This window comes from Salvelinus alpinus, chromosome 2 (assembly GCF_045679555.1).
Source record: "Salvelinus alpinus chromosome 2, SLU_Salpinus.1, whole genome shotgun sequence".
NCBI classification, from domain to species: Eukaryota; Metazoa; Chordata; class Actinopteri; order Salmoniformes; family Salmonidae; genus Salvelinus; species Salvelinus alpinus.
The window spans coordinates 1570781-1631728 of NC_092087.1; the positions used below are offsets into that span (position 1 = coordinate 1570781).

The window sequence follows — 60948 nt, forward strand, 5'->3', positions numbered from 1 at the left end:
AGAGGGTCTTTAATAAGGTGGTTGGTTAGAGGGTCTTTAATAAGGTGGTTGGTTGGAGGGTCTTTAATAAGGTGGTTGGTTGGAGGGTCTTTAATAAGGTGGTTGGTTAGAGGGTCTTTAATAAGGTGGTTGGTTAGAGGGGTCTTTAATAAGGTGGTTGGTTGGAGGGGTCTTTAATAAGGTGGTTGGTTGGAGGGTCTTTAATAAGGTGGTTGGTTGGAGGGTCTTTAATAAGGTGGTTGGTTAGAGGGTCTTTAATAAGGTGGTTGGTTAGAGGGTCTTTAATAAGGTGGTTGGTTAGAGGGTCTTTAATAAGGTGGTTGGTTGGAGGGTCTTTAATAAGGTGGTTGGTTAGAGGGGTCTTTAATAAGGTGGTTGGTTAGAGGGGTCTTTAATAAGGTGGTTGGTTGGAGGGTCTTTAATAAGGTGGTTGGTTGGAGGGTCTTTAATAAGGTGGTTGGTTGGAGGGGTCTTTAATAAGGTGGTTGGTTGGAGGGGTCTTTAATAAGGTGGTTGGTTGGAGGGTCTTTAATAAGGTGGCTGGTTAGAGGGTCTTTAATAGGGTGGTTGGTTAGAGGGGTCTTTAATAAGGTGGTTGGTTAGAGGGTCTTTAATAAGGTGGTTGGTTGGAGGGTCTTTAATAAGGTGGTTGGTTGGAGGGTCTTTAATAAGGTGGTTGGTTGGAGGGTCTTTAATAAGGTTTCTGGTTGGAGGGGTCTTTAATTAGGTGGTTGGTTGGAGCGTCTTTAATAAGGTGGTTGGTTGGAGGGGTCTTTAATAAGGTGGTTGGTTGGAGGGGTCTTTAATAAGGTGGTTGGTTAGAGGGGTCTTTAATAAGGTGGTTGGTTGGAGGGGTCTTTAATAAGGTGGTTGGTTGGAGGGTCTTTAATAAGGTGGTTGGTTGGAGGGTCTTTAAGGTGGTTGGTTGGAGGGTCTTTAATAAGGTGGTTGGTTAGAGGGGTCTTTAATAAGGTAGTTGGTTGGAGGGTCTTTAATAAGGTGGTTGGTTAGAGGGGTCTTTAATAAGGTGGTTTGTTGGAGGGTCTTAAATAAGGTGGTTGGTTAGAGGGTCTTTAATAAGGTGGTTGGTTGGAGGGTCTTTAATAAGGTGGTTGGTTAGAAGGGTCTTTAATAAGGTGGTTGGTTGGAGGGTCTTTAATAAGGTGGTTGGTTGGAGGGTCTTTAATAAGGTGGTTGGTTAGAGGGGTCTTTAATAAGGTGGTTGGTTGGAGGGGTCTTTAATAAGGTGGTTGGTTGGAGGGTCTTTAATAAGGTGGTTAGTTGGAGGGTCTTTAAGGTGGTTGGTTGGAGGGTCTTTAATAAGGTGGTTGGTTAGAGGGGTCTTTAATAAGGTAGTTGGTTGGAGGGTCTTTAATAAGGTGGTTGGTTAGAGGGGTCTTTAATAAGGTGGTTTGTTGGAGGGTCTTAAATAAGGTGGTTGGTTAGAGGGTCTTTAATAAGGTGGTTGGTTGGAGGGTCTTTAATAAGGTGGTTGGTTGGAGGGTCTTTAATAAGGTTTCTGGTTGGAGGGGTCTTTAATTAGGTGGTTGGTTGGAGCGTCTTTAATAAGGTGGTTGGTTGGAGGGGTCTTTAATAAGGTGGTTGGTTGGAGGGGTCTTTAATAAGGTGGTTGGTTAGAGGGGTCTTTAATAAGGTGGTTGGTTGGAGGGGTCTTTAATAAGGTGGTTGGTTGGAGGGTCTTTAATAAGGTGGTTGGTTGGAGGGTCTTTAAGGTGGTTGGTTGGAGGGTCTTTAATAAGGTGGTTGGTTAGAGGGGTCTTTAATAAGGTAGTTGGTTGGAGGGTCTTTAATAAGGTGGTTGGTTAGAGGGGTCTTTAATAAGGTGGTTTGTTGGAGGGTCTTAAATAAGGTGGTTGGTTAGAGGGTCTTTAATAAGGTGGTTGGTTGGAGGGTCTTTAATAAGGTGGTTTGTTAGAAGGGTCTTTAATAAGGTGGTTGGTTGGAGGGTCTTTAATAAGGTGGTTGGTTGGAGGGTCTTTAATAAGGTGGTTGGTTAGAGGGGTCTTTAATAAGGTGGTTGGTTGGAGGGGTCTTTAATAAGGTGGTTGGTTGGAGGGTCTTTAATAAGGTGGTTAGTTGGAGGGTCTTTAAGGTGGTTGGTTGGAGGGTCTTTAATAAGGTGGTTGGTTAGAGGGGTCTTTAATAAGGTAGTTGGTTGGAGGGTCTTTAATAAGGTGGTTGGTTAAAGGGGTCTTTAATAAGGTGGTTTGTTGGAGGGTCTTAAATAAGGTGGTTGGTTAGAGGGTGTTTAATAAGGTGGTTGGTTGGAGGGTCTTTAATAAGGTGGTTGGTTGGAGGGTCTTTAATAAGGTGGTTGGTTGAAGGGTCTTTAATAAGGTGGTTGGTTGGAGGGTCTTTAATAAGGTGGTTGGTTGGAGGGTCTTTAATAAGGTGGTTGGTTGGAGGGGTCTTTAATAAGGTGGTTGGTTGGAGGGTCTTTAATAAGGTGGCTGGTTAGAGGGTCTTTAATAGGGTGGTTGGTTAGAGGGGTCTTTAATAAGGTGGTTGGTTAGAGGGTCTTTAATAAGGTGGTTGGTTGGAGGGTCTTTAATAAGGTGGTTGGTTGGAGGGTCTTTAATAAGGTGGTTGGTTGGAGGGGTCTTTAATAAGGTGGTTGGTTGGAGGGTCTTTAATAAGGTGGCTGGTTAGAGGGTCTTTAATAAGGTGGTTGGTTGGAGGGGTCTTTAATAAGGTGGTTGGTTGGAGGGTCTTTAATAAGGTGGTTGGTTGGAGGGTCTTTAATAAGGTGGTTGGTTAGAGGGTCTTTAATAAGGTGGTTGGTTAGAGGGTCTTTAATAAGGTGGTTGGTTAGAGGGTCTTTAATAAGGTGGTTGGTTAGAGGGGTCTTTAATAAGGTGGTTTGTTGGAGGGTCTTAAATAAGGTGGTTGGTTAGAGGGTGTTTAATAAGGTGGTTGGTTGGAGGGTCTTTAATAAGGTGGTTGGTTGGAGGGTCTTTAATAAGGTGGTTGGTTGGAGGGTCTTTAATAAGGTGGTTGGTTGGAGGGTCTTTAATAAGGTGGTTGGTTGAAGGGTCTTTAATAAGGTGGTTGGTTGGAGGGTCTTTAATAAGGTGGTTGGTTGGAGGGTCTTTAATAAGGTGGTTGGTTGGAGGGGTCTTTAATAAGGTGGTTGGTTGGAGGGTCTTTAATAAGGTGGCTGGTTAGAGGGTCTTTAATAGGGTGGTTGGTTAGAGGGGTCTTTAATAAGGTGGTTGGTTAGAGGGTCTTTAATAAGGTGGTTGGTTGGAGGGTCTTTAATAAGGTGGTTGGTTGGAGGGTCTTTAATAAGGTGGTTGGTTGGAGGGGTCTTTAATAAGGTGGTTGGTTGGAGGGTCTTTAATAAGGTGGCTGGTTAGAGGGTCTTTAATAAGGTGGTTGGTTGGAGGGGTCTTTAATAAGGTGGTTGGTTGGAGGGTCTTTAATAAGGTGGTTGGTTGGAGGGTCTTTAATAAGGTGGTTGGTTAGAGGGTCTTTAATAAGGTGGTTGGTTAGAGGGTCTTTAATAAGGTGGTTGGTTAGAGGGTCTTTAATAAGGTGGTTGGTTGGAGGGTCTTTAATAAGGTGGTTGGTTAGAGGGGTCTTTAATAAGGTGGTTGGTTAGAGGGGTCTTTAATAAGGTGGTTGGTTGGAGGGTCTTTAATAAGGTGGTTGGTTGGAGGGTCTTTAATAAGGTGGTTGGTTGGAGGGGTCTTTAATAAGGTGGTTGGTTGGAGGGGTCTTTAATAAGGTGGTTGGTTGGAGGGTCTTTAATAAGGTGGCTGGTTAGAGGGTCTTTAATAGGGTGGTTGGTTAGAGGGGTCTTTAATAAGGTGGTTGGTTAGAGGGTCTTTAATAAGGTGGTTGGTTGGAGGGTCTTTAATAAGGTGGTTGGTTGGAGGGTCTTTAATAAGGTGGTTGGTTGGAGGGGTCTTTAATAAGGTGGTTGGTTGGAGGGTCTTTAATAAGGTGGCTGGTTAGAGGGTCTTTAATAAGGTGGTTGGTTGGAGGGGTCTTTAATAAGGTGGTTGGTTGGAGGGTCTTTAATAAGGTGGTTGGTTGGAGGGTCTTTAATAAGGTGGTTGGTTAGAGGGTCTTTAATAAGGTGGTTGGTTAGAGGGTCTTTAATAAGGTGGTTGGTTGGAGGGTCTTTAATAAGGTGGTTGGTTGGAGGGTCTTTAATAAGGTGGTTGGTTAGAGGGTCTTTAATAAGGTGGTTGGTTAGAGGGGTCTTTAATAAGGTGGTTGGTTGGAGGGGTCTTTAATAAGGTGGTTGGTTGGAGGGTCTTTAATAAGGTGGTTGGTTGGAGGGTCTTTAATAAGGTGGTTGGTTAGAGGGTCTTTAATAAGGTGGTTGGTTAGAGGGTCTTTAATAAGGTGGTTGGTTAGAGGGTCTTTAATAAGGTGGTTGGTTGGAGGGTCTTTAATAAGGTGGTTGGTTAGAGGGGTCTTTAATAAGGTGGTTGGTTAGAGGGGTCTTTAATAAGGTGGTTGGTTGGAGGGTCTTTAATAAGGTGGTTGGTTGGAGGGTCTTTAATAAGGTGGTTGGTTGGAGGGGTCTTTAATAAGGTGGTTGGTTGGAGGGGTCTTTAATAAGGTGGTTGGTTGGAGGGTCTTTAATAAGGTGGCTGGTTAGAGGGTCTTTAATAGGGTGGTTGGTTAGAGGGGTCTTTAATAAGGTGGTTGGTTAGAGGGTCTTTAATAAGGTGGTTGGTTGGAGGGTCTTTAATAAGGTGGTTGGTTGGAGGGTCTTTAATAAGGTGGTTGGTTGGAGGGTCTTTAATAAGGTTTCTGGTTGGAGGGGTCTTTAATTAGGTGGTTGGTTGGAGCGTCTTTAATAAGGTGGTTGGTTGGAGGGGTCTTTAATAAGGTGGTTGGTTGGAGGGGTCTTTAATAAGGTGGTTGGTTAGAGGGGTCTTTAATAAGGTGGTTGGTTGGAGGGGTCTTTAATAAGGTGGTTGGTTGGAGGGTCTTTAATAAGGTGGTTGGTTGGAGGGTCTTTAAGGTGGTTGGTTGGAGGGTCTTTAATAAGGTGGTTGGTTAGAGGGGTCTTTAATAAGGTAGTTGGTTGGAGGGTCTTTAATAAGGTGGTTGGTTAGAGGGGTCTTTAATAAGGTGGTTTGTTGGAGGGTCTTAAATAAGGTGGTTGGTTAGAGGGTCTTTAATAAGGTGGTTGGTTGGAGGGTCTTTAATAAGGTGGTTGGTTAGAAGGGTCTTTAATAAGGTGGTTGGTTGGAGGGTCTTTAATAAGGTGGTTGGTTGGAGGGTCTTTAATAAGGTGGTTGGTTAGAGGGGTCTTTAATAAGGTGGTTGGTTGGAGGGGTCTTTAATAAGGTGGTTGGTTGGAGGGTCTTTAATAAGGTGGTTAGTTGGAGGGTCTTTAAGGTGGTTGGTTGGAGGGTCTTTAATAAGGTGGTTGGTTAGAGGGGTCTTTAATAAGGTAGTTGGTTGGAGGGTCTTTAATAAGGTGGTTGGTTAGAGGGGTCTTTAATAAGGTGGTTTGTTGGAGGGTCTTAAATAAGGTGGTTGGTTAGAGGGTGTTTAATAAGGTGGTTGGTTGGAGGGTCTTTAATAAGGTGGTTGGTTGGAGGGTCTTTAATAAGGTGGTTGGTTGAAGGGTCTTTAATAAGGTGGTTGGTTGGAGGGTCTTTAATAAGGTGGTTGGTTGGAGGGTCTTTAATAAGGTGGTTGGTTGGAGGGGTCTTTAATAAGGTGGTTGGTTGGAGGGTCTTTAATAAGGTGGCTGGTTAGAGGGTCTTTAATAGGGTGGTTGGTTAGAGGGGTCTTTAATAAGGTGGTTGGTTAGAGGGTCTTTAATAAGGTGGTTGGTTGGAGGGTCTTTAATAAGGTGGTTGGTTGGAGGGTCTTTAATAAGGTGGTTGGTTGGAGGGGTCTTTAATAAGGTGGTTGGTTGGAGGGTCTTTAATAAGGTGGCTGGTTAGAGGGTCTTTAATAAGGTGGTTGGTTGGAGGGGTCTTTAATAAGGTGGTTGGTTGGAGGGTCTTTAATAAGGTGGTTGGTTGGAGGGTCTTTAATAAGGTGGTTGGTTAGAGGGTCTTTAATAAGGTGGTTGGTTAGAGGGTCTTTAATAAGGTGGTTGGTTAGAGGGTCTTTAATAAGGTGGTTGGTTAGAGGGGTCTTTAATAAGGTGGTTTGTTGGAGGGTCTTAAATAAGGTGGTTGGTTAGAGGGTGTTTAATAAGGTGGTTGGTTGGAGGGTCTTTAATAAGGTGGTTGGTTGGAGGGTCTTTAATAAGGTGGTTGGTTGGAGGGTCTTTAATAAGGTGGTTGGTTGGAGGGTCTTTAATAAGGTGGTTGGTTGAAGGGTCTTTAATAAGGTGGTTGGTTGGAGGGTCTTTAATAAGGTGGTTGGTTGGAGGGTCTTTAATAAGGTGGTTGGTTGGAGGGGTCTTTAATAAGGTGGTTGGTTGGAGGGTCTTTAATAAGGTGGCTGGTTAGAGGGTCTTTAATAGGGTGGTTGGTTAGAGGGGTCTTTAATAAGGTGGTTGGTTAGAGGGTCTTTAATAAGGTGGTTGGTTGGAGGGTCTTTAATAAGGTGGTTGGTTGGAGGGTCTTTAATAAGGTGGTTGGTTGGAGGGGTCTTTAATAAGGTGGTTGGTTGGAGGGTCTTTAATAAGGTGGCTGGTTAGAGGGTCTTTAATAAGGTGGTTGGTTGGAGGGGTCTTTAATAAGGTGGTTGGTTGGAGGGTCTTTAATAAGGTGGTTGGTTGGAGGGTCTTTAATAAGGTGGTTGGTTAGAGGGTCTTTAATAAGGTGGTTGGTTAGAGGGTCTTTAATAAGGTGGTTGGTTAGAGGGTCTTTAATAAGGTGGTTGGTTGGAGGGTCTTTAATAAGGTGGTTGGTTAGAGGGGTCTTTAATAAGGTGGTTGGTTAGAGGGGTCTTTAATAAGGTGGTTGGTTGGAGGGTCTTTAATAAGGTGGTTGGTTGGAGGGTCTTTAATAAGGTGGTTGGTTGGAGGGGTCTTTAATAAGGTGGTTGGTTGGAGGGGTCTTTAATAAGGTGGTTGGTTGGAGGGTCTTTAATAAGGTGGCTGGTTAGAGGGTCTTTAATAGGGTGGTTGGTTAGAGGGGTCTTTAATAAGGTGGTTGGTTAGAGGGTCTTTAATAAGGTGGTTGGTTGGAGGGTCTTTAATAAGGTGGTTGGTTGGAGGGTCTTTAATAAGGTGGTTGGTTGGAGGGGTCTTTAATAAGGTGGTTGGTTGGAGGGTCTTTAATAAGGTGGCTGGTTAGAGGGTCTTTAATAAGGTGGTTGGTTGGAGGGGTCTTTAATAAGGTGGTTGGTTGGAGGGTCTTTAATAAGGTGGTTGGTTGGAGGGTCTTTAATAAGGTGGTTGGTTAGAGGGTCTTTAATAAGGTGGTTGGTTAGAGGGTCTTTCATAAGGTGGTTGGTTGGAGGGTCTTTAATAAGGTGGTTGGTTGGAGGGTCTTTAATAAGGTGGTTGGTTAGAGGGTCTTTAATAAGGTGGTTGGTTAGAGGGGTCTTTAATAAGGTGGTTGGTTGGAGGGTCTTTAATAAGGTGGTTGGTTAGAGGGGTCTTTAATAAGGTGGTTGGTTAGAGGGGTCTTTAATAAGGTGGTTGGTTGGAGGGGTCTTTAATAAGGTGGTTGGTTGGAGGGGTCTTTAATAAGGTGGTTGGTTAGAGGGGTCTTTAATAAGGTGGTTGGTTAGAGGGGTCTTTAATAAGGTGGTTGGTTGGAGGGTCTTTAATAAGGTGGTTGGTTAGAGGGGTCTTTAATAAGGTGGTTGGTTAGAGGGGTCTTTAATAAGGTGGTTGGTTGGAGGGTCTTTAATAAGGTGGTTGGTTGGAGGGTCTTTAATAAGGTGGTTGGAGGGTCTTTAATAAGGTGGTTGGTTAGAGGGGTCTTTAATAAGGTGGTTGGTTGGAGGGTCTTTAATAAGGTGGTTGGTTGGAGGGTCTTTAATAAGGTGGTTGGTTAGAGGGGTCTTTAATAAGGTGGTTGGTTGGAGGGTCTTTAATAAGGGGGTTGGTTGGAGGGTGTTTAATAAGGTGGTTGGTTGGAGGGTCTTTAATAAGGTGGTTGGAGGGTCTTTAATAAGGTGGTTGGTTGGAGGGTCTTTAATAAGGTTTCTGGTTGGAGGGTCTTTAATAAGGTGGTTGGTTGGAGCGTCTTTAATAAGGTGGTTGGTTGGAGGGGTCTTTAATAAGGTGGTTGGTTGGAGGGTCTTTAATAAGGGGGTTGGTTGGAGGGTCTTTAATAAGGGGGTTGGTTGGAGGGTCTTTAATAAGGGGGTTGGTTGGAGGGTGTTTAATAAGGTGGTTGGTTGAAGGTTGATATTGATAAAATAACCAATAGCATTTATATAAATAGTGAAGAGAACAGGTCCTAGTATCGCCCCCTGCGGAACACCTTTATGTACTTCTAGAAGCTCAGACTGAACCCCATCAATCACGATGGCCTGAGTTCACTAAGATAATCATGAAACCATGAACAGGCTTCAGAGCCCAGGTCTTGTATGACAACTTATTCAATTTAATAGCATGACCAACAGTATCAAAAGCTTTTGACAGGTACACAAACAAAGCACCGAACGTTACGGGCATGGGTATGGATTGAACATCCAAGGCATGGGTAGGGCCTGAACGTCCAGGTTATGGGTAGGATAGGGCTTGAACATCCAGGGCATGGGTAGGATAGGGCTTGAACATCCAGGGCATGGGTAGGGCCTGAACGTCCAGGTTATGGGTAGGATAGGGACTGAACATCCAGGTTATGGTTAGGATAGGGCTTGAACATCCAGGGCATGGGTAGGGCCTGAACGTCCAGGTTATGGGTAGGATAGGGCTTGAACATCCAGGGCATGGGTAGGATAGGGCTTGAACATCCAGGGCATGGGTAGGGTAGGGCTTGAACATCCAGGGCATGGGTAGGATAGGGCTTGAACATCCAGGGCATGGGTAGGATAGGGCTTGAACATCCAGGGCATGGGTAGGGTAGGGCTTGAACATCCAGGTTATGGGTAGGATAGGGCTTGAACATCCAGGGCATGGGTAGGATAGGGACTGAACATCCAGGTTATGGGTAGGATAGCGCTTGAACATCCAGGGCATGGGTAGGATAGGGACTGAACGTCCAGGGCATGGGTAGGATAGGGCTTGAACGTCCAGGGCATGGGTAGGATAGGGCCTGAACGTCCAGGGCATGGGTGGGGTAGGGCCTGAACGTTCATGACATGGGTGGGGTAGGGCCTGAACGTTCATGACATGGGTAGGATTTCAAATCCAGGGCTCGAGTATGTTCCCATCACGACACACAACACAGAGGGACACCCCAAGATCAGGATTCTATCCCTCCACTTAACACAGAGGGACATCCCAAGATCAGGATTCTATCCCTCCACTTAACACAGAGGGACACCTCAAGATCAGGATCAAATCAAATGTTATTGGTCACATACACAAGGTTAGCAGATGTTATTGCGAGTATTGCAAAATGTTTGTGCTTCTAGTTCCGACAATGCAGAAATATCTAACAAGTAATCTAACAAATTCACAACAACTGCCGTATACACACATGTAAATGATGAATAAGAATATGTACATATAAATATATGGCTGAGCGATGGCCGTGTGGCATAGGCAAGATGCAGTAGATGGTATAGAATACAGTATATACATGTGTAACGGGTGTCGTCGTCTGATGAGGAAGAATCCTACCAAAGCGCAACGTGGTAAGTGTTCATGACTTTTATTTAACTGAACACTGAAACAAAAATAACAAAGTGAATAATGAAACCGAAACAGTCCTGTCAGGTGCAGAAAACACTAAACAGAAAATAACTACCCACAAAGCATCGGTGGGGAAAAGCTACCTAAGTATGGTTCCCAATCAGAGAAAACGATAGACAGCTGTCCCTGATTGAGAACCACACCCGGCCAAAACAAAGAAATACAAAAACATAGAAAAATGAACATAGAATGCCCACCCAAATCACACCCTGACCAAACCAAAATAGAGACATAAAAAGCTCTCTAAGGTCAGGGCGTGACAACATGAGATGAGTAATGTAGGATATGTATACATTATTTAAGTGTCCGTTATTTAAAGTGACTCGTGACACCTTTATTAAGTCCATTTATTAAAGTGGCCAGAGATTTGAGTCAGTATGTTGGCAGCAGCCTCTCTGTTAGTGATGGCTGTTTAACAGTCTGATGGCCTTCAGATAGAAGCTCTTTTTCAGTCTCTCTGTCCCAGCTTTGATGCACCTGTACTGACCTCGCCTTCTGGATGATAGCGGGGCGAACAGGCAGTGACTCGGGTGGTTGTTGTCCTTGATTATCTTTTTGGCCTTCCTGTGACATCTGGTGCTATATGTGTCCTGGAGGGCAGGTAGTTTGCCCCCGGTGATGCGTTGCGCAAACCGCACCACCCTCTGGAGAGCCCTGCGGTTGAGGGCGGTGCAGTTTCCGTACCAGGCGGTGATACAGCCCAACAGGATGCTCTCAATTGTGCACCTGTAAAAGTTTGTGAGTGTTTTAGGTGACAAGCCAAATTTCTTCAGCCTCCTGAGGTTGAAGAGGCGCTGTTGCGCCTTCTTCACCACGCTGTCTGTGTGAGTGGACCATTTCAGTTTGTCCGTGATGTGTACGCCGAGGAACTTAAAACTTTCCACCTTCTCCACTACTGTCCCATTGATGTGGATGGGGGGGTGCTCCCTCTGCTGTTTCCTGAAGTCCACGATCATCTCCTTTGTTTTGTTGACGCTGAGTGAGAGTTTATTTTCCTGACACCGTCTCGTCGTTGTTGGTAATGAGGAGTACCACTGTAGTGTCGTCTGCAAACTTGATGATTGAGTTGGAAGCGTGCGTGGCCACGCAGTCATGGGTGAACAGGGAGTGCAGGAGGGGGCTGAGAACGCACCCTTGTGGGGCCCCAGTGATGAGGATCAGCGGAGGGAGATGTTGTTTCCTACCTTCACCACCAGGGGGTGGCCCGTCAGAAAGTTCTGGACCCAGTTGCACAGGGCGGGGTCGAGACTCAGGGTCTCGAGCTTAATGACGAGTTTGGAGGGTACTATGGTGTTAAATGCTGAGCTGTAGTCGATGAACAGCATTCTTTCATACCTACTCCTCTTGTCCAGATGGGATAGGGCAGTGTGATGGCGATTGCATCGTCAGTGAACCTATTGGGGTAGTAAGAAAAATTAAGTGGGTCTAGGGTATCGGGTAGGGTGGAGGTGATATGATCCTTGACTACTCTCAAAGCACTTCATGATGACAGAAGTGAGTGCTACGGGGCGACAGTCATTTAGTTACCTTAGCTTTCTTGGGAACATGTGAGGACAGCAGACTGGGATAGAGATTGATTGAATATGTCCGTAAACACACCAGCCAGCTGGTCTGCGCATGCTCGGAGGATGCGGCTAGGGAGGCTGTCTGGGCCGGCAGCCTTGCGAGTGTTAACACGTTTAAATGTTTTACTCACCACAGTCTTTTGTAGCGGGTCGTGTCACTGGCACTGTATTGTCCTCAAAGTGCACAAAGAAGTCGTTTAATTGATCTGGAAGCAAGACGTCAATGTCCGCAACGGGGCTGGTTTTCTTTTTGTAATCCGTGATTGACTGTAGACCCTGCCACATACGTCTCGTGTTTGAGACGTTGAATTGCGACTCTACTTTGTCTCTATACTGATGCTTTGCTACTTTGATTGCCTTGCGGAGGGAATAGCTGCACTATTTGTATTCGGTCATGTTTCCAGTTGCTTTGCCATGATTAAAAATGATGGTTTGCGCTTTTCGTTTTGCGCGGATGCTGCCATCAATCCACGGTTTCTGGTTAGGGAAGGTTTTAATGGTCACAGAGGGAACGACATCTCCAATGCACTTGCTAATAAACTCACTCACTGAGTCAGCGTATACATCAATGTTATTGTCTGAGCCTATCCGGAACATATCCCAGTCCACGTGATCGAAGCAATCTTGAAGAGTGGAATCCGATTGTTGGATAGACCTGAGCAGAGGCGTTTCCTGCTTTAGTTTCTGTCTATAGGCTGGGAGCAACAAAATGGAGTCGTGGTCAGATTTGCCGAAGGCCGGGGGAGGACTTTGAACGCATCGCGGAAGTTAGAGTAGCTATGATCTAGAATGCTACCAGCTCGTGTCGCACATTCCATATGCTGATAGAATTGTCTTGTTTGATAGTCTTGTTCTCAGGTTAGCTTTGTTAAATCCCCAGCTACAACAAATGCAGCCTCAGGATGTATGCTTTCAAGTTTATATAGAGTCCGGTGAAGTTCTTTCATTGAGGTATCTGCTTGGGGGGGATGATATACACGGCTATGATTATAATCGAAGAGAATTCCCTTGGAAGATAATGAGGTCGGCATTTGATTGTAAGGAATTCCAGGTCAAGTGAACAAAAGGTCTTGAGTTCCTGTATGTTGTTGTGATTACACCATGAGTCGTTAATGATAAGGCATACACCCCCGCCCTTCTTCTTACCAGAGAGATGTTTGCTTCTGTTGGCGCGATGCATGAAAAAAACGGGTGGCTGTACCAACTCTGGCAACATATCCCGAGTGAGCCATGTTTCCATGAAACAGAGAATGTTACAATCTCTGATGTTTCTCTGGAAGGCAACACGTGCCCTAATTTCATCCACCTTGTTATCTAGAGATTGGACATTGGCGAGTAATATGCTCGGAAGCGGTGGATGGTGTGCTCTCCTTCTGAGTCTGACCAGTAGGCCGCTCCATCTGCCTCTCCTGTGGCGACCGCGTTGTTTTGGGTCGGCTTTTGGGATAAGATTGCATGTCTAGGGTGGAGGTACGAACAAAGGATCCGCTTCGGCAAAGACGTATTCCTGGTTGTAATGTTGGTAAGTTGACATCACTTTAATATCCAATAGTTCTTCCCGGCTGTATGTAACACTTGAGATTTTCTGAGTTAGGGTTAGAAATAATCCCTCCCACGCAACAAAGAGCACACACACACACACACACACATTTGTTTTACTATCCTTGTGGGGACCAAACAATTGATTCCCATTAAAAATGATAAACCCTAAACCTAAACCCTAACCCTAACCTATCCCTAAACCTAACCCTAAACCTAACCCCTAACCCTAAACCTAACCCCTAAACCTAACCCTAAACCTAACCCTAAACCTAAACCCTAACCTATCCCTAAACCTAACCCTAAACCTAACCCCTAAACCTAAACCTAAACCTAACCAATAACCCTAAACCTAACCCCTAACCCCTAAACCTAACTTGTAAACCTAACCCCTAACCCTAAACCTAACCCCTAACCCTAACCCCTGAACCTAACTTGTAAACCTAACCCCAAACCCTAAACCTAACCCCTAACCCTAAACCTAACCCTAAACCTAACCCCTAACCCTAAACCTAACCCCTAAACCTAAATCGTAAACCTAACCCCTAACCCTAAACCTAACCCCTAAACCTAAACCTAAACCTAACCCCTAAACCTAACCCTAAACCTAACCCCTAAACCTAAAATAGCCTGTTTCCTTGTGGGGACCGGAAAAATGTCTCTACTTGTCAGAATTTTCCTTGTTTAACTATCCTCGTGAAGACTTTCTGGTCTGTCTCCTCCACTCACTGACAAATGTACAGTCTATAATGTCTCCTCCACTCACTGACAAATATACAATCTATAATGTCTCCTCCACTCACTGACAAATATACAATCTATAATGTCTCCTCCACTCACTGACAAATATACAATCTATAATGTCTCCTCCACTCACTGACAAATATACAATCTATAATGTCTCCTCCACTCACTGACAAATATACAATCTATAATGTCTCCTCCACTCACTGACAAATATACAGTCTAAAATGTCTCCTCCACTCACTGACAAATGTACAGTCTATAATGTCTCCTCCACTCACTGACAAATGTACAGTCTATACTGTCTCCTCCACTCACTGACAAATATACAGTCTATAATGTCTCCTCCACTCACTGACAAATATACAATCTATACTGTCTCCTCCACTCACTGACAAATGTACAGTCTATAATGTCTCCTCCACTCACTGACAGCTCAGGGAGAATAATTCAACTGGTACCCTATGCCTTGTAGTATGCATTATTTGGGAACAAAGCTCACCGGAATACATTGTACGTGTCCCATGTGTTGCTCTGACTCAGGGAGAATACATGGGACGTGTCTGACTCAGGGAGAATACATGGGACGTGTCTGACTCAGGGAGAATACATGGGACGGGTCTGACTCAGGGAGAATACACGGGACGGGTCTGACTCAGGGAGAATACACGGGACGTGTCTGACTCAGGGAGAATACATGGGACGGGTCTGACTCAGGGAGAATACATGGGACGTGTCTGACTCAGGGAGAATACATGGGACGTGTCTGACTCAGGGAGAATACACGGGACGTGTCTGACTCAGGGAGAATACATGGGACGTGTCTGACTCAGGGAGAATACATGGGACGTGTCTGACTCAGGGAGAATACATGGGACGTGTCTGACTCAGGGAGAATACATGGGACGTGTCTGACTCAGGGAGAATACACGGGACGTGTCTGACTCAGGGAGAATACACGGGACGTGTCTGACTCAGGGAGAATACACGGGACGTGTCTGACTCAGGGAGAATACACGGGACGTGTCTGACTCAGGGAGAATACACGGGACGTGTCTGACTCAGGGAGAATACATGGGATGTGTCTGACTCAGGGAGAATACATGGGACGTGTCCAACGTGTTGCTTTTACTCAGGGAGAATAATTTATTCTACAAAATGTAATAGTGACGAAGTGTTTGGGTCGATACTGTAGTCACACCTGAACACGCTGGGCTGGTAACTAACTCTGCCTGTTGGTACCAATGGTAACTAACTCTGCCTGTTGGTACCAATGGTAACTAACTCTGCCTGTTGGTACCAATGGTAACTAACTCTGCCTGTTGGGACCAATGGTAACTAACTCTGCCTGTTGGTACCAATGGTAACTAACTCTGCCTGTTGGTACCAATGGTAACTAACTCTGCCTGTTGGTACCAAAGGTAACTAACTCTGCCTGTTGGTACCAATGGTAACTAACTCTGCCTGTTGGTACCAATGGTAACTAACTCTGCCTGTTGGTACCAATGGTAACTAACTCTGCCTGTTGGTACCAATGGTAACTAACTCTGCCTGTTGGGACCAATGGTAACTAACTCTGCCTGTTGGTACCAATGGTAACTAACTCTGCCTGTTGGTACCAATGGTAACTAACTCTGCCTGTTGGTACCAAAGGTAACTAACTCTGCCTGTTGGTACCAAAGGTAACTAACTCTGCCTGTTGGTACCAAAGGTAACTAACTCTGCCTGTTGGTACCAAAGGTAACTAACTCTGCCTGTTGGTACCAATGGTAACTAACTCTGCCTGTTGGTACCAAAGGTAACTAACTCTGCCTGTTGGTACCAATGGTAACTAACTCTGCCTGTTGGTACCAAAGGTAACTAACTCTGCCTGTTGGTACCAATGGTAACTAACTCTGCCTGTTGGTACCAATGGTAACTAACTCTGCCTGTTGGTACCAATGGTAACTAACTCCGCCTGTTGGTACCAATGGTAACTAGTTCTGCCTGTTGGTACCAATGGTAACTAACTCTGCCTGTTGGTACCAAAGGTAACTAACTCTGCCTGTTGGTACCAAAGGTAACTAACTCTGCCTGTTGGGACCAATGGTAACTAACTCTGCCTGTTGGGACCAATGGTAACTAACTCTGCCTGTTGGTACCAATGGTAACTAACTCTGCCTGTTGGTACCAATGGTAACTAACTCTGCCTGTTGGTACCAATGGTAACTAACTCTGCCTGTTGGTACCAATGGTAACTAACTCTGCCTGTTGGTACCAAAGGTAACTAACTCTGCCTGTTGGTACCAAAGGTAACTAACTCTGCCTGTTGGTACCAATGGTAACTAACTCTGCCTGTTGGGACCAATGGTAACTAACTCTGCCTGTTGGTACCAAAGGAATGGAGGGGAAAAGCACAGCTTCAGGTTTGTAATGTGGTCAATAGCTCCATCTAACGGTGCTGACTGACACCCATAGAAAGCAACACACCACAGTACTGCTACCAGGGGAGACACACCGCAGTACTGCTACCAGGGGAGACACACCGCAGTACTGACACCAGGGGAGACACACCGCAGTACTGCTACCAGGGGAGACACACCGCAGTACTACTACCAGGGGAGACACACCTCAGTACTGCTACCAGGGGAGACACACCGCAGTACTGCTACCAGGGGAGACACACCGCAGTACTGCTACCAGGGGAGACACACCGCAGTACTGCTACCAGGGGAGACACACCGCAGTACTGCTACCAGGGGAGACACACCGCAGTACTGCTACCAGGGGAGACACACCGCAGTACTGCTACCAGGGGAGACACACCGCAGTACTGCTACCAGGGGAGACACACCGCAGTACTGCTACCAGAGGAGACACACCGCAGTACTGCTACCAGGGGAGACACACCGCAGTACTGCTACCAGAGGAGACACACCGCAGTACTGCTACCAGGGGAGACACACCGCAGTACTGCTACCAGGGGAGACACACCGCAGTACTGCTACCAGGGGAGACACACCACAGTACTGCTACCAGGGGAGACACACCGCAGTACTGACACCAGGGGAGACACACCGCAGTACTGCTACCAGGGGATACACACCGCAGTACTGCTACCAGGGGAGACACACCGCAGTACTGCTACCAGAGGAGACACACCGCAGTACTGCTACCAGGGGAGACACACCGCAGTACTACTACCAGGGGAGACACACCGCAGTACTGCTACCAGGGGAGACACACCGCAGTACTGCTACCAGAGGAGACACACCGCAGTACTGCTACCAGGGGAGACACACCGCAGTACTGCTACCAGGGGAGACACACCGCAGTACTGCTACCAGGGAAGACACACCGCAGTACTGCTACCAGGGGAGACACACCGCAGTACTGCTACCAGGGGAGACACACCGCAGTACTGCTACCAGAGGAGACACACCGCAGTACTGCTACCAGGGGAGACACACCGCAGTACTGCTACCAGGGGAGACACACCGCAGTACTGCTACCAGAGGAGACACACCGCAGTACTGACACCAGGGGAGACACACCGCAGTACTGCTACCAGGGGAGACACACCGCAGTACTGCTACCAGGGGAGACACACTGCAGTACTGCTACCAGAGGAGACACCGCAGTACTGCTACCAGAGGAGACACACCGCAGTACTGCTACCAGGGGAGACACACCACAGTACTGCTACCAGGGGAGACACACCGCAGTACTGCTACCAGGGGAGACACACCGCAGTACTGCTACCAGGGGAGACACACCGCAGTACTGCTACCAGAGGAGACACACCGCAGTACTGACACCAGGGGAGACACACCACAGTACTGCTACCAGGGGAGACACACCGCAGTACTGCTACCAGAGGAGACACACCGCAGTACTGCTACCAGGGGAGACACACCACAGTACTGCTACCAGGGGAGACACACCACAGTACTGCTACCAGGGGAGACACACCGCAGTACTGCTACCAGGGGAGACACACCGCAGTACTGCTACCAGGGGAGACACACCACAGTACTGCTACCAGGGGAGACACACCGCAGTACTGCTACCAGGGGAGACACACCGCAGTACTGCTACCAGGTGAGACACACCGCAGTACTGCTACCAGAGGAGACACACCGCAGTACTGCTACCAGGGGAGACACACCGCAGTACTGCTACCAGGGGAGACACACCGCAGTACTGCTACCAGGGGAGACACACCGCAGTACTGCTACCAGGGGAGACACACCGCAGTACTGCTACCAGGGGAGACACACCGCAGTACTGCTACCAGGGGAGACACACCTCAGTACTGACACCAGGGGAGATGTGGTACGAATCACATCTCATGAGAACATACTACAGGATGTTTCAATGTCAATCCATTATTCATGAAAATTACCTTGTTTGTTTCCTAGAAAACAAAGGAAATGTTGCCGTTTATTAACAAATAGTTAAGTATAACCCTGACAATACGTTTGAGTGTAGTGCAGTAATCAGTACAGATCTCATTTAACCTTGAACACATTCAGATAATCACACCATTCGTATTTCTTCTTCTTCAGGTCAAGACTGTTTCCATCTAAAGCCTCAGTGTACTGTAGGAGGTTTAGGGGTTTAAGGCTGGAGATATTCTTAGACAGGAGGTCATGTGACCTCCAGCGGTAGTGGTGGAATGCATGGCTGGGATTCCATCAGATCGCTGGCTGCTAGATACCAAATGGCACCCTATTCCCTATATAGTGCACTACATCTGCACAGAGCTCTGGGAACAGGGTGCTATTTGGGAAGCATCCACTGAACCCTTCTCTCTCACTCCCCCCCCCCCTTAGATTGACAAGCCCTGGATTGGTGTAGATGGAGAGTCTACCATAGCACTCTATGAGGGGTTAGGGGTTAGGTACTCTACCACATCAGGGTGATGAGGGGTTAGGGGTTAGGTACTCTACCACATCAGGGTGATGAGGGGTTAGGGGTTAGGCACTCTACCATATCAGGGTGATGAGGGGTTAGGGGTTAGGTACTCTACCATATCAGGGTGATGAGGGGTTAGGGGTTAGGTACTCTACCCCATCAGGGTGATGAGGGGTTAGGGGTTAGGTACTCTACCATATCAGGGTGATGAGGGGTTAGGGGTTAGGTACTCTACCCCATCAGGGTGATGAGGGGTTAGGGGTTAGGTGCTCTACCCCATCAGGGTGAATGTGGGGTTAGGTACTCTACCACATCAGGGTGATGAGGGGTTAGGCACTCTACCACATCAGGGTGATGAGGGGTTAGGGGTTAGGTACTCTACCCCATCAGGGTGAATGTGGGGTTAGGTACTCTACCACATCAGGGTGATTAGGGGTTAGGCACTCTACCACATCAGGGTGATGAGGGGTTAGGGGTTAGGCACTCTACCACATCAGGGTGATGAGGGGTTAGGGGTTAGGTACTCTACCACATCAGGGTGATGAGGGGTTAGGGGTTAGGCACTCTACCACATCAGGGTGATGAGGGGTTAGGGGTTAGGTACTCTACCACATCAGGGTGATGAGGGGTTAGGGGTTAGATACTCTACCACATCAGGGTGATGAGGGGTTAGGTACTCTACCATATCAGGGTGATTAGGGGTTAGGGGTTAGGCACTCTACCACATCAGGGTGATGAGGGGTTAGGTACTCTACCACATCAGGGTGATGAGGGGTTAGGCACTCTACCACATCAGGGTGATGAGGGGTTAGGCACTCTACCACATCAGGGTGATGAGGGGTTAGGCACTCTACCACATCAGGGTGATGAGGGGTTAGGCACTCTACCACATCAGGGTGATGAGGGGTTAGGCACTCTACCACATCAGGGTGATGAGGGGTTAGGGGTTAGGCACTCTACCACATCAGGGTGATGAGGGGTTAGGTACTCTACCCCCATCAGGGTGATGAGGGGTTAGGCACTCTACCACATCAGGGTGATGAGGGGTTAGGGGTTAGGCACTCTACCACATCAGGGTGATGAGGGGTTAGGGTCTCTACCACATCAGGGTGATGAGGGGTTAGGGGTTAGGCACTCTACCACATCAGGGTGATGAGGGGTTAGGGGTTAGGCACTCTACCACATGAGGGGTTAGGGGTTAGGCACTCTACCACATCAGGGTGATGAGGGGTTAGGGGTTAGGTACTCTACTCCTTCAGGGTGATGAGGGGTTAGGGGTTAGGCACTCTACCACATCAGGGTGATGAGGGGTTAGGGGTTAGGCACTCTACCACATCAGGGTGATGAGGGGTTAGGGGTTAGGTACTCTACTCCTTCAGGGTGATGAGGGGTTAGGGGTTAGGCACTCTACCACATCAGGGTGATGAGGGGTTAGGGGTTAGGCACTCTACCACATCAGGGTGATGAGGGGTTAGGGGTTAGGTACTCTACCACATCAGGGTGATGAGGGGTTAGGGGTTAGGCACTCTACCACATCAGGGTGATGAGGGGTTAGGGGTTAGGCACTCTACCATATCAGGGTGATGAGGGGTTAGGGGTTAGGCACTCTACCATATCAGGGTGATGAGGGGTTAGGGGTTAGGCACTCTACCACATCAGGGTGATGAGGGGTTAGGTACTCTACCACATCAGGGTGATGAGGGGTTAGGGGTTAGGCACTCTACCATATCAGGGTGATGAGGGGTTAGGGGTTAGGTACTCTACCACATCAGGGTGATGAGGGGTTAGGGGTTAGGTACTCTACCACATCAGGGTGATGAGGGGTTAGGCACTCTACCACATCAGGGTGATGAGGGGTTAGGGGTTAGGTACTCTACCACATCAGGGTGATGAGGGGTTAGGGGTTAGGTACTCTACTCCTTCAGGGTGATGAGGGGTTAGGGGTTAGGCACTCTACCACATCAGGGTGATGAGGGGTTAGGGGTTAGGTACTCTACCATATCAGGGTGATGAGGGGTTAGGGGTTAGGCACTCTACCACATCAGGGTGATGAGGGGTTAGATACTCTACCACATCAGGGTGATGAGGGGTTAGGTACTCTACCACATCAGGGTGATGAGGGGTTAGGGGTTAGGCACTCTACCACATCAGGGTGATGAGGGGTTAGGTACTCTACCACATCAGGGTAATGAGGGGTTAGGGGTTAGGCACTCTACCATATCAGGGTGATGAGGGGTTAGGGGTTAGGCACTCTACCACATCAGGGTGATGAGGGGTTAGGGGTTAGGTACTCTACCACATCAGGGTGATGAGGGGTTAGGGGTTAGGCACTCTACCACATCAGGGTGATGAGGGGTTAGGGGTTAGGCACTCTACCACATCAGGGTGATGAGGGGTTAGGGGTTAGGTACTCTACCACATCAGGGTGATGAGGGGTTAGGGGTTAGGTACTCTACCACATCAGGGTGATGAGGGGTTAGGGGTTAGGCACTCTACCACATCAGGGTGATGAGGGGTTAGGGGTTAGGCACTCTACCACATCAGGGTGATGAGGGGTTAGGGGTTAGGTACTCTACCACATCAGAGTGATGAGGGGTTAGGGGTTAGGTACTCTACCGCATCAGGGTGATGAGGGGTTAGGGGTTAGGCACTCTACCACATCAGGGTGATGAGGGGTTAGGGGTTAGGCACTCTACCACATCAGGGTGATGAGGGGTTAGGGGTTAGGTACTCTACCCCATCAGGGTGAATGTGGGGTTAGGTACTCTACCCCCATCAGGGTGAATGTGGGGTTAGGTACTCTACCCCATCAGGGTGAATGTGGGGTTAGGTACTCTACCCCCATCAGGGTGAATGTGGGGTTAGGGGTTAGGTACTCTACTCCATCAGGGTGAATGTGGGGTTAGGGGTTAGGTACTCTACCCCATCAGGGTAAATGTGGGGTTAGGTACTCTACCACATCAGGGTGAATGTGGGGTTAGGTACTCTACCACATCAGGGTGAATGTGGGGTTAGGTATTCTACCCCATCAGGGTGAATGTGGGGTTAGGGGTTAGGTACTCTACTCCATCAGGGTGAATGTGGGGTTAGGGGTTAGGTACTCTACTCCATCAGGGTGAATGTGGGGTTAGGTACTCTACCCCATCAGGGTGAATGTGGGGTTAGGTACTCTACCCCCATCAGGGTGAATGTGGGGTTAGGGGTTAGGTACTCTACCACATCAGGGTGAATGTGGGGTTAGGTACTCTACCACATCAGGGTGAATGTGGGGTTAGGTACTCTACCACATCAGGGTGAATGTGGGGTTAGGGGTTAGGTACTCTACCCCATCAGGGTGAATGTGGGGTTAGGTACTCTACTCCATCAGGGTGAATGTGGGGTTAGGGGTTAGGTACTCTACTCCATCAGGGTGAATGTGGGGTTAGGTACTCTACCCCATCAGGGTGAATGTGGGGTTAGGTACTCTACCCCCATCAGGGTGAATGTGGGGTTAGGGGTTAGGTACTCTACCACATCAGGGTGAATGTGGGGTTAGGTACTCTACCACATCAGGGTGAATGTGGGGTTAGGTACTCTACCCCATCAGGGTGAATGTGGGGTTAGGTACTCTACCACATCAGGGTGAATGTGGGGTTAGGTACTCTACCACATCAGGGTGAATGTGGGGTTAGGGGTTAGGTACTCTACCCCATCAGGGTGAATGTGGGGTTAGGTACTCTACCCCCATCAGGGTGAACGTGGGGTTAGGGGTTAGGTACTCTACCCCATCAGGGTGAATGTGGGGTTAAGTACTCTACCCACATCAGGGTGAATGTGGGGTTAGGGGTTAGGTACTCTAACCCCATCAGGGTAAATGTGGGGTTAGGTACTCTACCCCATCAGGGTGAATGTGGGGTTAGGTACTCTACCCCATCAGGGTGAATGTGGGGTTAAGGGTTTAGGTACTCAACCACATCAGGTTGAATGTGGGGTTAGGTACTCTACCACATCAGGGTGAATGTGGGGTTAGGTACTCTACCCCATCAGGGTGAATGTGGGGTTAGGTACTCTACCCCATCAGGGTGAATGTGAGGTTAGGGGTTAGGTACTCTACCCCATCAGGGTGAATGTGGGGTTAGGGGTTAGGTACTCTACCCCATCAGGGTGAATGTGGGGTTAAGTACTCTACCCCATCAGGGTGAATGTGGGGTTAGGTACTCTACCCCATCTGGGTGAATGTGGGGTTAGGTACTATACCCCATCAGGGTGAATGTGGGGTTAGGTACTCTACCCCATCAGGGTGAATGTGGGGTTAGGGGTTAGGTACTCTACCCCCATCAGGGCGAATGTGGGGTTAGGTACTCTACCCCCATCAGGGTGAATGTGGGGTTAGGTACTCTACCCCATCAGGGTGAATGTGGGGTTAGGGGTTAGGTACTCTACCCCATCAGGGTGAATGTGGGGTTAGGTACTCTACCCCATCAGGGTAAATGTGGGGTTAGGGGTTAGGTACTCTACCACATCAGGGTGAATGTGGGGTTAGGTACTCTACCCCATCAAGGTGAATGTGGGGTTAGGGGTTAGGTACTTTACCCCATCATGGTGAATGTGGGGTTAGGTACTCTACTCCACCAGGGTGAATGTGGGGTTAGGTACTCTACTCCATCAGGGTGAATGTGGGGTTAGGTACTCTACCCCCATCAGGGTGAATGTGGGGTTAGGTACTCTACCACATCAGGGTGAATGTGGGGTTAGGTACTCTACCCCATCAGGGTGAATGTGGGGTTATTTACTCTACCACATCAGGGTGAATGTGGGGTTAGGTACTCTACCCCCATCAGGGTGAATGTGGGGTTAGGTACTCTACCCCATCAGGGTGAATGTGGGGTTAGGTACTCTACCCCCATCAGGGCGAATGTGGGGTTAGGTACTCTACTCCATCAGGGTGCATGTGGGGTTAGGTACTCTACCCCATCATGGTGAATGTGGGGTTAGGTACTCTACCCCCATCAGGGTGAATGTGGGGTTAGGGGTTAGGTACTCTACCCCCATCAGGGTGAATGTGGGGTTAGGTACTCTACTCCATCAGGGTGAATGTGGGGTTAGGTACTCTACTCCATCAGGGTGAATGTGGGGTTAGGTACTCTACTCCATCAGGGTGAATGTGGGGTTAGGTACTCTACTCCATCAGGGTGAATGTGGGGTTAGGTACTCTACTCCATCAGGGTGAATGTGGGGTTAGGTACTCTACCCCATCAGGGTGAATGTGGGGTTAGCTACTCTACTCCATCAGGGTGAATGTGGGGTTATGTACTCTACTCCATCAGGGTGAATGTGGGGTTAGGTACTCTACTCCATCAGGGTGAATGTGGGGTTAGGTACTCTACTCCATCAGGGTGAATGTGGGGTTAGGTACTCTACCCCCATCAGGGTGAATGTGGGGTTAGGGGTTAGGTACTCTACCCCCATCAGGGTGAATGTGGGGTTAGGTACTCTACCCCATCAGGGTGAATGTGGGGTTAGGTACTCTACCCCATCAGGGTGAATGTGGGGTTAGGTACTCTACCCCCATCAGGGTGAATGTGGGGTTAGGTACTCTACCCCATCAGGGTGAATGTGGGGTTAGGTACTCTACCCCATCAGGGTGAATGTGGGGTTAGGGGTTAGGTACTCTACCACATCAGGGTGAATGTGGGGTTAGGTACTCTACCCCAGCAGGGTGAATGTGGGGTTAGGTACTCTACCCCATCAGGGTGAATGTGGGGTTAGGTACTCTACTCCATCAGGGCGAATGTAGGGTTAGGTACTCTACTCCATCAGGGTGAATGTGGGGTTAGGGGTTAGGTACTCTACCCCCATCAGGGTGAATGTGGGGTTAGGGGTTAGGTACTCTACCACATCAGGGTGAATGTGGGGTTAGGTACTCTACCCCATCAGGGTGAATGTGGGGTTAGGTACTCTACCCCCATCAGGGTGAATGTGGGGTTAGGTACTCTACTCCATCAGGGTGAATGTGGGGTTAGGTACTCTACCCCCATCAGGGTGAATGTGGGGTTAGGTACTCTACTCCATCAGGGTGAATGTGGGGTTAGGTACTCTACCCCATCAGGTTGAATGTGTGGTTAGGGGTTAGGTACTCTACTCCATCAGGGTGAATGTGGGGTTAGGTACTCTACCCCCATCAGGGTGAATGTGGGGTTAGGGGTTAGGTACTCTACCACATCAGGGTGAATGTGGGGTTAGGTACTCTTCCCCATCAGGGTGAATGTGGAGTTAGGTACTCTACCACATCAGGGTGAATGTGGGGTTAGGTACTCTACCCCATCAGGGTGAATGTGGGGTTAGGTACTCTACTCCATCAGGGTGAATGTGGGGTTAGGGGTTAGGTACTCTACCCCATCAGGGTGAATGTGGGGTTAGGTACTCTACCTAACCCCACATTCAGTGTAGTAGTTGGTGGTCCGATAGGGAGGTTACAGTGCAGTAGTTGGTGGTCTGATATGGGAGGTTACAGTGCAGTAGTTGGTGGTCTGATATGGGAGGTTACAGTGTAGTAGTTGGTGGTCCGATATGGGAGGTTACAGTGCAGTAGTTGGTGGTCCGATAGGGGGGTTACAGTGCAGTAGTTGGTGGTCCGATATGGGAGGTTACAGTGTAGTAGTTGGTGGTCCGATATGGGAGGTTACAGTACAGTAGTTGGTGGTTCGATATGGGAGATTACAGTGTAGTAGTTGGTGGTCCGATATGGGAGGTTACAGTGTAGTAGTTGGTGGTCCGATAGGGAGGTTACAGTGTAGTAGTTGGTGGTTCTATAGGGAGATTACAGTGTAGTAGTTGGTGGTTCTATAGGGACATTACAGTGCAGTAGTTGGTGGTCCGATATGGAAGGTTACAGTGTAGTAGTTGGTGGTCCGATATGGGAGGTTACAGTGCAGTAGTTGGTGGTCCGATAGGGGGGTTACAGTGTAGTAGTTGGTGGTCTGATATGGGAGGTTACAGTGCAGTAGTTGGTGGTCTGATATGGGAGGTTACAGTGCAGTAGTTGGTGGTCCGATATGGGAGGTTACAGTGCAGTAGTTGGTGGTCCGATATGGGAGGTTACAGTGTAGTAGTTGGTGGTCCGATATGGGAGGTTACAGTGCAGTAGTTGGTGGTCCGATATGGGAGGTTACAGTGTAGTAGTTGGTGGTCCGATATGGGAGGTTACAGTGCAGTAGTTGGTGGTCCGATAGGGAGGTTACAGTGTAGTAGTTGGTGGTCTGATATGGGAGGTTACAGTGTAGTAGTTGGTGGTCCGATATGGGAGGTTACAGTGTAGTAGTTGGTGGTTCTATAGGGGGGTTACAGTGTAGTAGTTGGTGGTCCGATATGGGAGGTTACAGTGTAGTAGTTGGTGGTCTGATATGGGAGGTTACAGTGTAGTAGTTGGTGGTCCGATAGGGAGGTTACAGTGTAGTAGTTGGTGGTCCGATATGGGAGGTTACAGTGTAGTAGTTGGTGGTTCTATAGGGGGGTTACAGTGTAGTAGTTGGTGGTCCGATATGGGAGGTTACAGTGTAGTAGTTGGTGATTCTATAGGGAGGTTACAGTGTAGTAGTTGGTGGTCCGATATGGGAGGTTACAGTGTAGTAGTTGGTGGTCTGATATGGGAGGTTACAGTGTAGTAGTTGGTGGTCCGATAGGGAGGTTACAGTGTAGTAGTTGGTGGTCCGATATGGGAGGTTACAGTGTAGTAGTTGGTGGTTCTATAGGGGGGTTACAGTGTAGTAGTTGGTGGTCCGATATGGGAGGTTACAGTGTAGTAGTTGGTAGCCCGATAGGGGGGTTACAGTGTAGTAGTTGGTGGTCTGATATGGGAGGTTACAGTGCAGTAGTTGGTGGTCCGATATGGGAGGTTACAGTGTAGTAGTTGGTGGTCCGATATGGAGGTTACAGTGTAGTAGTTGGTGGTTCTATAGGGAGGTTACAGTACAGTATTTGGTGGTCCGATATGGGAGTATACAGTGTAGTAGTTGGTGGTCCGATATGGGAGATTACAGTGCAGTAGTTGGTGGTCCGATAGGGAGGTTACAGTGCAGTAGTTGGTGGTCCGATATGGGAGGATACAGTGTAGTAGTTGGTGGTCCGATATGGAGGTTACAGTGTAGTAGTTGGTGGTTCTATAGGGAGATTACAGTGTAGTAGTTGGTGGTTCTATAGGGAGATTACAGTGCAGTAGTTGGTTGTCCGATATGGGAGGATACAGTGCAGTAGTTGGTGGTCCGATATGGGAGGTTACAGTGTAGTAGTTGGTGGTCCGATATGGGAGTTAACAGTGCAGTAGTTGGTGGTCCGATAGGGAGGTTACAGTGTAGTAGTTGGTGGTCCGATAGGGAGGTTACAGTGTAGTAGTTGGTGGTCCGATATGGGAGGTTACAGTGCAGTAGTTGGTGGTCCGATAGGGGAGGTTACAGTGCAGTAGTTGGTGGTCCGATAGGGGAGGTTACAGTGTAGTAGTTGGTGGTCCGATAGGGAGGTTACAGTGCAGTAGTTGGTGGTCCGATATGGGAGGTTACAGTGCAGTAGTTGGTGGTCCGATATGGGAGGTTACAGTGTAGTAGTTGGTGGTCTGATATGGGAGGTTACAGTGCAGTAGTTGGTGGTCCGATATGGGAGGTTACAGTGCAGTAGTTGGTGGTTCTATAGGGAGATTACAGTGTAGTAGTTGGTGGTTCTATAGGGAGATTACAGTGCAGTAGTTGGTGGTCCGATATGGGAGGATAGAGTGTAGTAGTTGGTGGTCCGATATGGAGGTTACAGTGTAGTAGTTGGTGGTTCTATAGGGAGATTACAGTGTAGTAGTTGGTGGTTCTATAGGGAGATTACAGTGCAGTAGTTGGTGGTCCGATATGGGAGGATACAGTGCAGTAGTTGGTGGTCCGATAGGGAGGTTACAGTGTAGTAGTTGGTGGTCCGATAGGGAGGTTACAATGTAGTAGTTGGTGGTCCGATAGGGAGGTTACAGTGTAGTAGTTGGTGGTCCGATATGGAGGTTACAGTGCAGTAGTTGGTGGTCCGATATGGGAGGTTACAGTGCAGTAGTTGGTGGTCCGATAGGGAGGTTACAGTGTAGTAGTTGGTGGTCCGATATGGGAGGTTACAGTGTAGTAGTTGGTGGTCTGGTGGTCATCGTCTGGTGCGTGGTTGTTTTTCAGACAGTCAATCACGGGAATTTAGGTAATCCGACTCGCTGAAGTGACACCTGAACAAATGATTTAGTTAGTGTACTCTCTGCTGCCCCGCTACGAAAAAAAGCAAACAAAAAAATTAACTATTTATCTGAGTTATTAACCTTGTATCCTCATTGACCTTTTTTATTTTTGCTCTGTCTCTATGCAGACTCACAGGCCATACACACTCAAACACACTGTCATTCCAACACTCTCACACACACACAGTCACTCCATCATCTGCTCACTAACACATAATATGAATAAACATTTATACTGACTGTACACACCCCAACACCCACCCACATACATGCTGCTGCTACTCTGTTTATCTCATACCCTGTATATAGTCACTTTACCCCCATACATATCTACCTCCGTCACTCCAGTATCCCTGTACATTGTTAATATGGTACTGGAACTGACCCTGTATATAGTCACTTTACCCCCATACATATCTACCTCCATCACTCCAGTATCCCTGTACATTGTTAATATGGTACTGGAACTGACCCTGTATATAGTCACTTTACCCCCATACATATCTACCTCCATCACTCCAGTATCCCTGTACATTGTTAATATGGTACTGGAACTGACCCTGTATATAGTCACTTTACCCCCATACATATTACATTTACATTTACATTTAAGTCATTTAGCAGACGCTCTTATCCAGAGCGACTTACAAATTGGTGCATTCACCTTATGATATCCAGTGGAACAACCACTTTACAATAGTGCATCTAACTCTTTAAGGGGGGGGGGGGGTTAGAAGGATTACTTTATCCTATCCTAGGTATTCCTTGAAGAGGTGGGGTTTCAGGTGTCTCCGGAAGGTGGTGATTGACTCCGCTGACCTGGCGTCGTGAGGGAGTTTGTTCCACCATTGGGGTGCCAGAGCAGCGAACAGTTTTGACTGGGCTGAGCGGGAACTGTACTTCCTCAGAGGTAGGGAGGCGAGCAGGCCAGAGGTGGATGAACGCAGTGCCCTTGTTTGGGTGTAGGGCCTGATCAGAGCCTGAAGGTACGGAGGTGCCGTTCCCCTCACAGCTCCGTAGGCAAGCACCATGGTCTTGTAGCGGATGCGAGCTTCAACTGGAAGCCAGTGGAGAGAGCGGAGGAGCGGGGTGACGTGAGAGAACTTGGGAAGGTTGAACACCAGACGGGCTGCGGCGTTCTGGATGAGTTGTAGGGGTTTAATGGCACAGGCAGGGAGCCCAGCCAACAGCGAGTTGCAGTAATCCAGACGGGAGATGACAAGTGCCTGGATTAGGACCTGCGCCGCTTCCTGTGTGAGGCAGGGTCGTACTCTGCGAATGTTGTAGAGCATGAACCTACAGGAACGGGTCACCGCCTTGATGTTGGTTGAGAACGACAGGGTGTTGTCCAGGATCACGCCAAGGTTCTTAGCACTCTGGGAGGAGGACACAATGGAGTTGTCAACCGTGATGGCGAGATCATGGAACGGGCAGTCCTTCCCCGGGAGGAAGAGCAGCTCCGTCTTGTCGAGGTTCAGCTTGAGGTGGTGATCCGTCATCCACACTGATATGTCTGCCAGACATGCAGAGATGCGATTCGCCACCTGGTTATCAGAGGGGGGAAAGGAGAAGATTAATTGTGTGTCGTCTGCATAGCAATGATAGGAGAGACCATGTGAGGATATGACAGAGCCAAGTGACTTGGTGTATAGCGAGAATAGGAGAGGGCCTAGAACAGAGCCCTGGGGGACACCAGTGGTGAGAGCACGTGGTGCGGAGACAGATTCTCGCCACGCCACCTGGTAGGAGCGACATATCTACCTCCATCACTCCAGTATCCCTGTACATTGTTAATATGGTACTGGAACTGACCCTGTATATAGTCAATTTACCCCTATGCATTCAGTTGAAGTCGGAAGTTTACATACAATTAGGTTGGAGTCATTAAATTTGTTTTTCAACCACTCCACACATTTCTTCTTAACAAACTATAGTTTTGGCAAGTCCGTTAGGACATCTACTTTGTGCATGACACAAGTCGTTTTTCCAAAAACTGTTTACAGACAGATTATTTCACTTATAATTCACTGTTTCACAATTCCAGTGGGTCAGAATTTTACATACACTAAGTTGACTGTGCCTTTAAACAGCTTGGAAAATTCCAGAAAATGATGTCATGGCTGGAGAAGCTTCTGATAGGCTAATTGACATTCATTTGAGTGGATGTATTTGAAGGCCCACCTTCAAACTCAGTGCCTCTTTGCTTGACATCATGGGAAAATCTAAAGAAATCAGCCAAGACCTCAGAAAAAATTGTAGACCTCCACAAGTCTGGTTCATCCTTGGGAGCAATTTCCAAACACCTGAAAGTACCACGTTCATCTGTCCAAACAATAGTACGCAAGTATAAACACCATGGGACCACGCAGCCGTCATACCGCTCAGGAAGGAGACGCGTTCTGTCTCCTAGAGATGAACGTACTTTGGTGGGAAAAGTGAAAATCAATCCCAGAACAACAGCAAAGGTGAAGATGCTGGAGGAAACAGGTACAAAAGTATCTATATCCACAGTAAAACGAGTCCTATATCGAAATAACCTGAAAGGCCGCTCAGCAAGGAAGAAGCCACTGCTCCAAAACCACCATAAAAAAGCCAGACTACGGTTTGCAGCTGGGGACAAATATTGTACTTTTTGGAGAAATGTCCTCTGGTCTGATGAAACAAAAATAGAACTGTTTGTCCATAATCACCATCGTTATGTTTCGAGGAAAAAGGGGGAGGCTTGCAAGCCGAAGATCACCATCCCAACCGTGAAGCACAGGGGTGGCAGCATCACATTGTGGGGGTGCTTTGCTGCAGGAGGGACCGGTGCACTTCACAAAATAGATGGCTTCATCAGGCAGGAAAATGATGTGGATTTATTGAAGCAACATCTCAAGACATCAGTCAGGAAGTTAAAGCTTGGTCGAAAATGGGTCTTCCAAATGGACAATGAACCCAAGCATACTTCCGTCGCAAAACGGCTTAAGGACAACAAAGTCAAAGAATTGGAGTGGCCATCACAAAGCCCTGACCTCAATCCTATAGAAAATTTGTGGGCAGAACTAAAAAAGCTTGTGCGAGAAAGGAGGCCTACAAGCCTGACTCAGTTACACCAGCTCTGTCAGGGAGAATAGGCCAAAATTCACCCAACTTATTGTTGGAAGTTTGTGGAAGGCTAACTGAAAAGTTTGACCCAAGTTAAACAATTTAAAGGCAAAGCTACCAAATACTAATTGAGTGTATGTGAACTTCTGACTCACTGGGAATGTGATGAAAGAAAATAAAAGCTGAAATAAATCATTCTCTCAAGAATTATTATGACATTTCACATGCTTAAAATAAAGTGGTGATCCCAACTGACCTAGGACAGGGAATTTTTACTAGGATTTAATGTCAGGAATTGTGAAAAACTGAGTTGAAATGTATTTGGCTAAGGTGTATGTAAACTTCCGACATCAACCTAATACCAACTGCATCTACCTCCATCGCTCCAGTATCCCTGCCCATTGTTAATATGGTACTGTATATAGTATGGTATTAAACTGACCCTGTATATAGTATGGTATTAACTGACCCTGTATATAGTGTGGTATTAACTGACCCTGCATTTAATATGGTATTAACTAACCCTGTATATAGTATGGTATTAACGTGACCCTGTATATAGTATGGTATTACCTGACCCTGTATATAGTATGGTATTAACTGATTCTGTATATAGTATGGTATTAACTGACCCTGCATTTAATATGGTATTAACTAACCCTGTATATAGTATGGTATTAACGTGACCCTGTATATAGTATGGTATTAACTGACCCTGTATATAGTATGGTATTAACTGACCCTGTATATAGTATGGTACTAACTGACCCTGTATATAGTATGGTACTAACTGACCCTGTATATAGTATGGTATTAACTGACCCTGTATATAGTATGGTATTAACTGAACCTGTATATAGTATGGTATTAACTGACCCTGTATATAGCATGGTATTAAACTGACCCTGTATATAGTATGGTATTAACTGACCCTGTATATAGTATGGTATTAACTGACCCTGGATATAGTATGGTATTAACTGACCCTGTATATAGTATGGTATTAACTGACACTGTATATAGTATGTTATTAACTGACCCTGTGTATAGTGTGGTATTAACTGACACTGTATATAGTATGGTATTAACTGACCCTGTATATAGGATGGTATTAACTGACCCTGTATATAGTATGGTATTAACTGACCCTGTATATAGTATGGTATTAACTGACACTGTATATAGTGTGGTATTAACTGACCCTGTATATAGTGTGGTATTAACTGACCCTGTATATAGTATGGTATTAACTGACCCTGTATATAGTATGGTATTAACCTGACCCTGTATATAGTATGGTATTAACCTGACCCTGTATATAGTATGGTATTAACTGACCCTGTATATAGTATGGTATTAACTGACCCTGTATATAGTGTGGTATTAACTGACCCTGTATATAGTACGGTATTAACTGACCCTGTATATAGTACGGTATTAACTGACCCTGTATATAGTATGGTATGAACTGACCCTGTATATAGTATGGTATGAACTGACCCAGTATATAGTATGGTATGAACTGACCCTGTATATAGTATGGTATTAACCTGACCCTGTATATAGTATGGTATTAACTGACCCTGTATATAGTATGGTATTAACTGACCCTGTATATAGTATGGTATTAACTGACCCTGTATATAGTATGGTATTAACTGACCCTGTATATAGTATGGTATTAACTGACCCTGTATATAGTATGGTATTAACTGACCCTGTATATAGTATGGTATTAACTGACCCTGTATATAGTATGGTATTAACTGACCCTGTATATAGTATGGTATTAACTGACCCTGTATATATTGTGGTATTAACTGACCCAGTATATAGTATGGTATGAACTGACCCTGTATATAGTATGGTATTAACTGACCCTGTATATAGTATGGTATTAACTGACCCTGTATATAGTACGGTATTAACTGACCCTGTATATAGTATGGTATTAACTGACCCTGTATATAGTATGGTATTGGACCTGACCCTGTATATAGTATGGTATTAACTGACCCTGTATATAGTATGGTATTAACTGACCCTGTGTATAGTATGGTATTAACTGACCCTGTATATAGTATGGTATTAACTGACCCTGTATATAGTATGGTATTGGACCTGACCCTGTATATAGTATGGTATTAACCTGACCCTGTATATAGTATGGTATTAACCTGACCCTGTGTATATAGTATGGTATTGAACTGACCCTGTATATAGTACGGTATTAACTGACCCTGTATATAGTATGGTATTAACTGACCTTGTATATAGTATGGTATTAACTGACCCTGTATATAGTATGGTATTAACTGACCCTGTATATAGTATGGTATTAACTGACCCTGTATATAGTATGGTATTAACTGACCCTGTATATAGTATGGTATTAACTGACCCTGTATATATTGTGGTATTAACTGACCCAGTATATAGTATGGTATGAACTGACCCTGTATATAGTATGGTATTAACTGACCCTGTATATAGTATGGTATTAACTGACCCTGTATATAGTACGGTATTAACTAACCCTGTATATAGTACGGTATTAACTGACCCTGTATATAGTACGGTATTAACTGACCCTGTATATAGTATGGTATTAACTTCTAATTGGTCCCAATCCCGGATCCGGGAGCACCCCCCACAGTAAAAAAGCTGACTAGCATAGCCTAGCATAGCGTCACAAGTAAATACTAGCATCTAAATATCATTAAATCACAAGTCCAAGACACCAGATGAAAGATACACATCTTGTGAATCCAGCCATCATTTCTGATTTTTAAAATGTTTTACAGGGAAGACACAATATGTAAATCTATTAGCTAACCACGATAGCAAAAGACACAACTTTTTTTTCCCACCATTTTTTTCCTGCATAGGTAGCTATCACAATTTCGACCAAATAAAGATATATATAGCCACTAACCAAGAAACAACTTCATCAGATGACAGTCTGATAACATATTTATTGTATAGCATATGTTTTTTTAGAAAAATTTGCATATTTCAGGTATAAATCACAGTTCTACATTGCAGCTGCAATCTGAAATAGTGCCGAAGCAGCCAGAATAATTACAGAGACCAACGTCAAATACCGAAATACTCATCATAAAACATTTCTGAAAAATACACAGCGTACAGCAAATGAAAGACCAACATTCTTGTGAATCCAGCCAATATTTCAGATTTTTTAAGTGTTTTACGGCGAAAACACAATTTAGCATTATATTAGCTTACCACAATAGCCGGAAACACAAGCCGTTTACCAGTAGCAAAGGTTAGCGATCGTAACAATCCAGCAAAAGATATATAATTTTTTACTAACCTTGATATACTTCATCAGATGACAGTCCTGTAACATCATATTACACAATGCATATAGGTTTTGTTCGAAAATTTGCATATTTAGCAGCACAAATCGTGGTTATACAATGTGATTAGTAGCAACATTTCAGGCAATCTGGGCGGCGCCATCTTGGAGAGGCACCTAATCTAATCGATAACTAATCGTAAACTTGACTAAAAAATACAGGTTGGACAGCAAATGAAAGACACATTAGTTCTTAATGCAACCGCTGTGTTATATTTTTAAAATTAACGTTACTCGACATTCAGCGTGCGTTACAGCGAGACCATGCCTAAATCAATGGCGAACTAATAATTTTACATCTTTCCACAGATATACGAATTAACATCATAAATAGCTCTTACTTTTGGATGATCTTCCATCAGAATCTTGGGCAAGTGGTCCTTTGTCCAGAACAATCGTCTTTTGGTTGAAAGATGTCCTCTACTCCTGTAGAAATTAGCTGCTAACGCCGATGTACCGGAGAGGTGCCCAACTCGTGATAACGCCTGACAAAGAAACTCCAGAAAATCGCAATAAACTGCTATAAGTCGGTTTAAATTAACTACCTTATGAAGTTTTTAAGACAAAAAACAAATTAAATCAGAGCCGGAGATATAGAACTGCTAAACCGAAAGCTTTTGAAGACGCCATGCCGGTTTCCCTCCTGCGTCAGGCGCCTCGTCGAAAAGGTCGGTACTTCCGTTCCAAGAGGTTTTATACTCCCCCAGATGGTGCTATCCGCTCCATTCAAAGTCTCACCGCTTACTGACATATAGGGGAAGGCGTATGCAGTGCATGTAGCCCCATAGCTTATAAGGGAATTTATAAACCGACCCTGGAACAGAGACCTCAATTTCAGAAATCTCACTTATTGACAGGAAGTGAGCTGCAGAATGAGTTCTGTTTCACTCAGAGAAATAATTCAAACGGTTTTAGAAACTAGAGAGTGTTTTCTATCCAATAGTAATAATAATATGCATATTGTACGAGCAAGAATTGAGTAGGAGGCAGTTTAATCTGGGAACGAAAAATCTTCAAAGTGTAAACAGCACCCCCTATTGAGAAAAGGTTTTAACTGACCCTGTATATAGTACGGTATTAACTGACCCTGTATATAGTACGGTATTAACTGACCCTGTATATAGTATGGTATTAACTGACTTTATCCTTTAAAGAATTCATGTATGGTTACAGTAAGGGATAAACGTTTGGGATAAAAAAAAGTTATTTATTTTATTTTAAACTTCAACAATTCCTCCTTGTCTTCTGTTCTCTATTATCACAGTTGTCATATACCGTGGTGGTCTATACCGTGGTGGTCTATTCTGTGGTGGTCTATCCCGTGGTGGTCTATTCTGTGGTGGTCTATCCCGTGGTGGTCTATACCGTGGTTGTCTATACCGTGGTGGTCTATACCGCGGTGGTCTATGCCGAGGTGGTCTATCCTGTGGTAGTCTATGCCGTGGTGGTCTATCCTGTGGTGGTCTATGCCGTGGTGGTCTATCCTGTGGTGGTCTATGCCGTGGTGGTCTATCCTGTGGTGGTCTATGCCGTGGTGGTCTATCCTGTGGTGGTCTATCCTGTGGTGGTCTATCCTGTGGTGGTCTATCCCGTGGTGGTCTATACCGTGGTGGTCTGTCCTGTGGTAGTCTATCCTGTGGTGGTCTATCCCGTGGTGGTCTATACCGTGGTGGTCTATACCGTGGTAGTCTATCCCGTGGTAGTCTATCCCGTGGTGGTCTATCCCGTGGTGGTCTATCCCATGGTGGTCTATACCGTGGTGGTCTATCCCGTGGTGGTCTATACCGTGGTGGTCTATACCGTGGTGGTCTATACCGTGGTGGTCTATGCCGTGGTGGTCTATACCGTGGTGGTCTATCCCGTGGTGGTCTATACCGTGGTGGTCTATCCTATGGTGGTCTGTCCTGTGGTGGTCTATACCGTGGTGGTCTATGCCGTGGTGGTCTATCCCGTGGTGGTCTATCCTGTGGTGGTCTGTCCTGTGGTGGTCTATTCCGCGGTGGTCTATACCGTGGTGGTCTATACTGTGGTGGTCTATACCGTGGTGGTCTATACCATGGTGGTCTATCCTGTGGTGGTCTATACTGTGGTGGTCTATCCTGTGGTGGTCTATTCCGCGGTAGTCTATACCGTGGTGGTCTATACCATGGTGGTCTATGCCGTGGTATTCTAGTAGGAGACTGTATAAAAGTGTAGTAGGCTAGTCTGAGTGTAGTTATTTGTGGTTAAATATGTGATCTAACTGCCCCACAATCCAAAGTAATAAGGTTGACTGTGTAAACTATCAAAGTAATCAGACCAATTATTTTACTAAATTTAACTTTGACTTTAACTTCTTGTCCTAAGTAAAACATATTAAACTTCTTCCACTACCACAGAAATAAAGCGTTAAAACAAGTCCCACCAATTGTTCTTGATGGAAAATGACCATCTAGTTATATTCTTTTCCTACAGGCAGACCTGTGTACTGTCAGTCCATTTGGTGCAGCTGTGCTATCGATCTCCCCCAGAGCAATATACCGTAGATGCATATCAATCTCTGTCTACATTTCTGTCCCCTTTTTAAATTTAGGTAATATAAAGGTCAAATTAAATTACAAATAAAATATAGTAGATATCTGTTTACAGCTCTGGTGGCCCCAAGTGGCCAGTCAGGTGTAGTGCACCATGCTGTCCTCACACTCCCGGGGCACAGTGAGTGTGTAACTGTGACAGGACAGTTTGTAGTTGTTCCCATCGTTGTTGTCCCAGTACTCAGCTCCCATCACTCTGTAACACACAGCGAACTCCAGCTGGGCTCCAGGCAGCAGGATGAAGGGCGGGACGGGCAGACGGAACCGGAATACATCAGACTCTGGTCCCTCCATCTGATCCCTGTGGAGGGTAGCCACCCAGCAGGCTCTGGTCTCAGCACTGCTCCTCCAGTTGGTGAAGGAGAAGTGGATTGTCACCTCCTTGTTGAAGGCCAGGTTGAGGACCTGCACCGTGCCGATGATGCCCAGCTCAGAACACAGGACCTGATCCAGAGAGACCACCTGCCCCACCAGGCGCTGAACAAACCCTGGTAGGGAGCCCCTGTTCTCAGGGAAGCAGGGCTTGAAGTAGGGCAGGGAAAGCTCCAGGGACCGGCCTGAGTTCATCTCAGAGCTCATCAGGAGTCTGGAGAAGACGTGGGCGGGGATACGAGGCTCCTCCCCCTTCTTGAACACCTTGACATCCTCCAGCTCCAGCCCCAAGGAATCCAGGAAGCGTACCTGGTGGTCTCTGATTCTCTCGTGGACCGAGGGCAGAGACTGGGCCCTGCGTCTTATGATGGGCTGGGTGGGAGGGTCACTGGACAGGCTGCAAACGAACATGGGCTCCTTGGGTGGCGGGGGACGTGGGCTGGGGGGCCGGATCCTGACAGGGGCCTTGGTTGGCTCTGGTTTGGAGTCCAAGATGTCTGTCACTCGGATGGTCTCAGTAGTGGTCTGACAGGGACCCCCTATCATGCCCGGTGAAACTGTTCTGGGTTGACCTTTGATGCATGGAGACACTGTTTTCAGTCTGTCGTTGTCACGAGACGATTCCCGCTCCCTCTCCTTCCCAACGCCACCAGGAGACAGTGCCCTGGACCTCCCCACGCTGGTCATGCTACTCATCATACACACTGGGACTGGCAGGGACAAGGAGAGACAACACAACACTGTTAGTACACTGTTATAGTAGGACTACTAATGTTGTCCAACAGCTAGCTCTCTCTTTGAGGTGGGAAATTAGTCTGGAGAAGAGGTTATAGGACCAACACAATACTGTCATCTGTTAGTTATGTCATGGTTATAGGAGGACCAACACAATACTGTCATCTGTTAGTTATGTCATGGTTATAGGAGGACCAAAACAGCACTGTCATCTGTTAGTTATGTCATGGTTATAGGAGGACCAACACAATACTGTCATCTGTTAGTTATGTCATGGTTATAGGAGGACCAACACAATACTGTCATCTGTTAGTTATGTCTGGAAACCCAAATTGGTCTACACGGACAAGTTCTGGCCTGGTTTAGATCTTATCTGTCGGAAAGATATCAGTTTGTCTCTGTGAATGGTTTGTCCTCTGACAAATCAACTGTACATTTCAGTGTCCCTCAAGGTTCCGTTTTAGGACCACTATTGTTTTCACTATATATTTTACCTCTTGGGGATGTCATTCGAAAACATAATGTTAACTTTCACTGCTATGCGGATGACACACAGCTGTACATTTCAATGAAACATGGTGAAGCCCCAAAATTGCCCTCGCTAGAAGCCTGTGTTTCAGACATAAGGAAGTGGATGGCTGAAAACTTTCTACTTTTAAACTCGGACAAAACAGAGATGCTTGTTCTAGGTCCCAAGAAACAAAGAGATCTTCTGTTAAATCTGACAATTAATCTTGATGGTTGTAAAGTCGTCTCAAATAAAACTGTGAAGGACCTCGGCGTTACTCTGGACCCTGATCTCTCTTTTGACAAACATATCAAGACTGTTTCAAGGACAGCTTTTTTCCATCTACGTAACATTGCAAAAATCAGAAGTTTTCTGTCCAAAAATGATGCAGAAAAATGTATCCATGCATTTGTTACTTCTAGGTTAGACTACTGCAATGCTCTACTTTCCGGCTACCCGGATAAAGCACTAAATAAACTTCAGTTAGTGCTAAATACGGCTGCTAGAATCCTGACTAGAACCAAGAAATTTGATCATATTACTCCAGTGCTAGCTTCCCTACACTGGCTTCCTGTTAAGGCAAGGGCTGATTTCAAGGTTTTACTGTTAACCTATAAAGCGTTACATGGGCTTGCTCCTACCTATCTTTCCGAGTTGGTCCTGCCGTACATACCTACACGTACGCTACGGTCACAAGACGCAGGCCTCCTAATTGTCCATAGAATTTATAAGCAAACAGCTGGAGGCAGGGCTTTCTCCTATAGATCTCCATTTTTATGGAATGGTCTGCCTACCCATGTGAGAGACGCAGACTCGGTCTCAACCTTTAAGTCTTTACTGAAGACTTATCTCTTCAGTAGGTCATATGATTGAGTGTAGTCTGGCCCAGGAGTGTGAAGGTGAACGGAAAGGCTCTGGAGCAACGAACCGCCCTTGCTGTCTCTGCCTGGCCGGTTCCCCTCTCTCCACTGGGATTCTCTGCCTCTAACCTTATTACAGGAGCTGAGTCACTGACTTACTGGTGCTCTTTCATGCCGTCCCTGGGAGGGGTGCGTCACTTGAGTGGGTTGAGTTACTGACGTGATCTTCCTGTCTGGGTTGGCGCCCCCCCTTGGTTTGTGCTGTGGTGGAGATCTTTGTGGGCTATACTCGGCCTTGTCTCAGGATTGTAAGTTGGTGGTTGAAGATATCCCTCTAGTGGTGCGGGGGCTGTGCTTTGGCAAAGTGGGTGGGGTTACATCCTTCCTGTTTGGCCCTGTCCGGGGGTATCATCGGATGGGGACACAGTGTCTCCTGACCCCTCCTGTCTCAGCCTCCAGTATTTATACTGCAGTAGTTTATGTGTCGGGGGGCTAGGGTCAGTTGGTTATATCTGGAGTACTTCTCCTGTCTTATCCAGTGCCCTGTGTGAATTTAAGTATGCTCTCTCTAATTCTCTCCTTCTCTCTTTCTTTCTCTCTCTCGGAGGACCTGAGCCCTAGGACCATGCGTCAGGATGACCGGGCATGATGACTCCTTGCTGTCCCCAGTCCACCTGGCCTTGCTGCTGTTCCAGTTTCAACTGTTCTGCCTGCGGTTATGGAACCCTGACCTGTCCACCGGACGTGCTACCTGTCCCAGACCTGCTGTTTTCAACTCTTAATGATCGGCTATGAAAAGCCAACTGACATTTATTCCTGATTATTATTTGACCATGCTGGTCATTTATGAACATTTTGAACATCTTGGCCATGTTCTGTTATAATCTCCACCCGGCACAGCCAGAAGAGGACTGGCCACCCCTCATAGCCTGGTTCCTCTCTAGGTTTCTTCCTAGGTTTTGGCCTTTCTAGGGAGTTTTTCCCAGCCACCGTGCTTCTACACCTGCATTGCTTGCTGTTTGGGGTTTTAGGCTGGGTTTCTGTACAGCACTTCGAGATATTAGCTGATGTACGAAGGGCTATATAAAATAAACTTGATTGATTGATTGATGTCATGGTTACAGGATCAACACAATACTGTCATCTGTTAGTAATGTCATGGTTACAGGACCAACACAATACTGTCATCTGCTAGTTATGTCATGGTTACAGGACCAACACAATACTGTCATCTGCTAGTTATGCTATGCATAAGACTGGAAGAACTCTACTTGTTCACACATGCACATAACATACATTGGGAAATAGCTTATATAAACATATAAATATATGACCAGCAGCCTACTCAACATTTAAACATGTAAATATATGACCAGCAGCCTACTCAACATTTAAACATGTAAATATACGACCAGCAGCCTACTCAACATTTAAACATGTAAATATATGACCAGCAGCCTACTCAACATTTAAACATGTAAATATACGACCTGCAGCCTACTCAACATTTAAACATGTAAATATACGACCAGCAGCCTACTCAACATTTAAACATGTAAATATACGACCAGCAGCCTACTCAACATTTAAACATGTAAATATACGACCTGCAGCCTACTCAACATTTAAACATGTAAATATACGACCTGCAGCCTACTCAACATTTAAACATGTAAATATACGACCTGCAGCCTACTCAACATTTAAACATGTAAATATACGACCTGCAGCCTACTCAACATTTAAACATGTAAATATATGACCAGCAGCCTACTCAACATTTAAACATGTAAATATACGACCTGCAGCCTACTCAACATTTAAACATGTAAATATACGACCTGCAGCCTACTCAACATTTAAACATGTAAATATACGACCAGCAGCCTACTCAACATTTAAACATGTAAATATACGACCAGCAGCCTACTCAACATTTAAACATGTAAATATACGACCAGCAGCCTACTCAACATTTAAACATGTAAATATACGACCTGCAGCCTACTCAACATTTAAACATGTAAATATACGACCTGCAGCCTACTCAACATTTAAACATGTAAATATATGACCAGCAGCCTACTCAACATTTAAACATGTAAATATACGACCAGCAGCCTACTCAACATTTAAACATGTAAATATACGACCAGCAGCCTACTCAACATTTAAACATGTAAATATACGACCTGCAGCCTACTCAACATTTAAACATGTAAATATACGACCAGCAGCCTACTCAACATTTAAACATGTAAATATACGACCAGCAGCCTACTCAACATTTAAACATGTAAATATATGACCAGCAGCCTACTCAACATTTAAACATATAAATATATCTGTATGTCTACCAGTTTGTAACGGTAACCTCAAGCGAAGTGTCGTTGTGTCTAACCAGACACCATTCTCTGTTTCACTCTGCTGCCCTGCCCTCTGAGCCACTGTCCAAGTTGATGACTTGTTGCTCTCTCTATCTCACCAACCACATGACTTCTCACTCGTCGCTGCTTTAACACCAAACACATGACTATTCACTCTGCTGCCCTGCCCTCTGAGCCACTGTCCAAGTTGATGACTTGTTGCTCTCTCTATCTCACCAACCACATGACTTCTCACTCGTCGCTGCTTTAACACCAAACACATGACTATTCACTCTGCTGCCCTGCCCTCTGAGCCACTGTCCAAGTTGATGACTTGTTGCTCTCTCTATCTCACCAACCACATGACTTCTCACTCGTCGCTGCTTTAACACCAAACACATGACTGCTCCCTCTGCTGCTCTAAGCCTCAGCGCTTCCAGTTATAATCACCAACCACACAACTGCTCCCTCTGCTGCTCTACCTACATGTACTGTACATATTACCTCGATTACCTTAACTAACAGGTGCCCCCGCACATTGACTCTGTACCGATACCCTCTGTATATAGCCTCGCTTGATATTTCACTGCTACTGTTTAATTATTTGTTACTTTTATTTTCTATTTTTTACTTTTCTATTTTTTACTTAACACTTATTATTGTAACGACCCGGTATTGTGTTCTGTGTTTGTGGGTGTGTTATGGTTCTCATGGCTACTAGCAGGGGTTAAATATGTCAGGACAGATGGAAAGGTTGGGGGGGGTATGATGGGTAATCCCGCGGGATTTGGAAATGCATAAATAGGGATTACTGTCTCATCTTTCTTTTCTGTTCGGGGCCTTGATCTGTTCCTATGAGAGTGACCCTTAACTCGACAGGGTAACATTGTGTACGTTCGGCATTTAGCGGCGTGGGTTGTGGCCGGAACAATAGCCCAGTTTAGGAATAAACCTGTGTTCTGACCTGCACACCTAGAGTCCGTCTCTTTTCCCTTTATGACCCAGCCGGGTCATTACATTATTTAAAAAATTCTTAAAGCGTCGTTGGTTAAGGGCTTGTAAGTAAGCATTTCACTAAGGTCTACTACACCTGTTGTATTCATGTGATAAATCAAATTTGATTTGACTTGATTTGTACCTCAGCCCCTCCAATTATTTATTTTGAAATTGAAGCTCATTAACTGCATTTCTAAACAACTTAAAAACTCTAAAACGCAATTAGGAGAAAAGCAGAAACAAGCCAAATGTTCTCCAGGCATTATCACCTTGTTCTTCTAACTTCACCTCAGTCAATAGGAGACTTAACATTCACCTCAGTCAATAGGAGACTGAACATTCACCTCAGTCAATAGGAGACTGAACATTCACCGCAGTCAATAGGAGACTGAACATTCACCTCAGTCAATAGGAGACTGAACATTCACCACAGTCAATAGGAGACTGAACATTCACCTCAGTCAATAGGAGACTGAACATTCACCTCAGTCAATAGGAGACTGAACATTCACCTCAGTCAATAGGAGACTGAACATTCACCTCAGTCAATAGGAGACTGAACATTCACCTCAGTCAATAGGAGACTGAACATTCACCTCAGTCAATAGGAGACTGAACATTCACCTCAGTCAATAGGAGACTGAACATTCACCTCAGTCAATAGGAGACTGAACATTCACCTCAGTCAATAGGAGACTTAACATTCACCTCAGTCAATAGGAGACTTAACATTCACCGCAGTCAATAGGAGACTGAACATTCACCACAGTCAATAGGAGACTTAACATTCACCTCAGTCAATAGGAGACTTAACATTCACCTCAGTCAATAGGAGACTTAACATTCACCTCAGTCAATAGGAGACTTAACATTCACCTCAGTCAATAGGAGACTTAACATTCACCTCAGTCAATATGAGACTGAACATTCACCACAGTCAATAGGAGACTTAACATTCACCTCAGTCAATAGGAGACTGAACATTCACCTCAGTCAATAGGAGACTGAAAATTCACCTCAGTCAATAGGAGACTTAACATTCACCGCAGTCAATAGGAGACTGAACATTCACCTCAGTCAATAGGAGACTGAACATTCACCTCAGTCAATAGGAGACTGAACATTCACCGCAGTCAATAGAGGACTGAACATTCACCGCAGTCAATATGAGACTGAACATTCACCACAGTCAATAGGAGACTTAACATTCACCTCAGTCAATAGGAGACTTAACATTCACCTCAGTCAATAGGAGACTTAACATTCACCTCAGTCAATAGGAGACTTAACATTCACCTCAGTCAATAGGAGACTTAACATTCACCTCAGTCAATAGGAGACTTAACATTCACCACAGTCAATAGGAGACTTAACATTCACCTCAGTCAATAGGAGACTTAACATTCACCTCAGTCAATAGGAGACTTAACATTCACCTCAGTCAATAGCAGACTTAACATTCACCTCAGTCAATTGGAGACTTAACATTCACCTCAGTCAATAGGAGACTTAACATTCACATCAGTCAATAGGAGACTTAACATTCACCGCAGTCAATAGGAGACTGAACATTCACCTCAGTCAATGGGAGACTGAACATTCACCACAGTCAATAGAGGACTGAACATTCACCTCAGTCAATAGGAGACTTAACATTCACCTCAGTCAATAGGAGACTGAACATTCACCTCAGTCAATAGGGGACTGAACATTCACCTCAGTCAATAGAGGACTGAACATTCACCTCAGTCAATAGGAGACTGAACATTCACCACAGTCAATAGAGGACTGAACATTCACCACAGTCAATAGGAGACTGAACATTCACCTCAGTCAATGGGAGACTGAACATTCACCACAGTCAATAGAGGACTGAACATTCACCTCAGTCAATAGGAGACTGAACATTCACCTCAGTCATGGCAGACTGAACATTCACCTCAGTCAATAGGAGACTTAACATTCACCTCAGTCAATAGGAGGACTGAACATTCACCTCAGTCAATAGGAGACTGAACATTCACCTCAGTCAATAGGAGACTGAACATTCACCTCAGTCAATAGGAGACTTAACATTCACCTCAGTCAATAGGAGACTGAACATTCACCTCAGTCAATAGGAGACTGAACATTCACCTCAGTCAATGGGAGACTGAACATTCACCTCAGTCAATAGGAGACTGAACATTCACCGCAGTCAATAGGAGACTGAACATTCACCGCAGTCAATAGGAGACTGAACATTCACCTCAGTCAATAGGAGACTGAACATTCACCTCAGTCATGGGAGACTTAACATTCACCTCAGTCATGGTGCTTCCATGAACCTGTAAACGAGTACCGCCCCTGTTTTGAAAAGCCTGCCTTTGATGGTGGGAACAAGGAAGTACAGCTCCTGTCAGGCTGTGGTATTTACAAAGCCAGGATAAATGAGTCAAACTTGATATCCTGCCAAGTCCTTGCAGATAGGAACATCGTTGAGACAAGTCCAATGGCTCTTTTGAACAAGGACAACCATACTATATCTACTTGCTGCGAGTGTGATCGCGCAATCGACCGAACACAAAGGCCACAATAATTGCTACAAAACATGACTCCATTCATTTTTTAGATCAGACAGCAGGATCAATCAACCAATGACTTGTTTGACTTCCTGGGCGATGCCCCTGGTTGGGAGGTGGATGTTGTCGAAAGCTTTCCTGAAAAACAGCAAGTGAGAGAACAAGGATAAGTTGACATATCCATACATCCCAACATTTACGCCCATTGGTTGAGAGAGAGGAAGGTGATCATTGCCAGAGTGAGCCCATTGGTTGAGAGAGAGGAAGGTGATCATTGCCAGAGTGAGCCCATTGGTTGAGAGAGAGGAAGGTGATCATTGCCAGAGTGCGCCCATTGGTTGAGAGAGAGGAAGGTGATCATTGCCAGAGTGAGCCCATTGGTTGAGAGAGAGGAAGGTGATCATTGCCAGAGTGAGCCCATTGGTTGAGAGAGAGGAAGGTGATCATTGCCAGAGTGAGCCCATTGGTTGAGAGAGAGGAAGGTGATCATTGCCAGAGTGAGCCCATTGGTTGAGAGAGAGGAAGGTGATAACTGCCAGACCTGTCCACAGGTTAAACGGTAGGTGTGAGGAATGCACATTATTATTGCGCCGTGTTCATAGGTTAAAAGGTCAATAGTTGCATGACATTCCGCACGTGGCAAATAGAAAATAGGAGAGAGATATGACACTATGATGATAACGTTTGTAAACACTGACATACATTCCCACTATAAACCATAGAAGAAGAGACTGTGTGACTGTATTATGCTGACTGGATCACAGATCCATTGCCAGAGTGATCATAGATCCAGTAATAGATCATTTTGGGGGGGGGGGGAAACGCTATATATCCATTTAGCTGGAAAGGAATGTTTGTATCTGTAACAATTTTCGTCGTCAGATGAAGAGTAGTCGGACCAAAGCGCAGCGTGGTAAGTGTTCATGTTAATTTATTAAAAACAGAACACTAAACAAAATAACAAAGAGAATGAAACGAAACAGTACTGTCTGGTACAGACACAAAGACAGAAAACAACTACCCACAAAACACAGGTGGGAACAGGCTACCTAAAGATGGTTCTCATTCAGAGACAACGATAGACAGCTGTCCCTGATTGAGAACCACACCCGGCCAAACACACAGAAATAGAAAACATAGAACACAAAACATAGAATGCCCACCCCAACTCACGCCCTGACCAAACCAAAATAGAGACATAACAAAGGAACTAAGGTCAGAACGTGACATCCTGACAGTATCCTGTATATTCAACTGTGATATGTGGTTGTCTCACCTAGCTATCTGAAGATGAATGTACTGACTATGACTGTGATATGTGGTTGTCCCACCTAGCTATCTGAAGATGAATGTACTGACTATGACTGTGATATGTGGTTGTCCCACCTAGCTATCTGAAGATTAATGTACTGACTATGACTGTGATATGTGGTTGTCCCACCTAGCTATCTGCAGATTAATGTACTGACTATGACTGTGATATGTGGTTGTCTCACCTAGCTATCTGCAGATGAATGTACTGACTATGACTGTGATATGTGGTTGTCTCACCTAGCTATCTGCAGATGAATGTACTGACTGTGATATGTGGTTGTCTCACCTAGCTATCTGAAGATGAATGTACTGACTGTGATATGTGGTTGTCCCACCTAGCTATCTGCAGATTAATGTACTGACTATGACTGTGATATGTGGTTGTCTCACCTAGCTATCTGAAGATGAATGTACTGACTATGACTGTGATATGTGGTTGTCTCACCTAGCTATCTGCAGATGAATGTACTGACTGTGATATGTGGTTGTCTCACCTAGCTATCTGCAGATGAATGTACTGACTGTGATATGTGGTTGTCCCACCTAGCTATCTGAAGATGAATGTACTGACTGTGATATGTAGTTGTCTCACCTAGCTATCTGAAGATGAATGTACTGACTATGACTGTGATATGTGGTTGTCTCACCTAGCTATCTGAAGATGAATGTACTGACTATGACTGTGATATGTGGTTGTCCCACCTAGCTATCTGCAGATGAATGTACTGACTGTGATATGTGGTTGTCCCACCTAGCTATCTGCAGATTAATGTACTGACTATGACTGTGATATGTGGTTGTCTCACCTAGCTATCTGCAGATGAATGTACTGACTGTGATATGTAGTTGTCTCACCTAGCTATCTGAAGATGAATGTACTGACTATGACTGTGATATGTGGTTGTCTCACCTAGCTATCTGAAGATGAATGTACTGACTATGACTGTGATATGTGGTTGTCTCACCTAGCTATCTGCAGATGAATGTACTGACTGTGATATGTAGTTGTCTCACCTAGCTATCTGAAGATGAATGTACTGACTATGACTGTGATATGTGGTTGTCTCACCTAGCTATCTGAAGATGAATGTACTGACTATGACTGTGATATGTGGTTGTCTCAACTAGCTATCTGAAGATGAATGTGAGCCCACTGGTTGAGAGAGAGGAAGGTGATCATTGCCAGAGTGAGCCCATTGGTTGAGAGAGAGGAAGGTAATCATTGCCAGAGTGAGCCCATTGGTTGAGAGGGAGGAAGGTGATCATTGCCAGAGTGAGCCCATTGGTTGAGAGGGAGGAAGGTGACTGTAAGTCGCTCTGGATAAGAGCATCTGATAAATGACTAAAATGTCAAATGCAAATGTTTTACATGCAGGTCTGATATCATATTACTGTATTGAATATATTTTAAATATTTGCACAGTTCTTTATTTTTAAAAAATCATTATTTGTTACATTTGACTGTGTAAAACCCAGCTGTACTAAAAAAACTGATTATCTCTAAAATGAAACCATCAAGTCATAGATTTTAAACAAATACATGTCTGTCATTGAACAACCCCATGCCACGTTTACATAGTGAAAATACACACCAATCTCTTTCATTTCTTTCATTTCTTGAAACAATAAAAGCTCATTTACTAACATTTCTGAAAATGGATATTTAGCATTTTGTGATGAAACTCTTCATATATAGCAAGTTGTCTGGCTGTAGTCTTCCCTAAGGCATACAGCAGCATGTTCTATATTATTCCATTCCAGTGTTATTTCACATGTTATTGGGACAGGGGACTGGTGCAACTCTATAGGCTACATTTAGGAAAATAAAATCATGAAAAACTAATCATTGTGGATCATTCTCTTATAGCGGCTGATAGTTGCGATATTACACATTAGTGTGCCAAATAACCACAAAAATAGCAGTTTCTAAAAACCTGTTGTAATAAAGATGTGTTGTGTGACGTAGACACTACATTTCCCACAAAGCTTTGCATTCGTTCAACAAATCGCTGGTCGCTACAAGAAGAGTAGAAAATATCGAAAATGAGCATTGTGCAATGCATAGAATAAAAGCATGCAATTTGTGGGAAATTATAATAGCTTTCTTAACAAGGGAAGACGCTTTGTACGCCGTTGCATGGATACATTTATGAATCTTTTGTCCGTTTTTATAATCGGATAGATCCTGAAAAACAGGCGCTGCTGTTTAGTCGAAATGTAGAAGACCAAAACGGGTCTTTAATTCTAGGTTTACAATCCGCTATTTTCCATTACACGTGAAGGTAGAAATCATTGATCGGTTCATATGCCTAATCGTTTTTCAGCTGATTTTGTATTTCGTTTTTGAATAATTGTATTGATGGTAGGCTATATTATATCTCGTGCATTATTAATACACTGGTGAATTTCCATCTATCTCAAACTGGGCCATGTTTTATTTGAAACTAGCTTTAATCTCTGAGATTATTTCTCGTTTATTGGATGGACTCCGGTCGTAACCCAGGATGGGGACTGTTGTTCAGCGAAGCGCTGCAACTGGACTCAATCAGCTCCCGAGCAGGGTGGAGCGGGAATGGGCCAAAAGTTCATGGACCGACAGACATGTGACGAGGTAAAACCTGACCTACATACATCGAGCATATTACCAATGTAGAAATAAGATCCAAATGTATTGTGCTTCTTTCCTATTTATACTTCGGTTATTCAAACCTTTAGCGTTTTAGCGTTATTTTCATACATTTTGCCCTATCGTAGCCTATATGCACTATTTTATACCTAAATCCAATGTATTGAATAGCACCAGGATGACGACCCAAAAGAAGCCTTTGCATCCCCAGATGATGATCCCAAGTCTGGACAACACTCACATTCCCACCCCATCAGCAGACAAGGTACGTCCTCCTCCTGTCCATAGAAAAAATATGACATTATTAACCATTTATATATTAAATAGTCTTTCTATTGATATGATCCTGTCTGAGAGCTGGGGCCCAGAGATTCTGTCTGAGAGCTGGGGCCCAGAGATCCTGTCTGAGAGCTGGGGCCCAGAGATTCTGTCTGAGAGCTGGGGCCCAGAGATCCTGTCTGAGAGCTGGGGCCCAGAGATCCTGTCTGAGAGTTGGGGCCCAGAGATTCTGTCTGAGAGCTGGGGCCCAGAGATACTGTCTGAGAGCTGGGGCCCAGAGATCCTGTCTGAGAGTTGGGGCCCAGAGATCCTGTCTGAGAGCTGGGGCCCAGAGATACTGTCTGAGAGTTGGGGCCCAGAGATACTGTCTGAGAACTGGGGCCCAGAGATAGTGTCTGAGACCTGGGGCCCAGAGATCCTGTCTGAGAGCTGTGGCCCAGAGATACTGTCTGAGAGCTGGGGCCCAGAGATACTGTCTGAGAGTTGGGGCCCAGAGATCCTGTCTGAGAGCTGGGGCCCAGAGATACTGCCTGAGAGCTGGGGCCCAGAGATACTGTCTGAGAGCTGGGGCCCAGAGATACTGTCTGAGAGCTGGGGCCCAGAGATACTGTCTGAGAGCTGGGGCCCAGAGATACTGCCTGAGAGCTGGGGCCCAGAGATCCTGTCTGAGAGCTGGGGCCCAGAGATTCTGTCTGAGAGCTGGGGCCCAGAGATCCTGTCTGAGAGCTGGGGCCCAGAGATCCTGTCTGAGAGTTGGGGCCCAGAGATTCTGTCTGAGAGCTGGGGCCCAGAGATACTGTCTGAGAGCTGGGGCCCAGAGATCCTGTCTGAGAGTTGGGGCCCAGAGATCCTGTCTGAGAGCTGGGGCCCAGAGATACTGTCTGAGAGTTGGGGCCCAGAGATACTGTCTGAGAGCTGTGGCCCAGAGATACTGTCTGAGAGCTGGGGCCCAGAGATACTGTCTGAGAGCTGGGGCCCAGAGATACTGTCTGAGAGCTGGGGCCCAGAGATACTGCCTGAGAGCTGGGGCCCAGAGATACTGTCTGAGAGCTGGGGCCCAGAGATACTGTCTGAGAGCTGGGGCCCAGAGATACTGTCTGAGAGCTGGGGCCCCAGAGATACTACCTGAGAGCTGGGGCCCAGAGATCCTGTCTGAGAGCTGGGGCCCAGAGATCCTGTCTGAGAGCTGGGGCCCAGAGATCCTGTCTGAGAGTTGGGGCCCAGAGATTCTGTCTGAGAGCTGGGGCCCAGAGATACTGTCTGAGAGCTGGGGCCCAGAGATCCTGTCTGAGAGTTGGGGCCCAGAGATCCTGTCTGAGAGCTGGGGCCCAGAGATACTGTCTGAGAGTTGGGGCCCAGAGATACTGTCTGAGAGCTGGGGCCCAGAGATACTGTCTGAGAACTGGGGCCCAGAGATACTGTCTGAGAGCTGGGGCCCAGAGATACTGTCTGAGAGCTGGGGCCCAGAGATACTGTCTGAGAGCTGGGGCCCAGAGATACTGTCTGAGAGCTGGGGCCCAGAGATACTGCCTGAGAGCTGGGGCCCAGAGATACTGCCTGAGAGCTGGGGCCCAGAGATACTGTCTGAGAGCTGGGGCCCAGAGATACTGTCTGAGAGCTGGGGCCCAGAGATCCTGTCTGAGAGCTGGGGCCCAGAGATCCTGTAAATCCCCATTGTATAGTAGTTTAGCTATTTTTAGGCTTGAAAAGATATCAGCATGACTGTCATAAAAGCTGCAGATTTATTATTATTATTCTCAAGGGTCTGCGTCCAAAATGGCGCCCTATTCCCTTAATAATCTACGTTTGACCAGGGCCCATAGGGAATAGGGTGCTGACCTGGGCCCATAGGGAATAGGGTGCCAGGGCCCATAGGGAATAGGGTACTGACCTGGGCCCATAGGGAATAGGGTGCCAGGGCCCATAGGGAATAGAGTACTGACCTGGGTCTTCACTGTGTTTTTGATCTCAGAAGCAGCAGCAAAGAAGACAGAAGCACAAACCAAACATTCCTTCAGTCAAACACAACAGCAACACCTCTGAACTCAGGTGAGCTAGTTTCTCATACTACCACATCCTGTATCACCCTGTATCATTCTATATGATACATGACCATGTCTGAGGTGTTCTAACTGTGTCTGTTACTTCAGCACTCAGGGCCAGTTGGACCCTCCTTCATTGCCCCTGTTATCAGCTTTGGATGGGAAGGAGAGGAGAGAGAGGAGCAGGAGGAGAGAGCAGCAGGAGAGGAGGGAGAGGAGAGAGCAGAGGGAGGCTCAGGTTGAGAAGGAGAGGAGGGAGGATCAGGAGAGGAGGGAGGCTCAGAGCAGCCATCACAGAGAACAGAAGCAGGCTGTCTCCAGGAGGAGTAGACAAGCTGTGTCCCTTCAGCACAGCCACAGCTCCAGCCACAGCTCCAGGCACAGCTCCCAGGTCCCGCCTGGAGGCGTACCTGTGGGCCAGAGGACAGCCCAGGAGTCTGGGGGGTTGGCTGGCCAGGGAAAGGGTTGTGTAGAGGGGGGAGAGGTGGGTGTAGGGGGGGGAGAGGTGGGTGTAGGGGGGAAAGAGAAGGAAGAAGGAGACATATACAGTGACATAGACACAGACCTGTCTGAATCAGAGAGGCTCCCTCTCCCCTCCTCCCCCTCCTCCCCCCATAACCTCGACCTCCGTCCAGAGGTCATCTTTCCCCGTGACTTCCAGCCTGATCTCCCTGGACCACGAGGCCACGGCCCTGGTCAGTTCAGCTACCCAGATTTCCTCCCTCCGCCCTTCAACTCCTGGAGCCTCCGGCAGCTGGCTGTGTTCTTCCACCCAGAGGGAAGACATCCCCCCCGCTCCAGACCTGCAGGCATGGCGCTGGACAGGTACTCTCCTTACTTTACTTACATTTCTGACTACTTTTATACCAATGTGTTATTTTATGATTTATTACTTATTTTTATTGACATAGGGCCCTATTCAGACTTGAGATAAGTTGACTTAACAAGGACTTATGTCAATAAAACATGGAGTCTAGTAGCCTAGTGGTTAGAGTGTTGGGCCAGTAACCGAAAGGTTGCTAGATCGAATCCCTGAGCTGACAAGGTAAAAATCTGATGTTCTGCCCCTGAACAAGGCAGTTAACCCACTGTTCCCCGGTAGGCTGTCATTGTAAATAAAAATTTGTTCTTAACTGACTTGCCTAGTTAATTAAATAAGCCAACTTATCTCTAGTCTGATTCGGGCCCATAGTGTTCTTATCGTGCTTTTTTAAAGATAGCTTTTTGAGAGGAAGCATGTGATTGTACTGTGTACACGGTGCTGGATCCTGTGCATATGACAAACACACTGATTGGATTTAGGTACCTGGAGCAGCTACTGCTGCTGGAGTGGCTCCGAATTCAGACGGTTCAGGAGGAGAGTGGGAGTGTGTCCTCTGTTCCAACCAGTCGCTACTGTTCCCACCACGGTGCACCCTCCCTCCACGGGAGACTCAGCTCTCCCAAATGCATCCTCCAGTGCCAGAGAGCATTCCCTGTTACTCTCCTCTCCTCCCTGTCTCCCTCTGCCCCGCTGTCTGGCTGTACACAATACCACGCTCGCTACCCGCCCTGTACTGGGACCTGCCGCTCACACACCTCCCCCCGCCTCAACCCCCTCTCTGACCACCGGGGCCGCGTCTCTCTCCCCAAGAGGAGCTACAGTGAGAGTCGGGTCCACTCTGCTGAGAAGGCTTGTTGTGGGAGCCCTGCCATGGGGATCGGCCACCTGAAACGGATGCAGGCTTTTGGGAACATCCGTAGCCCTGTAGCCGTTAGTCCTACCAGAAGGCAGAGGTCATCGTCTGTAGTCAGGATCCCCAGTTTTGGGTCGGGGACTGGGTCGGGGACTGGGTCATGGACTGGGACTGGGTCAGGGACTGGGTCATGGACTGGGTCAGGGACTGGGAAAGGGACTAGGACTGGGTCAGGGTCGGGGACTGGGACTGGGTCAGGGACTGGGTCAGGGACTGGGAAAGGGACTAGGACTGGGTCAGGGACTAGGACAGGGACTGGGTCAGGGACTGGGACACAGGGACTGGGTCAGGGACTGGGTCAGGGACTAGGACAGGGACTGGGTCAGGGACTGGGAAAGGGACTAGGACTGGGTCAGGGACTAGGACAGGGACTGGGTCAGGGACTGGGACTGGGACTGGGACAGGGACTGGGTCAGGGACTGGGTCAGGGTCTGGGACAGGGACTGGGTCAGGGACTGGGTCAGGGACTGGGTCAGGGACTGGGTCAGGGTCTGGGACAGGGACTGGGTCAGGGACTGGGTCAGGGACTGGGTCAGGGACTGGGTCAGGGTCTGGGACAGGGACTGGGTCAGGGACTGGGACAGGGTCAGGGAGGGACTGGGTCAGGGACTGGGTCAGGGACTGGGTCAGGGACTGGGTCAGGGACTGGGTCAGGGTCAGGGTCGGGGACTGGGTCAGGGACTGGGTCAGGGACTGGGTCAGGGACTGGGTCAGGGACTAGGACAGGGTCAGGGACTGGGTCAGGGACTGGGTCGGGGACTGGGTCGGGGACTGGGTCAGGGACTGGGTCGGGGACAGGGACTGGGTCAGGGACTGGGTCGGGGTCTGGGACAGGGCCTGGGTCAGGAACTGGGTCGGGGACTGGGTCAGGGACTGGGTCGGGGACAGGGACTGCGTCAGGGACTGGGTCGGGGTCTGGGACAGGGACTGGGTCGGGGTCAGGGACAGGGACTGGGTCAGGGACTGGGTCAGGGACTGGGTCAGGGACTGGGACTCCCAGAGGATTTAATTGTGTTGGGTCTGGATCTAGTGGTGCTCTCTATGAAGTCTCCAGTAGCGTGAGAAGGAGGAGAAGTGAATCTGAGCGAAGGAAAGGGACAGGGACTGGGACTGGATCAGGGACTGGGTGTGAGGCTTGGGAAAGAGCTATGGAGAGGGCTGGGTTTGGGATTGGGTCTGGGACTGGCAGGGGACTGCACTGGACAGGGTCTGGGTCTGGGACTGGGGCTTGGGCTTGGTCTGCGGCTGGAGCAAGGGCTTGTAAGAGGGCTGGGGAGAGGGTTGGGGCTAGTAAGAGGGCTGGGGAGAGGGTTGTGACTGGGGAGATGGTTGGGGCTAGTAAGAGTGCTGGGGAGAGGGTTGGGGCTGGGGTGAGGGTTGGGGCTGGGGAGAGGTTTGGGGTTGGGGCTGTGATTGGGGAGAGGGTTGGGGCTGGGGAGAGGGATGGGGCTGGGGAGAGGGATGGGGAGAGGGTTGGGGAGAGGGTGAGGGAGAGCGTGAGGGCTGGGGAGAGGAAGAGGGATGGGGAGAGGGTTGGGGAGAGGGTGAGGGAGAGCGTGAGGGCTGGGGAGAGGGAGAGGGTTGGGGAGAGGGTGAGGGTGAGGGAGAGGGATGGGGTGAGGGCTGGGTCTAGCATCTGTAACCCTGCCCCCCTCATTCCCACCAGCAGGCCAAGGGCATCGACTGTAGTCAGCCACCCCAGACAGGTCAGGGTGAGGAGGAGGAGAAGTGGATCTGAGAAGAGGACAGTGGTCTGTGAAGGGGCTGGGTCTGAGGCTGGGATTGGTTCTGAGGCTGGGATTGGTTCTGAGGCTGGGATTGGGTCTGAGGCTGGGATTGGGTCTGAGGCTGGGATTGGGTCTGAGGCTGGGATTGGGTCTGAGGCTGAGATTGGGTCTGAGGCTGGGATTGGGGAGATGCCTGGTGGTTCTCTCTCTGTGGACTCCAGGGTGAGGAGGAGGAGAAGTGGATCTGAGAAGAGGACAGTGGTCTGTGAAGGGGCTGGGTCTGAGGCTGGGATTGGGTCTGAGGCTGGGATTGGTTCTGAGGCTGGGATTGGGGAGATGCCTGGTGGTTCTCTCTCTGTGGACTCCAGGGTGAGGAGGAGGAGAAGTGGATCTGAGAAGAGGACAGTGGTCTGTGAAGGGGCTGGGTCTGAGGCTGGGATTGGTTCTGAGGCTGGGATTGGTTCTGAGGCTGGGATTGGTTCTGAGGCTGGGATTGGGGAGATGCCTGGTGGTTCTCTCTCTGTGGACTCCAGGGTGAGGAGGAGGAGAAGTGGTTCTGAGAAGAGGACAGTGGTCTGGTCTGACGACCAGGATCTACAACCAGACTCCAGGGTGAAGTTTCCTCTAGGTACAGATCTAGGATCAGCTCCCCCAATTCCAACTTTAACTACTAGTGGCAAAAATCCAGAAGTGACCCAATATCAGCATCTAGGGGCAACTTCACCACCCTACACCGTACAACCAGACGGCATCACTGCAATAAGTGATCACCAACTTCCACGGTCCAATACCTCAACTTCAATCAGGACAATAAATGGTAAACAGGTTCAATTTAATACGAAATAACAACTCCTGCGACTCCGATCGCACCGAAATAGCAAATCTGTATGCAAGGGTGTGAATCCGTATTAAAATGTTGTACAGACCAGATACATCTCAATGGTTATTGTTGTCTGAGTAAGATGTGATGAGTTTTGGCATATATCTACAGATTGTGTATCTAATGTGTGATTACTGCTACAAGTTTCTTCACCTTTTGTAATGTTTTTTTTGTTGTGTGGATGTGACTGAGTAAGTTGCCAAATGTCTTTCATCTAGAGAGACAGTACAGGTTAATCATGTTCAGGTGCATTGTTTTATAAAGATAGAGTATATCTTTTGAATACTACATCAATTTATGTATTTATTTATCCTTTATTTATTTATGTATTAATTTATTAATGTAGCTATTTACATAACCGTGGGAAGTGTTTTGGGGGGGTCGGGGTGCTGCAGGTTTTCACCTCGCTGGAGACTAATGGTTTGGGGGGGTCAGGGTGCTGCAGGTTTTCACTTCGCTGGAGACTAATGGTTTGGGGGGGTCAGGGTGCTGCAGGTTTTCACCTCGCTGGAGACTAATGGTTTGGGGGGGTCAGGGTGCTGCAGGTTTTCACCTCGCTGGAGACTAATGGTTTGGGGGGGTCAGGGTGCTGCAGGTTTTCACCTCGCTGGAGACTAATGGTTTGGGGGTGTTGGGGTGCTGCAGGTTTTCACCTCGCTGGAGACTAATGGTTTGGGGGGTTCAGGGTGCTGCAGGTTTTCACCTCGCTGGAGACTAATGGTTTGGGGGGGTCAGGGTGCTGCAGGTTTTCACCTCGCTGAAGACTAATGGTTTGGGGGTGTTGGGGTGCTGCAGGTTTTCACCTCGCTGGAGACTAATGGTTTGGGGGTGTTGGGGTGCTGCAGGTTTTCACCTCGCTGGAGACTAATGGTTTGGGGGGGTCAGGGTGCTGCAGGTTTTCACCTCGCTGGAGACTAATGGTTTGGGGGGGTCAGGGTGCTGCAGGTTTTCACCTCGCTGGAGACTAATGGTTTGGGGGTGTTGGGGTGCTGCAGGTTTTCACCTCGCTGGAGACTAATGGTTTGGGGGTGTTGGGGTGCTGCAGGTTTTCACCTCGCTGGAGACTAATGGTTTGGGGGGGTCGGGGTGCTGCAGGTTTTCCCCCTCGCTGGAGACTAATGGTTTGCTAATACAGGACTAGTAAATGCTGTGACCTCTGACACTAGTAATGACCCAGTGCACTACTTTGGTGACATATTTTTTACAAAATGTATTTGAGTGTTTACCAGCATTTGTAACTTGAGTCTGATTAATTATCTGTACAAAACAGTTAATCTGATAATACTTGTGGAATATAAAAATACTTGCTTGATATGTTTTCCAGTTTCTTAAAATGCAACTTATTTCTATGTAAAAACTCAAATGATCTATTCATTCCTTTTCCATTTCAGTATTTGTTTTTATTATGGATCCCCATTAGTTCCTGCCAAGGCAGCAGCTACTCTTCCTGGGGTTTATTATGGATCCCCATTAGTTCCTGTCAAGGCAGCAGCTACTCTTCCTGGGGTTTATTATGGATCCTCATTAGTTCCTGCCAAGGCAGCAGCTACTCTTCCTGGGGTTTATTATGGATCCCCATTAGTTCCTGTCAAGGCAGCAGCTACTCTTCCTGGGGTTTATTATGGATCCCCGTTAGTTCCTGCCAAGGCAGCAGCTACTCTTCCTGGGGTTTATTATGGATCCCCATTAGTTCCTGCCAAGGCAGCGGCTACTCTTCCTGGGGTTTATTATGGATCCCCATTAGTTCCTGCCAAGGCAGCAGCTACTCTTCCTGGGGTTTATTATGGATCCCCATTAGTTCCTGCCAAGGCAGCAGCTACTCTTCCTGGGGTGTATTATGGATCCCCATTAGTTCCTGTCAAGGCAGCAGCTACTCTTCCTGGGGTCCAGCAAAATTAAGGCAGTTTATACAATTTTAAAACATTACAATATATTCAGAGATTTCACAACACACTGTGTGCCCTCAGGCCCCTACTCCACCACTACCACATATCTACAGTACTAAATCCATGTGTATGTATAGAGCGTATGTTATCGTGTGTGTGTATGTGTCTGTGCCAATGTTTGTGTTGCTTCACAGTCCCCACTGTTTCAGAAGGTGTATTTTTATCTGTTTTTTAAAATCTGATTCTACTGCCTCACCATAACCATGATGTGGAATAGAGTTATATGTTGTCATGGCTCTATGTAGTACTGTGCACCTTCCATAGTCTGTTCTGGACTTGGGGACTGTGAAGAGACCTCTGGTGGCATGTCTTGTGGGGTATGTATGGGTGTCTGAGCTGTGTGCTAGTAGTTTAAACAGACAGCTTGGTGCATTCAACATGTCAATACCTTTCACAAATACAAGTAGTGATGAAGTCAATCTCTCCTCCACTTTGAGCCAGGAGAGATTGACATGCATATTATTAATATTAGCTCACTGTGTACATCCAAGGGCCAGCCGTGCTGCCCTGTTCGGAGCCAATTGCAAAAGTACATTTTTTGTGGCACCTGACCACGCGACTGAACAGTAGTCCAGGTGCGACAGAACTAAGGGCCTGTAGGACACTGGTATACAGAGAAACTTGCAGTAGTGAGTCCCTTGTGGGAATCGAACCCACAACCCTGGCATTGCACCATGCTCTACCAACTGAGCGACATCATCACAAACCACTTGATGTCACAACGCACTCATTAACTGTATTTGTTTTTCTTTATGTTGATAGAAAGTCTACAGGTACAACCCTAGATGACCAGCCTATGTACAATACTGTCATGTACATGGTCAATTAATACTGTACAAAAAGTGGTTGTTTTCCCCTGTTGATGTTTTGTGTCTTTGTCCATAACTTTTCACCTTTTGATGTAAATGTTTGAGAACAAGGTTTTGTTCTTGCTGGATTCCATTAGAATGACATCACAGAGAAAGGGACAGGGCAACAACTCTTCCAACTATTAAACCAAAATACTGTTATACAACTACCTTTTTTTACAAAGACGAGTTTCTGCAAAAACATTTTTGCCCAGAGCTTCAGACATCTATATCAGTCTGTTAATACTAGTCAAGGCCCAGAGTTACAGACATCTATATCAGTCTGCTAATACTAGTCAAGGCCCAGAGTTACAGACATCTATATCAGTCTGCTAATACTAGTCAAGGCCCAGAGCTACAGACATCTATATCAGTCTGCTAATACTAGTCAAGGCCCAGAGCTACAGACATCTATATCAGTCTGCTAATACTAGTCAAGGCCCAGAGTTACAGACATCTATATCAGTCTGCTAATACTAGTCAAGGCCCAGAGCTACAGACATCTATATCAGTCTGCTAATACTAGTCAAGGCCCAGAGTTACAGACATCTATATCAGTCTGTTAATACTAGTCAAGGCCCAGAGTTACAGACATCTATATCAGTCTGTTAATACTAGTCAAGGCCCAGAGCTACAGACATCTATATCAGTCTGCTAATACTAGTCAAGGCCCAGAGTTACAGACATCTATATCAGTCTGCTAATACTAGTCAAGGCCCAGAGCTACAGACATCTATATCAGTCTGCTAATACTAGTCAAGGCCCAGAGCTACAGACATCTATATCAGTCTGCTAATACTAGTCAAGGCCCAGAGCTACGGAGGTCTATATCAGTCTGCTAATACTAGTCAAGGCCCAGAGCTACAGAGGTCTATATCAGTCTGCTAATACTAGTCAAGGCCCAGAGCTACGGAAGTCTATATCAGTCTGCTAATACTAGTCAAGGCCCAGAGCTACAGACATCTATATCAGTCTGCTAATACTAGTCAAGGCCCAGAGCTACAGACATCTATATCAGTCTGCTAATACTAGTCAAGGCCCAGAGCTATGGAGGTCTATATCAGTCTGCTAATACTAGTCAAGGCCCAGAGCTACAGAGGTCTATATCAGTCTGCTAATACTAGTCAAGGCCCAGAGCTACGGAGGTCTATATCAGTCTGCTAATACTAGTCAAGGCCCAGAGCTACGGAGGTCTATATCAGTCTGCTAATACTAGTCAAGGCCCAGAGCTATGGAGGTCTATATCAGTCTGTTAATACTAGTCAAGGCCCAGAGCTATGGAGGTCTATATCAGTCTGCTAATACTAGTCAAGGCCCAGAGCTACGGAAGTCTATATCAGTCTGCTAATACTAGTCAAGGCCCAGAGCTACGGAAGTCTATATCAGTCTGCTAATACTAGTCAAGGCCCAGAGCTACGGAAGTCTATATCAGTCTGCTAATACTAGTCAAGGCCCAGAGCTACGGAAGTCTATATCAGTCTGCTAATACTAGTCAAGGCCCAGAGCTACGGAAGTCTATATCAGTCTGCTAATACTAGTCAAGGCCCAGAGCTACGGAAGTCTATATCAGTCTGCTAATACTAGTCAAGGCCCAGAGCTACGGAGGTCTATATCAGTCTGCTAATACTAGTCAAGGCCCAGAGCTACGGAAGTCTATATCAGTCTGCTAATACTAGTCAAGGCCCAGAGCTATGGAGGTCTATATCAGTCTGCTAATACTAGTCAAGGCCCAGAGCTACGGAAGTCTATATCAGTCTGCTAATACTAGTCAAGGCCCAGAGCTTCAGACATCTATATCAGTCTGCTAATACTAGTCAAGGCCCAGAGCTTCAGACATCTATATCAGTCTGCTAATACTAGTCAAGGCCCAGAGCTACAGACATCTATATCAGTCTGCTAATACTAGTCAAGGCCCAGAGCTATGGAGGTCTATATCAGTCTGCTAATACTAGTCAAGGCCCAGAGTTACAGACATCTATATCAGTCTGCTAATACTAGTCAAGGCCCAGAGCTACGGAAGTCTATATCAGTCTGCTAATACTAGTCAAGGCCCAGAGCTACGGAGGTCTATATCAGTCTGCTAATACTAGTCAAGGCCCAGAGCTACGGAGGTCTATATCAGTCTGCTAATACTAGTCAAGGCCCAGAGCTACGGAGGTCTATATCAGTCTGCTAATACTAGTCAAGGCCCAGAGCTACGGAGGTCTATATCAGTCTGTTAATACTAGTCAAGGCCCAGAGCTACGGAGGTCTATATCAGTCTGCTAATACTAGTCAAGGCCCAGAGCTACAGAGGTCTATATCAGTCTGCTAATACTAGTCAAGGCCCAGAGCTACGGAAGTCTATATCAGTCTGCTAATACTAGTCAAGGCC

At 46.7% G+C, this 60948-nt stretch overlaps 2 protein-coding genes across 2 annotated transcripts; one reads left to right on the top strand and one right to left on the bottom strand.

Annotated features, from left to right (window-relative positions):
* Nucleotides 1–35391: 35391 nt before the first annotated feature.
* ppp1r3db (protein phosphatase 1, regulatory subunit 3Db) lies at nt 35392–42253 on the bottom strand. Its single transcript, XM_071364741.1, has 2 exons — nt 41611–42253; nt 35392–37860 (listed from the first exon to the last, which is right to left on the bottom strand). Exon 2 carries the CDS (start codon nt 37847–37849, stop codon nt 36857–36859), a length of 993 nt encoding a protein of 330 aa, XP_071220842.1. The 5' UTR covers nt 37850–37860; nt 41611–42253; the 3' UTR covers nt 35392–36856.
* A 5619-nt stretch (nt 42254–47872) lies between these two features.
* Nucleotides 47873–53894, top strand: LOC139552557 (uncharacterized). The gene is made up of 6 exons (XM_071364390.1): nt 47873–49101; nt 49288–49381; nt 51368–51444; nt 51546–52262; nt 52740–53632; nt 53758–53894. Exons 1-6 carry the CDS (start codon nt 48995–48997, stop codon nt 53892–53894), a joined length of 2025 nt encoding a protein of 674 aa, XP_071220491.1. The 5' UTR covers nt 47873–48994.
* Nucleotides 53895–60948: the final 7054 nt, after the last annotated feature.

Bases quoted from the DNA above. Each gene is read 5' to 3' on its own strand.
- ppp1r3db (XM_071364741.1), bottom strand. From the start codon at position 37,849: ATGATGAGTAGCATGACCAGCGTGGGGAGGTCCAGGGCACTGTCTCCT.
- LOC139552557 (XM_071364390.1), top strand. From the start codon at position 48,995: ATGGGGACTGTTGTTCAGCGAAGCGCTGCAACTGGACTCAATCAGCTC. The intron at 49,102-49,287 runs GTAAAACCTGAC...TGTATTGAATAG, and splicing joins ACCGACAGACATGTGACGAG to CACCAGGATGACGACCCAAA. The intron at 51,445-51,545 runs GTGAGCTAGTTT...CTGTTACTTCAG, and splicing joins AGCAACACCTCTGAACTCAG to CACTCAGGGCCAGTTGGACC.